Source organism: Ascaphus truei, chromosome 2, assembly GCF_040206685.1.
Source record: "Ascaphus truei isolate aAscTru1 chromosome 2, aAscTru1.hap1, whole genome shotgun sequence".
Classification (NCBI taxonomy): domain Eukaryota; kingdom Metazoa; phylum Chordata; class Amphibia; order Anura; family Ascaphidae; genus Ascaphus; species Ascaphus truei.
In genome coordinates, this window is record NC_134484.1 from 259,801,245 (window position 1) to 259,873,333 (window position 72,089).

The following is a 72,089-nucleotide window of genomic DNA, read 5'->3' on the forward strand; positions in this document are numbered from 1 at the left end:
CACCTCATAAAGGGGTCTGTATCTCGGGGGGCAGGGGGTCCCCCGACCTGAAACCAACGCGGTTCAGCTCCCGAGACCCCCTGCACATCTACACTATAAATAAAAATGTATTTAAAATAATTTTTAATGTGTCGCTGTTTGCGCAGAGAGAGCAGCGGATCTCTCTCTTCTCTGCTGCAAACACATCTTGCCCCCAGTATGTGCATATACAGTACTGTATGTGTACAGTACTGTATGTTAGGGGTTATAGGGGCTGTTGTTATACAGTATATATATATATATATATAAACAGTATATATACTGCATTACAATTCACTATAGGGGACGGCTTCAAGAGAACAGCTCGCAAGCGCCCTCATGTGTTTTTACACGGCATTGCAGTATTGTAGCTAGCCGGAATAAAATGCTTCAATCCCTGCCGGGAAAATAACGCAATGCACTCGGGCAGAAAACAGTCACAAACCTCAATACACCCGAGTATACCCGAATTCGCGGGACTAGCCGAGCTCAAATAAAGTGTGTCGCCAGTGTATATGGTTTTTTAGAGATTAAAATTGTTATTTTATACGGTACACACTATGTTTGGCTTTCCGTTTTCTCATGTTTACACGACTGCCTTCACATCCTTCTGAGTGACATCCAGACATCCCCAAGAACCCTAGGATACAGAGAGAGAGAGGATCTACACGAATATAACACATCATTCACTACCCACTTGAGTTTGGGTTACATGCTCGTTGATTTCAGATAAAATGTGAGTTCTGAATTTATAGAAGCCTACTGAATATGGAGATACATATATAGAGACTGTGTTGCACTATTGTGTTTATTTTTCATTCCACATATCCACCACTGAATGAGTTGCGCTCCCCTTCAACTTCCACACGTTCCAGCAAGAGGGATTCCTGTGGACCATCCTTCCAAGAGTTCTGAGCAGCATTTTTCATTTTACTTATTTCACTTATTTGCACTTTATCTGCACTATATTGTATATATATTATTATTTTTTTCACAATCACTGTCTAAGTCACATTATACCCATCACTGTTATTATCTCCTTTCAGCGCTGTTAGAAGTTTTTTTCTTAATCATTCTGAACCGGTTCCTCTAGTCCTAACTTTGTTAACAAGGGTATAGGTGTATTGTATCATTCAAGAGGAGCTACACAGTAGCAAGGTTGAGTACTATCTCATTTAGAAATCACAGATACTTTGAACCCACCAATAATTTAGCAGTCTAGTTATAAGTATATCTAACCATCCTATTAGGTTCCTAACCTTCAATGACAAGGTATTTTCAGGTGCATATCTAATATAGGAGATTGTGTTAGAATTTTACACCTTACCACTGAGTAAGGTTGTTTTTTGCATATACAGACGAGACCACGAGTATTCTAAAGCTTGCCTTAAACTAGCCCGGTTACATTCTGGGTATGTGCTGGGTGTAACCTGGCTAGTTTAAGGCAAGTTTAAGGCATTTCTGCATTGACTAATGACCCATAGAATTAACACAGCAGGGGTCCCTGGCAGTCCCATCAGTTTGAATAGGACTGACAGGAACCCCCACTGTTAATCAGATGGGCCATTAATCAATGCAGAAATGTTGGTCTAGTTTAAGGCAAGTTTAAGGCATGTATCCAGCATGTACTTGGGTGTACCTGGGTCTTTTTGGTGATTGCCACTGGTTTGTGTTAGAATAACCGTGGGCACTACAGTAGGACTTTTCTCAGATGCAGTGGGATATTCAGAATTTAACTGTAATCACAAGTAATTCAATTGTATAATTGTGATCAGATTCACTTAGTTGGCAGTTATCTCTATAATCCCAACAATTAGCGTTCTGTTTAAGCACACCGATACCTCTCCTTAATTTAATTTGTTTAAAAATGATTTTATTCTCGGTTTTTGTTATGTGTTTACTCCACTACATCTATATTTTAAGATAATATATTAATAAAATGTATTTTTAATTCCGCTAAGGGGTGTCTCTCTAGTGCGACACAATAGGGAGCTTTCTCTACTTCTGTTTATCACATTACCTAATCCCAGTCGTCACCACCCATTCACTATAACTTGTAGTGGAGCCTATACTATTCTCAAAGTACTTATTGTGATGGTAACGGAGTGCCAAGTGAGTAATAAAGGGGTCACCCCCATTAGGCATCTCCTATAACCATCTGGGAAGTGAGGGGTTAATAAAAAATGTACCTATAATAAATATGTTCCCCTGCTTCACAACCAAAATGTATGTCCCTTTGGTTATCATGTTCTCACAGTCAGAGTGATTACATGTATTTTTTATGCCCCTGCCTCAGGGCAAGATGTGTTCTCTTTGCTCGATGTATATATGGTTCCAATTATCGGTGTTTTTACCCCTAAAGTGTATGCACCAACCACATACACTGGGATCAGGTCGGGAGGGAAAGGGTTAATTGTATTTACAGGTTTATGGCCCTTTGTTCCCTTTTCCGCCTTTTCTGTCTCCATTTGCAGCCTGTTCCATAGGCCGCCATTGGAGCTCCATACAACCCTATGGAGATTTCACAGATTTGGGCCAGCTACCTGAGAAGACCTGCAGGTGGCGCCCGAGAGGAGGAGCGGAGCTTCCCCATTGAAAGTGAATGGAGTAATGTATTTCAATGGGGATTCCTCGAGTCCGACCTCTAGGAACGAGCTGGCAGCCAGCCAGATTGCAAAACCACAAAAGTGGATACAATGTCTATGAAAGAGATTGATTTCTCAATTGGCGTGGGAACTAGGCTGCGGTCAAGTTCACCACCAATTAACGTGTGACACGTTTGTTCTAGGGCGAACAGCAATAAAATTCTTTTTGCTCCTAGCCCATAGGAACCCCCTCACTCGACCCCAACCGGGTCTGACAGTCAATGGTGGCGAGAAAGGGTCACGCTGGCCATGAGGGTCCCACCATTGACCGCAATGGCGGAGGAAAGCTGCATGGTTTTAAAACACTAAGGGGTTCATGCAGTAAGCAGCGGAAAGGCAATTCTCGCCACTTTCCCGCCTAAAAAGCCTATCCGTATTCAGTAACGGGCGAGAAAGTGGCGAAATTCAACCAAACTGCCAGTTTGGCTGGCGGTTTTATTTTTTCCGCTGGTGGCGGGACGAGAAGGCACTTTCCGCCTAAAAATCCAACTTTTTCTGCCACGCTGTATTCTAGTAGAGGCGAGTAGCTAAGCGGAGCTATTCGCCTCTCTAGAATACCGTTTTGCTGGCGGATCAGCCACGCAAGAAAAAGATGGCAAGTTGCTGCTCAGAGGCGGCGGATGGGCACTTAGAAAAAAAATGCTTCTTGATATATATTATGTTAGCATGATGTCAATGGGGCTAACACATATTACTTTGTATTTCTTATTGTGCTGTGTTATAAAAACATGATTATTTACATTAAGTACTTCATGTAATTGTCAGAATAGTGTAACCTTTTACGTGTATAATGTTTTAAATATGTGTTTATTTTATGCTATGAATAATTAAAGAATAGATCAAAGTCTTATTCATGTTAATTATTTGGCTAGTGTCTTAAAGGAACACTTCATATAAGATGCTTCATGTGTGTCAAGATAAAAAATTATATAGTTAAGAAACATGAAATAAATTATAGTAATAGCAAGTACATATTACTGAATGTTTGCATGTATTTCATTATGATTGTAATGTGAAAAGCATGTGTGAAGTCACACATTATGCATGTATTTAATATTGACATGTTTTATGTTGAATAAAACTCTCTTTAGTACTTAAACAATCGTGTTACCAATTATGTTCACACAAGAACATTCCATGATTTTTTTGTACACAATGTACTGCTACACTTGCATGTTCCTACAGTTCTTCACACACCAATAAAATCACATATGAGACATGGATATGGAAATGTTAATGTTACGATTGTGCTCGCCACAAACCGGGACCGGACCGCGAGGCTGAGGTGGGGTTATAAAATGACTGACCTTAGTCCACGCAGACTGATCCGGAGTGCGCAGTTCGTAGTCGTACGTAGCAGGGTCAGGATTGGAGAAGGCAGCATCGTCGTTATTCAAGCAGGAGTTCGGCAACAGGTAGTCAGGAGTTCCCCGCTTCAGCTTAGGAGCGTGAGCGCGGGAGTGGCCTCTTCGTGAGGAGAGGCCTCGGCCCATGACGCTGGTCTCAGCAGGAGGAGACAGCAGGCTGGCTGAAGTACACCGCAGGGCAGCATCGGGAAACCAACGCTTCAGCACAGAAGTCAGGAACGGGCCCCCGCATGGGACTAGCAGGCGGCCTCAGAAAATAACGCTTCAGCAGAGAAGTCAGGAACGGGCCCCCGCATGGAACTAGCAGGCGGCCAAAGGAAACAACGCTTCAGCAGAGAACTCAGGAACGGGCCCCCGCATGGAACTAGCAGGCGGCCTCAGGAACTAGGAACTAGGGATAAGAACTAGAGAAGTTAGTACACCAGGATACAAGCCAGAGCAGTTTGTGGCAGAGACTGTAACATCCAGGGTAGGAATTATGCTCGGCACTGTTTCAGTGCCAACGCCCAGGGTATAAAGGGCAGAGATCCAATCACAGGAGGAGGGTGTGTGAGCATTCCTCCAATGATAGGGCACAGAGCAGAAGCTGCAATGAGAGACAGCACATGTGCCATTGATTGCCAGAGGAAGCTTGCAACTGCAGATGTCTGCAAGGCTATAGTAAAAGCCAGGTGTGGATGCCTTACAGTTAATGTTTTTGTTGTTATTTCACTTGATCTTATGTGAAGCACAATCAAGTGTGTTCATGTTTGAAATGATTGCTAATACACACCTTCATCGTGCTATGTGCTGTCATATATGTGTCCAAATTATTGTTAACACATTTCATTGCACACACTTGTGTACATAGCAATTGAATGGATTTTGATTGTGTTGTAAGGTTGTACTTCAACATTTGGTGTAAGTCATTAGCAAACATGGATCATTATATTAGTCGCATGTTTTTATGTGCATATTAACAGTTACTCATTTTCTAACAACAGTAATTAGTTTTGCTACTGCAATTATATGTAGTCAACAGGTTAATTGACATCTGACACGTGACATAATCACATATGTATTTAAAGGAGGAACAATCAACCCTCCTTGTGACGTCGACATGGATATGCTAACCAGACATTTGCTGATGAGAAGGCGGATGCTTGTTTTGCAGGGGGCTCAAAATAGACAGGATGTGATAGTGATAGGAGAGGGACAGGAGAGGGATAGGAGGAGAAGACACAGGAGACACGTGTTGTTAGTCCGTCCACGTGTGTACCGTGAAAGAACACTTTTAGATGGGCTGAGTGAGGAGGAGATAAGAAGTCGTTATACAGTAGAGGCAACGCTTATTCTAACATTTGCCTTAAACTAGCCGGGTTACATTCAGGGTATGTGCTGGGTATGTTCTGGGCTAGTTTGAGGCACGTTTAAGGCATTTCTGCATTAACTAACGACCCATAGAATTAACACAGCAGGGATCCCTGGCAGTCCAATTCAGTTTGAATGGGACTGCCAGGGACCCCCGCTGTTAATCTGATAGGCCATTAATCAATGCAAAAATGCTGGGGATAGTTTAAGGAAATGTATTCAGAATGTACCTGGGTGCACCTGGGTCTTTTGGGGAATTGCCACTGGTTTTTGTTAGAATAATCGCTGCCTCTACTGTAGATTGAGTTCAGCAGCAATCTTAGCTCTTTAAGAAGAACTAAGGCCAGATTTGGATAGTGTAACAAGCAGAGGTCGTGCAGTCCCTGGTCTTGTTAAAATGCTGTGCTCATTACATTTTTTGGCTTCTGCGTCTTTTCAAACAACTGTGGGCATAGTGGGCGGGGTCTCGCAGTCATCATTCTCGCGGGCCTTTAGCCAGTTTCTATGTGCACTGACTAGACGCGCTAGGAATTATATTCAGTTTCCTAGTGACCAGACAGAGTGGCTGGAAGTCAGAAATGGCTTCTATAACATAGCAGGGATGCCATGTGTGATGGGTGCCATCGATTGCACACATGTTGCCTTGATCCCGCCTAGTCAGAGTGAGCATGCATGCCGTAATAGGAAACACTACCATTCCCTGAATGTGCAGGTGGTATGCGATGCAACGATGAAGATAATGAATGTTGTAGCCAGATTCTGTGGTTCCAGCCATGATTCATCTATCCTTAGGAACTCATCAGTTTTCCATGCCTTTGAAAATGGGCATTTTGGGCATGGTTGGCTGGTGGGTGAGTACATATTGTGAAGTGCTAACATACATATGTCATCAATTGTAATTGCTTCTGTTTATAATTGTTCAATGTGACAACATTTGGTTAGGATAATGGTAACTTAGATTGCACATAATCAGTGTCCTGTTTTAATTGTGTAATTCGCATAATAATGCATGGTATATATATTTGATAATATGGCCACCTACAACCACACCCACAATAACAGTACAACAAAAGTGGCCATCAATACATGTGTTGTTGTAAAGATATGATTTCACCTATTGCAATAATACTTTAATTTCTATAGTCAATGCAAATTTAACATATACTACATATGATTGTGTAAGTACTTATTATAGGTGTAAAAATGGTTTGTGTGAAGATGATATATGTCCATGATTACATATCATCTCACACATGTGACATTAAATGTACAATTGTGGAATTTTAGCCTACAATAATATTTGAAATTGACCTTCAAACATATGTGACAACATTAAGAAAATGTTTAATCTCTATATTAATTTGTACGTTGTCTTTTAGGTGACTCAGGGTACGGTATCCGACCGTGGCTTTTGACACCATTGGCTAATCCGCAATCACCTACAGAGGACAGATATAATGTTGCACACATATCCACTCGGTCAGTTATCGAGCGTACATTTGGACTGTTGAAAAGTAGGTTCAGGTGTTTAGATTAAACTGGCGGCACATTAAAGTATAAGCCTGAGAAGGTTTCTGACATTGTAATTTGTTGCTGCATTCTGCACAATATTGCATTGAGTCATAACCTAGAAGGCGACATAGGGGAGGGGCTTGACGAACAACATCCCCTAATTGCTGCAGGTGACAATGAGCAGACAGCCAGTGGTGTCGAAACACGTCAGAATGTGATCGACACCTATTTCTCAGGTAACCAACAACATATGTATGGATTTTATGACATTCTGCCATCAAAGTGTGTTTTCATAACGTGTGACCTTCTTATCATCATAGGACAGTGTTTCTTTCCCTCCTCCTCACATTAAACATCTGTATATTTTGGTCAACCACATCTTGATATGGTATGTATATTCTTAATACAGTATGTCATTTTTAATTTATGTCACAGTAATTGCTTATATCATGTATGCATTAATTATCAATATTGACTAAGTTTTTATGTGTAAATGTTATCAGTCATATGTTTGTCTACAGATGTTTATACTTGACATTACAACATTCATGCTCATGTGTGCTCTAAAATACGATAACTGCACACAAAATGAGTCCATGCTTAAGGTATGCATATATGAACCAATACGTGGATACAGCAACACATGATGTAACATGAGTAGTGTGTTGTTGGCAAACTGTACATCATTTCACCTTGTTCTGTGTATTTTTGCTGATAATGATCACATATCATGTGTGTAGCCTTTGTTTATCTCATTTGCTGCAGTATGTGACTAAAAGTAAGTAAATGCAATGTTAAATGTTCATAATGTTGCCAATCCATATTTATGTACTATTCAGCATCATTCTCCTAACGTGTGCTGTACACATGTAAGTGCTTATTCTTAGTTGTCCACACGTGAACTAATTATAATGTTCATTAATATCAAATGATAGGATTCCATTGATCTATTATGTATCCATATGTGTAGTAACATTACATATAATGTATGTGTTTGTAATCAAACATAAAAAGGTGTATGAACTAACTTCAAATAGTGAAACATTATACCTAATGTGTGTTGTATAATGTCAGCTGGTAAATGTTACATTCTGTCATGTGTAATGTTCAACATTAGCAAATAGTACCGCATAATTACTGCACCGACACACTTTATTCGAGCAAATACCCGGTATGTACCTGGCAGATACCTGGAATGCGCCGCTCCTAACCTCTGACAAGCCCAGTTGCATTTGCCTTCCCAGCCTGGGTTCATGCCTGGCTGATGGGCGGCTGATCTGTTAAATGATAATGATTAGGATTTAATAGGCTGCAATGCTTCGCGTGTCTACCAGATGGCATAAATTCATGAATTGTAATGCAGTTTATAAATATATACTGTGCAGTATTGCAGCCAGCGGGAATAAAATGCTTCAATCCCTGCTTGGAAAATAACTCAATGCACTCGGGCAGAAAACAGTCACAAACCTCAATACACCCGGGTATACCCGAATTCGTGGGACTAGCCAAGCTCGAATAAAGTGTGTCGCCAGTGTATAACAACATTTATGTAGTAATCCAATATGCATGATAAAAGGTAATGGTCTCCTTATTTTATAGATTTAAGTATAAACATGATGTTACAAATAAAATATAGTCATGATTTGTTAGAGGTAATGCTATATGTGCAAGTTATACAAATTCTATAGGTAATGTAAGCTTTATTAATACATGTCGTCAACATAAGTTAACAGAAACATAGAAAAAGATCTTTATACATTTATATGTGTTTAGATTGTAAATATCATGAATGTTAGGAAGAACTACATGTAACAAAAATAATACTAATTTCATGATGTTACAATTACTACAAGCACAAATAAGCTTCACAATAGCATAAGCATCATTGCTTGGAAACATTGTTCAAAAATGTGATACGTCAAAAATCACCAAACTCTGTTTGTCTTGACTGGAACATGCATTGATTGTGAGTCCATGTAATATTGATTTATCTGAAATACAAAGGACAGACTTTTGCACATTTGCATCCGAATGTTTATTATATTGTGAATATGTTGTATTATCATGTTCATCACTGTCCATGTTCACGCATAAGGTACACATATTGTTCCATTACAAGTACTGGTATGGTGCGGTCACAGAGACTTGCATACCGCTCTCATGTGTGTGCATAGGGCTCTGTAACACATGGCACCAGTGACTTATGGACATGTACATGTGTACGTGCACATATAACATGTCCGCTGTGTTAGAATTTTCCAACACATTCTTCTAATTACAGTACCGTTAACACTGATGTTTGTGTGCATGGCGCTGCCTGCGCTGTGCGTCTGAACACCGCAACTCAAGGTTGGTACGCACATCATGGGCCGTCACACTGAATGTGCATGCGCAGCGGTTTATTTAAAGTGTTCATAATTTTTTTTCTAAGGCTGAGTCCCCAGTCTTGACTGTCACACGCGCGGCCGGCGGGGGGGCGGCGCGTGCACAGCGGTACACCGCAATCTGCGGTCTGGGGGGAGAGGGAAGGTTTACGACGAGAGGGGGTGTGGCTGTTGGTTTGCGGGGGCGTGGCCATGACGTTCCACTGGTTCTTCGCCCTTATTGGCTGAACCGCCGCCGGGGACGTGGACACGCCTCCGTCACAGATGTGAAGTTAAAATTCCCCTGCCTCCCTGAAAAACTTTCGCGCACCTCTGGTGAAAGGTGCGCGACAAGGTAGGGACTTGGACCGGCCGGACTGGGGGGGCGGGGCTTCATAGCACAGTGCACGCAGAGCCGTGCGCTGTGATGGTGACTGGGTGTGTTATACTGATGCGTGGCCACGCCCCCAGCATCATCTCACACACTAATTGCGACTCTGTCGCGTCATGTGATGGGCACGCCCACGGACATGCACGATCACGCCCCCTCACGTCGCTATATCACTATCTCACTCACATACTGCAGGTCTCGCTTTTCACGTGCTAAACAACCACCCAACCCCCCCCCCACGCACATGTGACACACACATTAGTGTCCCCGCTGCCTTGTTATGTGTTTCAGTAGACACGTATCATTGGACACGCCCCCGTTAACATCTGAACACGCCCCCTCACGTCACAAGCTATGTCCGGGCAAGTAACATAACGGTTATCAATGTGCACGTGCACAACTCAACGCGTACCACACTGATGCATGTTAGTAATTAAGCTTTTATAAGTCCCAACGTTTCACTATACTGTTGTTGTGTGTTTGAGCATATTTACATAATGCGTGTGAACACGCAAGTGAGAGCGTTTTGCCATCATATTGTCTAATACATGCTTAACGTCATAGTTGAGTCAGCATTGTCACATGATCACGGAGCCACATCACAGGTGGACGCGACTAACACCATAGACAATGTGTAATTGTAAGCAAGTTTATTAACATATTCGTGTATGTACATATATATGTGTAATTTGTGCAACTACCGGATCACTGATATGTAACTGAACGTTGCATGTGTGTCATTCGAATGCAGCTGTATTTTGCACATAAATCCTAAAGTATATGGATACATTATACTGAAAGTGTGTTTTAACACTACATGGTTGTCTTTAGCGTGGGTTCATGAAATGGTGTACATGATGGTGTTATAGAAAATTAGTAATAGTTTAGTAATGGGCTAATGTTAACAATGTTTACCTTTCTCTTTATATTTAGAAACGAGATTGCTGGAATCTGCAGCTGCTGCCGGCGCTGTGTTCCTCACCGTTGCTGATGCTAGACAGAAACTGATTGGGATTCGCACTATGAATCCTGGTATGCTGAGCCACATACATGTCTGTTACGCCGTCATATGGTATTTCACCATTCATTTGCCAGGAAACGGACTGAGGCAGGTACACAGGTTCAGTTGTTTCCAATCCACACATGTCTGTACCATGTACAGTAGGCAGCATAGCATTGTAGTTCCCTTCACATACCATTTGAGATTGTGTTATGCCCTGCTGTTGGTTTGGGTAACAGACACCAGTCTGTGGCCGTTGATTGTAATTGGGATTAGGTAAAAAAAAAACTGTTTATCAGGAGATATGTTCGATGTTCTAAAGTAATCTTCTTTGAATCAGCAACTTTCCAACAAGTGACAATTTCACCAGCCCGGGAGTAGTCTCTTTGAAAACATTCATTAGTAGTTAAGTTGTAGCGTACTGATAATTTCCATGTTTTCGGGTTTCTTGTTTGTTGATCTTCGTTAAATTTGTCTTGTATGAAATCATAAATTTGACGCAGATTAGCGTTTTTATCTGGCTGAAATTCTATGGCCTGAAATATTAAAAATTTCATTTGATGTCTAACACTTGACGCCATGTCTTCTCCGTTGTAAATTGCTGAGAGTAATGAGAAATTATAATGTTCTCAAGCAAATACACAAGTTGATACTTTTTATCAATGTTACGTAATTTTGAAGGTTAAAAAACAAAAGCCAGTTTTTCTGCTTTCAAAACTCCCACAAGCAGGTGTTAAAAAAAACCACCATGCTAAAATATTTCACTAACACATGTAAATAATTAAGATTACTTATTCTATGTTGTCCCAAGTAATGTTTTATGAAATATTGTTATTACTTATATTACCTTTTAATGAGCGTGTGAACTAAGAACCATGTTTTGGACTAGCCATTATAACATAAATACAGAATAATTGAGCCATACTTCTTGCACTTACAGATACTGAAGGTCAATATACACTAAGGAATTCTACAACCCACACGTATTTGATTGCATGTGTTCAGGAATAATGGTATCTATATAAACATATATTTAAAATAAGTAAATATTTAATATACGTATCTGTACACACAATGTATATATATATAAATATATATATATATATATATATATATATATATATATATATATATATATATATATATATATATATATATATATATGTACATTACATATATATATATAAAAATATCTATGTATATGTAAACATATATATATTTTTTTCACATACAATGTATGTCACTAATGTATAAAGACTGTATAAGATGTACGTCACTATACTAGTATATGTGCTCATGAGTGTTGGTGTACATTGTGATTTACATTGATATATTGACACCTGTACAAAAGTACAATTTGTGTCATAATGCTATTATATGTGTAAGACCAACAATAAAATATTTAAAAATAACACATATTAACACACTTTTAAGTCGCATTAAATGAACATTACATTGCTATAATAAAACAAACACACAATAAACGTTTGAAAATTAACTTCATTTTATTTCTATTTAGTTTGGGAACGGGTAAGTGGCCTTTTTGATGGTGCACATAAATGTTTTTCTGCATTAACACCTCTTTTTTGTTCCTGTTTTCTTAGGAATAATCACTGCTGCAGTTTGTGTCTGAACAGTTGCTGCACCACTCTGGGCCTGGTTGGACACTGTAAGAAGATGAGGATGGGTAGACACACCTGCTGTTTGTCCCTGGTTAGACACGGTAAGAAGTTGAGGATGGGTAGACACACCTGCTGTTTGTCCCTGGTTGGACACAGTAAGAAGTTGAGGATGGGTAGACACACCTGCTGTTTGTCCCTGGTTGGACACGGTAAGAAGTTGAGGATGGGTAGACACACCTGCTGTTTGTCCCTGGTTGGACGCGGTAAGAAGTTGAGGATGGGTAGACACACCTGCTGTTTGTCCCTGGTTGGACACGGTAAGAAGTTGAGGATGGGTAGACACACCTGCTGTTTGTCCCTGGTTGGACACGGTAAGAAGTTGAGGATGGGTAGACACACTTGCTGTTTGTCCCTGGTTGGACACGGTAAGAAGTTGAGGATGGGTAAATAAAAATGGCCTTTGTCCCTGGGTAGACACTGTAGATGTTCAGGATGGTTGTAGTAAAATCCACTTTGTCCATGGGTAGACACTGGAAGATGTTCAGGATGGTTGTAGTAAAATCCACTTTGTCCCTGGGTAGACACTGGAAGATGTTCAGGATGGTTGTAGTAAAATCCACTTTGTCCCTGGGTAGACACTGAAAGATGTTCAGGATGGTTGTAGTAAAATCCATTTTGTCCCTGGGTAGACACTGGAAGATGTTCAGAATGGTTGTAGTAAAATCCACTTTGTCCCTGGGTAGACACTGTACCATGTTGGGGATGGTTGTACAAAAATCCACTTTGTGTCTGTGTAGACACTGGAAGATGTGGAGGATGGTTACAGTCAAGTCCAGTTTGGGGCTGGCTATACATTGGAACAAATTGAGGCTGGTTACAGACAAGTCCACTTTGTGCCTGTGTAGACACTGGAAGAAATTGTGTATCCTTATAGACAGGTGCAATTTTTTGCAAGGTAGATACAGGTGAACTTTGGGCCACGGTACAGACAGGTGCACTTTGGGCAACGGTAAACAATGGTGCAGTTTGGCCCATGCTAAAGACAGGTGCAGTTTGGGCCTGTGTAAGAACAGGTGCAGTTTGGGCCTGTGTAAGAACAGGTGTAGTTTGGGCCTGTGTAAGAACAGGTGCAGTTTGGGCCTGTGTAAGAACAGGTGTAGTTTGGGCCTGTGTAACAACAGGTGCAGTTTGGGCCTGTGTAACAACAGGTGCAGTTTGGGCCTGTGTAACAACAGGTGCAGTTTGGGCCTGTGTAACAACAGGTGCAGTTTGGGCCTGTGTAACAACAGGTGCAGTTTGGGCCTGTGTAAGAACAGGTGCAGTTTGGGCCTGTGTAAGAACAGGTGTAGTTTGGGCCTGTGTAAGAAGAGGTGCAGTTTGGGCCTGTGTAACAACAGGTGCAGTTTGGGCCTGTGTAAGAACAGGTGCAGTTTGGGCCTGTGTAAGAACAGGTGTAGGTTGGGCCTGTAAAAATAGAGATGCAGTTTGGGCCTGTGTAACAACAGGTGCAGTTTGGGCCTGTGTAAGAACAGGTGCAGTTTGGGCCTGTGTAAGAACAGGTGTAGGTTGGGCCTGTAAAAATAGAGGTGCAGTTTGGGCCTGTGTAACAATAGGTGTGGTTTGGGCCTGTGTAACAATAGGTGTGGTTTGGGCCTGTGTAAGAAAAGGTGTATGTTGGGCCTGTAAAAATAGAGATGCAGTTTGGGCCTGCGTAACAATAGGTGTAGTTTGGCCCTGTAAAAATAGAGCTGCATTTTGGGCCTGGGTAGACACAGTAACACGTTGAGGCTGGTTATAGACATGGATACCTTTTTGCTGGGTACATTGTTTAGCAGTATAGGACAATGTCTTCCAGGCAAGTGAATGTCGTGTTTCTGTATTTGACCTTTTCCTTTTTGTTGTCCTTTTAGGTGCGTGTGTAAGATTATCATCTGTACTGGATGTCTGCATTTGTTCAGCTGTCGTTGGTGATTCCAGAAGAAAGCTTCTTACTTGGGATATGTCATCACTAGATACATTTAACACCTCTGTTTGTGGAGACAAAATGCCTCCATGGAAAATACCTTCATTGTTGCAGCTGAAAAGTCCTTCATTTCGTGCAGAGTGTGGAACAAGATGATTCCCTTGCTGTAGAGTGGTCACAAGTGTTCTGAATGTCTGATTCATTACATGCAATTCTTCTGGGATTTTCATTATTATCTCTTGAATTTTGTGCATTTCTAATGCCATACATTGGTGTACTCCCATTAATTCCTGATGGTGTTTTTTTTGGAGTACGCTCATCCTTGATTCGGACGCATCAATTGCTGCCAAACTTTCTTGTGTATTATTTGCAGGTGGTAATGGAGGTGGTTCAGTTATTATTGGACTCTAATGTTGTTCAGATGCAATGCTTATTTTTGGAAAAAAACAAAAACATTAACATTTGTCATTCTTAACATGGTTTCATGTCTCCATGTGTATGTAAAAAATGAACCATTTTGACATCTTAACAAATAAATAATTACTATTTACCTATATTTGTTTGGATGTTGCATTATTCATCACCAGTTAAACATAATTGTTACACTCAATTGTGACATGTGTGATGATGTTATTAATTATGCACAACAACACTATTAGAAATACTGGTTCTGACACAGGCTGCAACATACATTATGAACATATGTTGAAAGATAATAGCAATTATTGTAACGTCTACACATAGTAGTGAAATATTGCATTAGCAACATTATGTTGCTGGATGTGTTAGTTGTGACATAAGGGTGTATGAAAGCACAAACACAGGCTGTACAGCATAATTTCCTAAAGACCAGTGCTGCAATGGATTATGTAAGTGTCTGATTTAATTTTGATGTGTGTTCACTTCATACAAGGATTAACAGTGCAAGGGACACCATACACAGTACACAAACACACATCCTATGACACCATACACAGTACACAAACACATCCTATTTAGAGGAACATGAGAAATACAACATGTTCAATAACATGTTACTATACCAATTCTACTAGTATGTCATAGTACAATATTTACTTGTGTGTATGTCATGTTGAACATACAATACTAACGTTAATGTATGAAAAAACTGAATTTCCACAAATATGTACCTATATATGTATTTGAGATGGTGACAATTCATTGAACTTACATACTAGCAACAGTTATAATGTTTCCTGCATTATTTGTGATAGATAAATTCACAAACCATGTAATGTGGTGCTGCTATTTATATGAGTGCAACTACATAAGTCATGTTTATATATTAATAAGTATGATCATATCTCCAACATGTGCATGTTATGTATGTTCAAACATAATGTTTGTTACAGAATAAAACACACATTCAAAAATGCAAACATGATAGCCTCACCTTCCAAAATTGATGATGCAAAAGATGAATCGGATGTGACCACCTCTTCTTGGTTGTTCTGAGGCACAGGTGTAACTATATGAATGTAACAAAAATTAAATTCAGAAGATTACAATTTTGAATGTTAGAAGGTTAATGAGAAATATAATAGAAAAATAACATGTTTATGATAGCATAAAGGCTTATTTGAAGTATGCACTTCGTCAACAAGTTCATGTGTAACGTCACACAATAATGCACCTAGAGAGTTAAAAAATAAACCCTAACTAGTGAAGTTAGTGACAAATTAGTAGATAATGATTTGTACACATTATTTTATCAGAACAAAAAAAAGGATAAACGTTATTCTGCAGATTGTGAATACCCTATATGTTACTTTAAATTAACCATGAATCTACTATTTTCTCAACTGTCACATTATAATAAACAGTATTATAAACAACATGAAATATATAGAGATTAATCACCTTGTGGAAAAATTTGGGGATAAACCCCTATATCTCTGTCTCCAGATAATCCAGAGATTACAACAGGTAATATTTTTTCCCTCAACATCTCCTCCAAAGGGGTGAATGTAATAGGTGATGCTGGTGGTCCACCTCCAGTCCCAGAAGCATGCCTGCGGCCAAATTGAATGGCATTTTTCAATTTTCTGCGTATATCGTCAAATTTTTTCCTACAATTCTTCAATGTCCAGACCTGATTTCCACATGCTGAGACGGAAACACGAATTTCCTCCCATAACTGATGGCGAATTGTGGAACTGGTCCTGCCTTTAAATAGAATAGAATAATGTTGTACAATCAAGAATATTTATAATTCAGTTATCAACAATGCATGCAATAGTGTACACTTTTAGAATATGACAAATAATTTTAAAAATGTGGCACATTAAATAATACATATATGGGTGTGCATGAAAATATTTACATCATGGTGTAAATGTAGAATGATAGTCAGAAGATGTCATAATACACCCATCTTTACAAAGAATGCTTGCACAGACCATGCAGAACACCAGGGTGATAACGCAGCAAACAGTGCATGTTTTGCTTCACAAGAAAACAAAGCACAACTGCCTCAAAAAAGACATTAATACAACTCTGCCACTAATTTATCCATCTGACGTGAACATGTAATTGTATAGAAACATGCCATTATTGTGGGTAAATTCATCAGTATTTGAGCAGCACTGAAGTAGGATTACATAATGTTATGTGTTGTAATCATGCATGAATGTGGCACATTGAAAAACATTTAAATGTGTATTAAATTTCATATATTCAGCATTAAGCCTCGTTCATGGTTGCAAAACCAAGAGTTGTAGGGAGTGCGTTACTGAGGGAGGGCGGCAGTGGGATGGGCAATGTGTGTTGATACTGTCAGCAGATTTAATCACGTGTTGAGGAGGCAGAGAGGGGGAGGGGATACAGACGCCAGGTTAGGGATAGAAGTTGCACTGTTGAACTCATTGTCAAGAATGATGCAATTGGCTGTCTAGGTCACAGTGACGCTGCAGCAGCTTTAAAAAACGTATGGTTTGCTTCATTGAAGTTTAGCCTGCGTAAACTCCATAGTTCGGAGACAGGCCAGCTGCTACCATGACAACCACAGTTCAGATTAAATACATTGTACCTGATGTCCGCACGCAGTGCCTCCAAAGGAAGCACCCTAAACGAGGCCTAACACTTACAAGACAGGGGATTGGACAATAACGTAGACACTATTGGACTCCTCCCCTCCATTAATGCAACATTTGAGTGTAACATTATGTTGATGTGTGGGTGGGGTGGGGGGATGGGGTTGATGGTTATGATAACTGGTCCAACTCCATTTTGAATGTGAGGTGTGGTGTGTGCGTTTATTATGTTCTGTGTACCACCATTTTGTGTGTGTATAGCGAATGTGTTGTGTGTGTACACAGAGGGAGAGTAACAGTATTGATATTGATATATGCTGTGTATGGGGAAATATATAGTATATCATATATGTATACAGATGTTGACATTAAAAAACATACACATAAGTATACATTAAGGAATTTTTCACATGTAACATTTATACCGCTAAACATGAATAGTAATAACCTATGTAGAGTTGCAAATACATTAAAAATAATAATCTTCAACTCAATGTAGTTTGCATGCTGCCTTCAACTACTGGTACAAGGAAATTAATAAATAATGAAGATGACATCCATTATAATATATAAATGCAATTTTAAATTCTGAGATTAACTGATAATGTGCATACAATAATTATGTACTCGGATCTATTAGATGCATTATATTTAGAAATACATACATGACTTTAACATACATCCTTAACCTCCTTTACATACTGTCATTTATACCATGTATTACATATGACATACATAAAGGCCATGAAATCACATGTATTACAACATATTTAAGCATAATCATAGGAATATAATTGAAAACATAATCAACGATTACAATATCTTACCTACTAAATTACCACAGATCTGATCATATTTTGCCACAATGCCCGTCACAAGGGCTGTCATTTCTGCATTATTAAATCTTTTATTTCTTGGCACTCTGTTTTTTTTCCTTGCAGCACGTGCTGCATTGGCACCTGCCTGATGCTGACTGGACTCCCCTTCTTCCAATGGAAGACAATCCAGAAGCAATGCACCATCAGACGCCACACCACCACGACGCACACCACCACCACGCACACCACCACCACCACGCACCCCCCCAACAGCACCACCACGTGCAACACCACCACCAGTCCCCTTACTCACACGAGCAACACTCACCCTACCATCACTCCCCTCTCTCACACGGCTACTCATACGAGAAGCACTCACCCTTGCATCACTCCCCTCTCTCACACGGCTACTCACACGAGAAGCAGCACTCACCCTTGCATCACTCCCCTCTCTCAAACGACTACTCACACGAGAAGCAGCACTCACCCTAGCATCACTCCCCTCTCTCAAATGACTACTCACATGAGAAGCAGCACTCACCCTTGCATCACTCCCCTCTCTCACACGACTTCTCACAGGAGCATCACTCTCCGGACTCACAGGACTGAACTCAGCATCAACACTGTCAGCAACATCACTCTCCTGACTCACAGCACTCACCCCAGCATCAGTCTTCTGACTGCCACGCCTCCCGTCCAAACCTGTAGCACTCACAAGCAACACAACAAAAAAAAACCTCAAACTCACTAAACAAATTCTAATAGACAAAAACAACAAATGCTAAACAAAATATTACAGCACAAAACAAATCAATCAACACGTCTATCAATTACTCTCACAATGCACAGCTCTGTCCGTCACTCCCTGTCTCTCTCACAACAACACAGAGAAAGAATATAAACAAATGTTACCTTTAAATAGGCCGCACAATCACGCCATTGGTTGTTTAATCGTGCGATTCAGAAACATAACGCCATTGGCGGTGCGTGCACGCCAGTGGCGGTGCGTGCATGCCACAGGCGGTGCGTGCACGCCATTTCAACATTCCCGCCAAGCGAGTCGCCATATTTGCAAATGGTGGTGGCGCATTGATTCGCTGCACATTCACCCCTTACAGCATACAGCGACTTAAACACGCCAAAAACATGTCTAATTGCTAAACTGGCTAATGCATTTTTCTGCTGCTTACTGCATGATACCCATAGTCAGAAAGTGTGAAAACTGAAAACCCATAACTCTGGTTCCGTGGGGACTAGAGGGCTGGCATTTGGCCACCATGTAGTCATCGTTCCGGCATGACTGCATGGCAATTCCCGACCCTCAACTGAACGGAGTAGGGGTAATTGTGAAAAATGTGGTTTGCCCATTGACTCCAATAGTAGCGGAGGTTCCATTGAATCCTATGGGGGTGCCGGCCCTATTGATTCAAATGGAGGAGTGAGCCACTGAGATTTCTCATAGCCTTTAGCAGCGGAGTTGCTCCATTAAAAGCGTATGGTGGCGGAGTCCATTGAATCCAATGGAAAGTGTGAATGGCAGTGATTTCTTTTAGCCTGTGGCGGAGAATCCTGCATTAAAGTTAATAGGTGATTTTAACTTGGTTTTGTTATCTCCGGTTCTGGGGGTCAGGGAAGGCTGAAATTTGGCCACTATGGCAAGTTTCCTGCGGCATGCGGACCTAGCAAATTTCAGCCTGCTCAGACCCACAGAAAGGATAATTTTAATATACCGTATTTCCTCGATTGTAAGACGCCATCGATTGTAAGACGCACCATAGATTTGGCCCTTAAAATCGAGGGAAATTACTTTTTCACTTAACATGTTTCAGGAGAGGTCCCATCTCAGCGGAGGATGAAGTGGCCGGTGGCGGCAGGAGAGGTCCCTTGTCTGCAGATGGTTGAAGATAAACAGTGTGTGATGGGAGTGCGGCGGCGGCAGGACAGGTCCCAAGTCTGCAGGTGAATGATGATAAGAAGACAGCGGGCATGTGGTGGTGGTGGTGGCAGAATATCATAATAGCAGGAGAGCCAAGCAGGAGCAGAGTGGCATAGGGGAACGACGGGGGAAGAGCACACTGTAACCGGAAGTCAGACACCAGTCAACTTCCGGTGTTACAGTGTGCACCTCCCCTGCTGTTCCCCTATGCTGCTCTGCTCAGCTCTCCTGCTATTATAATCTCCTGCCGCTGCTGCCACCGCACGCCCGCTGTCTTATCTTCATTCACCTGTAGACTTGGCACCTGTCCTGCCGCCACCGCACTCCCGCCGCACAACCGTCAGCTGTCAATCTTCAACCATCTGCAGGCGTGGGACCTCTTCTGCCGCTGCCTGCTTCATCCTCCACTGACATGGGACCTCTCCTGAAACATGGTAAGTGAAAGAGGGGGTTAGTACTGCAGGCACTTTTTTTTTCTTTACATTTTTTAAATACATTGATTCTAAGACGCACCCCGATTTCAGACATGTGAAAATCGGAAAAAAGGTGCGTCTTAGAATCGAGGAAATAGGGTATGTATAATATTAAAGGTTACTCTGCATCCCTGATATTTCTAAGCCCCCGAAAGCCACTGGCAGGAAGGAATGTTAATGGCCACAGGGTGTCAGGATATCTGAGGGAAACCCATGAATGAAAGGCTCACCACCCTTGATTAAGAATTCTAGGACAGAGGAGAGCATGACATGGGTGCTTGTGTAAAGTGTTGTGTTTCACACCTCTGGTCAGAGTTTCCCAGGCTAGATCCCAAATGGCAGACTAGAATTTTTCAGTGTGGGGTGCAGGAAATGGGACTCTGACCAGAGGATTGTGCACATGTGCCAGTTACCTGGGGGCAGGTACCAAAGTGCTTCCCACGTTAGCTGGCACAAGGTAATTGGGGGCAGATAATTGTGAACCAATGTCTGGGACCCAATGTTAGGGATATAGCCAAAATCCTATATAACTGATTGTCAGCTCTATGCCCAGTGTCTTTGTTACTACATCTGAATGATACCTGATGCCTGATGAATTGCTAATCCTGTCCTGATTAATTCATTGACCCCTTCCCAAGTAAGTGTCCATATTCTGTGTGTTATTTGTACAATCCTGTGTGTTCACCTTATCTCTAATGAATAAACTATATTTATCATATCATGGTCGCATTCAATTCAACCCAGTGATTTTGGTGTATATTATAACCCTGCACAAGCTCCCGTGACAGGCTTATAATAAAAATGGTGGCAGCGGCGGGATTGAATTGAATCTGTATTACAGTTTACTGCGGGACTCTGTAATACAGTAGGAACTCGGGTAAAGTGCGAGTTCCTAAGGCTAATGATATTGAACACACTGTTGTACTGTACATCATATAACAGGGGATATGACACCACCTCATTGTTCCCCTAATTGCGAGAAGAATTGCCTCCGGAGCGCAAATGCCGGGGATCCGTGTGACTGGACCCGGGCACCTATGCCGGAGAAATGTATCAAGTATGGGCTGGAACCTGCAGCTGGTAGAGCTGAAATGGAGGAGGCGATCAGAGAACACGAAACCCGGATGGCTGAGCTAAGATCCACAACTTCAGCGGCCGTACATCAACTGGCCGGGGAGCACTCACTTATCACCAACAAGTCACTCACAAATCACAATATCTCTCCTCCTATCACCAAGTCCAGTCTATCTCACCCTAACTCCCAACAGCACCAACACACGCTGAGAAAATGGCCACTTTATATAGGGTGTAGTGTGACAGAAACCAGGGGTTGGTAATAAACTCCATATACAGGGCTCCCAGGATACTGAACAGTTTCTGTCCTGTCTAAGCTGAACAGGGCAGCCTCGTGGTACAGGCACTCCATTCCACAGTTTGTCTGCTGCCTGTTTTCTGTCACCTGTCATGCTGATTAGAGTTCAGGTATATAAGACCTGTTTCCTGTTTCCTCTGAGCCCCGCCCAAGAGCCTGGAAGGCTGCTGAACTGCAGAGGGGTGAGAAAGCCTCTTTCCCAAATCGCTTCATTCATTCTGTTAGTTTGTCTAAAGACTGCAAAGGTACTTATTTTGTTGGTGGAAGTGGACAAGCCACTTCCAACTCTGAGTCAGGGACATCTAAGTTTAAGTTATCGCTCAGACGAGCAGCTTTTTGTTTGGCTTTGTTTTCTGTTTAAACTGTGGCAGTCTCAGTGCCTGGGACTGAATAAACCAGGCATAGCCTGTTTAAAGGAACAGTACGTGACGTCTCATCATTTAACCTACCCTAAAAGACCGTGTTCTAACAGTCCCGGACAGACGGCGGAGCCCCGGAGTAAGCCGTTTGTCACATATGGTGGAGAATGCGGGCAGAACACTGAAAGGTCTGGGGGTTAAAGAACTTTAAAAAAAAAAAAAAAAAAAAAAAAAAGAAGGTTTTTTTTTTCCCTCTCTCTCCAAACAAGATGGAAGACGTGGTGAGTGCGCTGGTACGCAATGTCGCTGTCCAGAAAGACGCGAATGAAGCCCAGCAACAGGCGAGTGAAACCCAGCGACAGCTGTTAATAGCCCAGCAAGAGACTAATGCAAACCAGCAAGAGACAAACCGCCTGCTGAGAGAGGAGCAAAAGCGGTTCGCTCAGGGCTTACAGCAGGAACTCGAGATCCTGAGGGGGACTATCAGTAACCTTCCACTGGCAGAGGCAGCCCCAGTTCCGAAAATGACCAGGGCAAGCCACTACCTTCAGAAGATGGGACCCTCGGATGATGTGGAAGCCTATCTTCTCACGTTTGAACGCACGGCACAGAGAGAGGGATGGCCAGAAGCTGAGTGGGCTGGTCTAATCGCACCCTTCCTAAGCGGCGAACCCCAGAAGGCTTACTTTGATCTAGAGCCAGCCGAAGCTAACGTCTATGCAAAATTGAAGTTCGAGATCCTCGCCCGCCTCGGCGTAACCACGGCTGTTCGTGCCCAAAGGTTTCACGCATGGTCCTTCACGATGGATAAAGCCACCCGAAGCCAGATGTATGACCTCATCCACCTCGCCCGGAAGTGGCTACAACCCGAGATCAACTCAGCAAGCCACATCGTGGAACGGTTGGTCATGGACCAGTTCTTGAGGAAACTTCCCTCTGCCTTACGCCGTTGGGTCAGTCGGAGTGACCCCCACAATGCGGATGAGCTTGTGGCCCTTGTAGAAAGGTACAGTGCAGCAGAAGAGCACCCGCAACCCACAGTCGTGGAGCAACCCCACTATCCGAGGTTCCAGGACTCTTCCAGAGACGGTAAAAGGGTACCGGGGTTAAGGGGCGCTGAAGAGCGGCGACCACCTTCACGCCGCTCCAGCAACAGTGGTTCGCACACTAAGGGCAATAGCCAACATGGGGAGCCGGGAAAAGGCTCTAAGTGGGACACAGACTATGTACCTAAATGTGTAAATTGTCATGAGAGGGGCCACACAGCAAAAATCTGCCCACTAAATGATGAGCCCATGCAATGCAACAGCGTGGAACCTTATTCGCTGTTGTCCCAATGTATGGGCCCTAGCCCAGAGGACCCCTTGAATAACCATCTGTGGGCATTTGTAAAGGTTAATGGTAAGAGGGTTCGGGCACTTCTTGACTCTGGGAGTATGGTCACACTAGTGTCCGAATACCTATTGCCCATTAAGAAGAAACAGGTAAACAGTTCACAAAGAGTGGCAATTTGTTGTATACATGGGGATAATCATGAATATTCCACTGTTGATGTTTTTTTTGAAACAGAATTTGGTTCTTTAGATTTCAAGGTGGGTGTTGTACCCAAACTGGCACATGATGTGTTAATAGGGACCGACTTTCCCCATTTTCTAAAAATGTGGTCCCCAGCTCAGAATAGCGCCCAGAGTTCAATAGCAGACCATAACGAAGTGTTAGAAGAAACAAATCCTTTCCCTTTTTCAGAAATGGAGGTTGACGAGGGCCCAAATAAGAAGGGGGAAAAGGAGGAGTGCTGTGAAATTCCCTTCCCCATCACTACTTTGGTAGGGAATACCCCAAATCAAGATGTTGATCAGGCACTTACCACCCCAGTACAGGATAAGACCCTCGCTGACCTAGAGGTCAGTCCTGGGAGTTTTAAGAAGGCCCAGTGGGAGGACCCCACATTAGCGGTAGCAAGGGGAAATATACGGGACCAGAATAGTACTCATGGCCAACCAGATAGGTCACTTGCTTACCCCTACTTCGAGGTAGAGAACGACCTAGTATATCGGGTTGATAAAAGAAAATCAGTTACAACTAAACAATTGTTGGTACCACGGACATTCCGTAACGTAGTATTACACCTCGCACATAGTCATCCATTGGGGGGACACCTAGGGGTGGAAAAGACAAAAGAAAAGGTTCTCCGAAGCTTTTATTGGCCTGGGGTTCTGGCAGAAATTACAAACTATTGTTCCTCATGCCCAGAATGTCAGATCACCGCCCCGTTCAAAGCATACCGCAGCCCATTGGTACCCCTTCCCATAATAGAGGTACCATTTGACCAGATTGCTATGGATCTAGTAGGACCCCTAATAAAGTCTGCTAGGGGACATCAGCATATATTGGTAATATTAGATTATGCTACCCGATATCCGGAGGCAGTTCCCCTACGTAGCACCTCTGCTAAAAACATAGCAAAAGAGTTAGTACTTCTGTTTTCCCGGGTCGGAATTCCTAAAGAGATCTTATCTGACCAGGGAACACCATTTATGTCCCAAGTAACAAAAGAGTTATGTACACTCCTAAAAATCAAGCATCTCAGAACCTCAGTCTATCATCCACAAACAGATGGTTTAGTGGAAAGGTTCAATAAAACCTTAAAGAGCATGTTACGCCGGGCGGTCGATAAGGATGGGAAAAACTGGGACTGTTTGTTACCATACCTGTTATTTGCCATTAGGGAAGTTCCCCAGTCATCCACAGGCTTCTCCCCGTTTGAACTATTGTATGGCCGACATCCAAGGGGCTTACTGGATATAGCCAAAGAAACTTGGGAACACGAGGTTACCCCTTACAGAAGTGTAATAGAGCATGTTGCCCAAATGCAGGACCGCATTGCTGCAGTCCTACCCATAGTGAGGGAACACATGGAGAAAGCTCAAGAAGCACAAAGGAATACGTATAATAAGGGTGCTAGGGTCAGAATTTTTTTTCCAGGTGATAGGGTACTAGTTCTGGTTCCCACCGTGGAGAGTAAATTCCTTGCTAAATGGCATGGGCCATATGAGGTCTTGGAAAGAGTGGGAGAAGTAAATTATAGGGTAAGGCAGCCAGGTAGGAGGAAACCTGAGCAAATTTACCATATAAACCTACTCAAGCCCTGGAAAGATAGAGAGGTCTTGTTAACCCTAGTACCCCCAGGTCCGTCAGAGAATCAAGAAACTGACCCAGAGGTTAGCATAGCTGAAACACTGTCCGTGCATCAGAAACGAGAGGTCCAGAGTTTAGTGAGAAGGAACAAAGAAATCTTCTCTACACAGCCAGGTAAAACTAACGTAATTAAACATGACATAGTCTCTGAACCGGGGGTCCGAGTTAACCTTAAACCGTACCGAATCCCAGAGGCCAAGAGAGAGGCTATAAGTTTAGAGGTTAAAAAAATGCTAAAACTAGGCGTAATTGAGGAATCCCAAAGTGGGTGGAACAGCCCTATAGTTTTAGTCCCAAAGCCAGACGGTACAACAAGGTTTTGTAATGACTACCGGAAACTAAACGCGGTGTCAAAATTTGATACTTATCCTATGCCCAGGGTGGATGAACTTGTAGAGAGACTGGGCAAAGCCCGATATCTCACAACCCTAGACCTAACAAAAGGGTACTGGCAGGTTCCCCTCACAGAAAGGGCAAAAGAAAAAACAGCCTTCTCAACCCCAGATGGCCTCTTTCAATATAAGGTGCTGCCTTTTGGCTTACATGGAGCTCCCGCCACATTCCAAAGAATGATGGATAAAATTTTAAAACCACATGTTCGGTACGCTGCCGCCTACCTGGATGATGTGGTAATCCATAGTGAAGATTGGCAGTCCCACCTTCCAAAGGTCCAAGCTGTGCTCGACGCAGTTCGGTCTGCTGGACTAACTGCTAACCCCGCTAAATGCACTATTGGTCTGGAGGAGGCCAAGTATCTGGGGTATTCTATTGGTAGAGGGTTACTCAAACCACAAACACTCAAAGTAGAGGCGATACAAAATTGGCCAAGGCCAGTCACAAAAAAACAAGTAAGGACCTTTTTGGGGTTAATTGGCTACTATAGGAGGTTTATTCCCAATTTTGCAACTAAGGCAACCCCACTAACCGACCTCACAAAAGCAAGAGGACCGCTAATGGTAAAGTGGTCCCCCGAAGCCGAACAGGCCTTTAGAAGCCTGAAAGAAGCTCTCTGTGCCCAACCAGTGTTGGTCACACCTGACTTCTCCAAAGAGTTCGTAGTCCAAACCGACGCATCTGAGGTAGGGCTGGGGGCGGTACTCTCCCAGGAGTCTCAAGGGGAGGAGCACCCCATCCTTTATTTAAGTAGGAAACTAAATCCCCAGGAGAAAAATTACTCCATAGTCGAGAAAGAGTGTCTCGCAATAAAGTGGGCTGTAGAGACACTCAAGTATTATCTGTTGGGGAGAAAGTTCCGATTGGTCACAGATCATGCACCCCTTACCTGGATGTGTCAAAATAGGGAGAAGAACGCTAGGGTGACCAGGTGGTTCCTAAGCCTACAGCCCTTTAAATTTTCTGTGGAACACAGGTCGGGGCACAAACATGGCAATGCCGACGGGTTGTCAAGGATGCACTCCCTAATATCCATGGTCGCTCACCCCTCGAGGTCTGAGCTGGGGGGGAGGATATGTGACAGAAACCAGGGGTTGGTAATAAACTCCATATACAGGGCTCCCAGGATACTGAACAGTTTCTGTCCTGTCTAAGCTGAACAGGGCAGCCTCGTGGTACAGGCACTCCATTCCACAGTTTGTCTGCTGCCTGTTTTCTGTCACCTGTCATGCTGATTAGAGTTCAGGTATATAAGACCTGTTTCCTGTTTCCTCTGAGCCCCGCCCAAGAGCCTGGAAGGCTGCTGAACTGCAGAGGGGTGAGAAAGCCTCTTTCCCAAATCGCTTCATTCATTCTGTTAGTTTGTCTAAAGACTGCAAAGGTACTTATTTTGTTGGTGGAAGTGGACAAGCCACTTCCAACTCTGAGTCAGGGACATCTAAGTTTAAGTTATCGCTCAGACGAGCAGCTTTTTGTTTGGCTTTGTTTTCTGTTTAAACTGTGGCAGTCTCAGTGCCTGGGACTGAATAAACCAGGCATAGCCTGTTTAAAGGAACAGTACGTGACGTCTCATCATTTAACCTACCCTAAAAGACCGTGTTCTAACAGTCCCGGACAGACGGCGGAGCCCCGGAGTAAGCCGTTTGTCACATGTAGAATGAAAAGACTTGCGATAATGAGTGATGACAAAATTTGCCATGTACTTGGTTCATTTAATGTAGTATTTAGAAATGGTAAATTATGAGATTTTTGGTACAACATCATGAGGAAGTTGACCAGTCATGATGATTGTGGAAATCCATGCACATATTGTAGGGTTTGAAACAACAAAGAATATTGGGAGAGAGTGGAAAAGGTGGGGGAGAGAAGGGAAAAAAGCACTTTTTTCGAATATATTGTGAATACAGCTAATGAGGCAAAATTTAGCCTAAAGTATTTACCTTATCATGCTGCACTAAGTATATTTGGTTGATAAATAATTTTTGTATCAGGATCAATTTACCATCTACTAGTGGGGGGCTTTTTGGAACTGCACCCCTCACTGTTTTCCCTTTGCAGCTCGTTTACAACACTTTTTTAGTGACTACTCAATCAGGAGTGGTTTGGATGGTGTTAGGTTGCTACCTATAACACACATACACACCACACTATTTGGACCTATTTATATTTACCACCCTGAGGCATCTTTTACATTAGCATTATAAATTATTTTAGGTGCCAGTCTCTATTAGTCGCTCTGTACACCACCACAACCACTGTGTTTTGGTTTGGATGTGTATTGTTTAATACTTGTTTTAATTATCTATGTGATTAGCTGTCTTAAGTATTGTGTGTCTGTGTTCTAGTGTTCATCCCAACTTTATATATATAGACCCTGTCACTGGCCTAAACTTTCTGCTATCCTGTGAGTAGGCTGCACACAAGAGCCAAGTTTCACTGCACATTGCTAACAATTAACCTACAGTCTGCACTTAGTTTGTGTTTTTTCTGTTGTTTTTTCCTTTATGCTCCCCCTGGGTTGTGAGAACATATATCGATCATCGGGGCCAGTGAAGACAGTGCCTTCCAGAGGGTTTGAGCAGGGATTGCAACCTTATATACACATTTTTTTGCACTATTATTGGTCAAATAATTCACGCACTTGATTATTATAAGTCTTTATTATTCACTTATAGATTGGTGATCACTAGTATTGTTTCAGCGCCTGTTTCACACTATCACCTTGTCATATATCACATATCCATCCAATGGGTGCTAGTTGTATAGGGGACTTTTTCACTTGTCTAGGCAAGTGTAGTTTTTTTGAAACAACAGTAACAATGAATGTGTACAATGATTGGAGTGTTTTTTTTTGCTCAAAGGTAGTTGTTTAGATATCCTGGGTTTGTAGCGGCAGCACTTAACCCCTTCAGTACCATAGCAATGATCTCCAACTAAGTCAAAACTCAAGTTATTAACAACGCTATCTCCCACAGATACCCCCAGGAAACTAAGGGGACATACACGAACCTCACGGGACACTATTTAAGACCTTAGTTGCCTTAGCATGTAGCTGCTAAAATTAGGAATCCTTTTCTATAGAAATTTTGAGAAAAGTGTGCGGGAGCAGGGGGTATCTAGAGCTGAATAGCATTTGTTTCAGCCTTGGGGACCCCCTACTTCCCATGATACAGGCCCTGTTATGGGGTGCCGCTATTCCCTATAATGTAAAAACTTCCGCGTCACATGACAGGGGTATTATAATTCTGCACTGGATACCGGCACCCCATAACAAGGCTTTAATTTCTTTAAGCAAGGAGTCCTCGAGGCTGAAGTAAATGCGGTTCAGCTCAGATTAACACCTGTACCCGCGCACTATTAGAAATAGTAAAATTTAAGCTGCTTCATCACTGTAGTGGATAGCCGCTATGGCTAATAAATAATTGTGATTGTTATTGTGAGTTTGATAATAGTCTACATAAGCAGGGGGTCTACTGAGCTGAACCGTATTGCTTTCAGCCGCGGTAACCCTATTCCTGAAATACAGGCTCTGTTATGGGGTGCCGGTATTACTTTGCAGAATTATAATACCCTGGTCACGTGACGCGGAAGTTTTTACATCACACAGAATAACGGCACCCTATAACAGGGCCTGTATCATGGGAAGTAGGGGGTCCCCAAGGCTGAAACAAATGCGGTTCAGCTCTGGATACCCCCAGCTCATGTACGCTATAATTAAAATCAATATTTTTAATGCACGATCGCCTATTAGCGCCATGCATGGAGTCGCAGCATCTCCATGCAGCTCTTACAGGCTGCTTTTTTTTTCTATCAGCTATCGTGCTGTTGAATTCACAGACCAATAGCAGAGAAGAAAAATAGGTCGCGCGATAGTGCATATTTATGATCGGACGTAAAATAATTTCATTCACTTCTTAGTGAATCCCGCTTTTGGCTTAATTTTGTTACGTGCGAGTCAAAATTTCATACTCGCACACAAAAGTTCACTGCTTAGTGAATCGTCCCCAAGATGTCTGTAGCTCGGTCGCAGACGAAGTGCAGAGAACAAAGTGTTAATACCACATCTCAAGGCCCCCCGCCTAAAGTAGATGACGCTACAAATGTATCTTCCAATTTGTGTGTTATACATCAAACACAAACGTTTGGAGGCCAGTTGTGTCATTATGCAATGGCCTATATATACTAAGCACTGCTAGTGCTAAAGTTAGAAACACCTTCTGGTTCATTTACATAACAATTATAATTTTTTTGTACAGCAATTGAGAATATCTAATATTTTAGACTTAGATAAAAAAAAATTCAAAGGGAGAGCACTAAAGTCAAAGGTGTTGTATTTAATAGAATTGCCCTAAGAGGCAATTCTATGACAAAAAAAAGCAAATTAATAAATTATCAAGTGTTGTTTACTTATTTAGCAAAATAACACCACTGATTAACGTTCCTCCATTTTTTCTGTAAAGTATTTATTATTTCATTGACATTTGTTTAAAAAATGTTACTCCATTGTAATACTGTATGCTCTGTAAATACTTTGCAGATATGTAATTAGTTTTGCTTGCATTGCGGTCATTTCAGATATACTTTTCATGTGTACAAAACACCCAAAGGATTTTTGATCTCATCCCAATTTTGTATTTTTAGTTTACTTTGTTTTCCACTGGCAGAGAACTATTGAAGATGACCTCAAAATAATTACAGTCTTTCATCTGGTATATCATCTTTTTCAAGTAGATTTTTTACTACAGGGAAAATGGAAACATAATTAGGGCACATGCATTTGTTTTCAAATCCTTACCTAGAGCTGAACAGAAATGTTACTTTTCTATTCTCTCTCTCTTTTTTTATTTTTTATTTTACAGAACATTTAAAATACAGAAACATTTACCATCATTTTCAGTCAATATTTTTTTTCTTTTTTGTCTCAGCAAAACATATCTAAAATATTTTGATTGAGGGCATAAGAAAAACAAGCGAAAACCATTTTTGAAGTGAAACTTCTTTAGCGCCGTGAATGTGTTTTTTGGAGACAGAAGTCAATGGTGATGGAAGTGACATCACTCCTGGCAGAAGAGGCCATCAGTGTTGCCAGATTGAACCAGGAGGAGTCAGTGCTGGACGAACACACACACACACACACACACACACACACACACACACCACACACCTTCTTCTTTTGTACCTCGGCTCTCAATTTGTAGAAGTGCTTGTTGCTCCTATTCAGTAGCTGCGTGAGATCCTCTCCCCACCCCACCTTTCCTCTCGCAGACTCACCATCGGCTTCTTCAGACCTCTGCTGGGAGTGCCTGCATGAGATTTTCTCCCCCTCCAAAAAAACATGCACACTGACCAAAAATGACATAGGAGACTGTAATATGGATGTATCCCTGTTTAAATAAAGCAGCCTAAGAGCTCTGAGAAACCAGCAGAGAGATAGTTAGTTGCAGCCACTCAATTATCTAGTCTCCACCAGGACTAATGAGAGCCTTGTACAAAGCCTCATGTGAGACACAGGAGAGGGATTGCTTAGCTCACAATTGGGCTGACACAGGAAAGCAGAGAAGCCTGCACACAGACACTGTCTTTAGCACAAAGGTGTGCTGAGATCAAGGCACTCAGAGACCTATATTTCCTGGACACGGAGGACCCAGGAACCTGCCAGAGACTGACATAGAGAGCACCTGCTTATGGTACTTCCTGAGACATTAAGGTGATAGGCTGGTAATGGGAATATCCCTCCAGTCCTACAGATAGGGTCTGGGGAAGTAAGTTATCCCTTACAAAGGGATAGGGGTCTGTTATGTTGTTTTTGTATGTTTTGCCTGTATAAAGGAACAGGCTCAATAAAGCCAAGATATAATTTCACCCAAATCGGTCTCCATTATATGTACCTCTGCACATCTCATACAGAGATCAAAAAGTGAATGGGCATGGGACAAAAAACTCTGACACGTTTCGGCCCTTTATCAGACACCTTGATTGTAATGAATTTTTGATGTGCTGAACTCCATTTTCCCACACTGTGCACCGCTTCTTCCACATTTGGGCGGGAACTGTTTTAACAGCAATCTGATTGGCTGTTAAAACCATGTGCCGACTTTAATTTTTTTTGTTGACGTCATTTAAAGGGAATGATGCCAGCCAATCAGAATGGTTGAGCTTCATTTCCATTTAACATGACGTCATTAAATTCAACATGGCCGGCGCACATGGTATTTTAGCCAATCAGATCGTGGGAATCAATTCCCAAATCTGATTTGCTGTAGTACACCTACATGGGTGTTTAGGCCTTGTGGGTTGGTAGCAGGAGGGTTAACCCCTTCATTACCTTAGCGGTATAATAAAGGGTTAAGTCCACCTGCAACCCCCCCGCATGGCCTAAACACCCACTAAGGGCCAAATACCTTCTTCACCCACCCCCGTTACCAACAATAAGCCTTGCATGAGTAGTTAACCCCTTCATTGCATTAGCGGAACCCCTTTATTGCATTAACGGTTAGCCGCTAAGGTAATGAAGTGGCTGTACTATAAATGCATTTTTCATGAACAGATGCATGCCGGGGGTCTCCGTGCGGTTATTAATGGGTATCAACTCCGGAGACCCCAGGCATCAATCCGAAGAAGGAAAAAGGCCAACATTTTCTAAGTGCCGTATTGCTGCTTATCGACACTTCTCCCCACCAATCTGTCAACTTTTTCTGGTGTTTGCATTTGGGGAGAAAATAGCCATTCTAGCGGCTAATAGAATCGCGCGTGTTTATGAACATTCCGAAAAGCGTTGATAAGTACAGTAGCTTTTCACCGCTCAGTCAGCAATTTGATTTTGTTCAAATGTTTTTTTGGCGATTCAGGCATTTATAGCCCACTTATCAACGCTTACTGAATCGGAGTAGGCATTTTGGCCGCTAAATGGTCGATAAGTGGCTTATCGCTGCTTATTGCATGAGGCCCTTTGTATTGGAAAAGACCATCAGGGGTAGAAAAGACAGACTTTTCCTTTGCTTGCTCTGTGAGGGGAACCTGCCAATAACCCTTTGTTAGATCTAGTGTGGTGAGGTAAAGGGCTTTCCCAAGCCTTTCCACTAGCTCATCAACCCTTGGCATGGGGTAGGAATCAAATTTTGAAATGACATTCAGCATGCGATAATCATTACAAAACCTTATAGTACCATCAGGTTTTGGTACAAGCACAATAGGGTTGCTCCAGTCACTTTGTGACACCTCAATCACCCCAAGGTCTAGCATTTTCTTAACCTCTGTTCTGATTGCCTCTCTACAAGCTGCAGGTATTCTATAAGGCTTAAGACTGACCCTTTTCCCTGGCACGGTTATAATGTCATGTTTAATAACCCTAGTCCTTCCTGGAACTGCGGTGAACACATCTATGTTTAATTTAACAAATTATTTTACCACCCGCGTCTGGTGTATAGACAGGGTCTTTGATATGTTCACTTCTGAACCCAGGTTTTCCTTAACGGGGAAGGTAGCAGTTTCCACAGTAACTAGAACCTCCCTGTCTTTCCAGGGCTTAAGTAAGTTCACATGGTATATTTGTTCAGGCTTTTGTCTGCCTGGCTGTCTCACTTTATAATTTATCTCTCCCATTTTTTCAATAAACTCATACGGCCCAGGCCATTTTGACAGAAATGTATTCTCTACTGTGGGAATTAGAACTAATACTCTGTCTCCAGGTTGAAACACACGGATCCTAGCATTCTTATTATATCTATTTCTCTGATAATGTTGGGCCTTCTACATATGTTCCCACACTATAGGCATAAGGGCTGCCATACGTTCCTGCATCTGGGTAATGTGCTGAAAAGGCATTCTCGACCACCGGTTAGAGCAGAGAGACGTGAAAAACAGAAGGAATCTTCATAGAAGGCGGAAGAACAAGACGATATGCCACGGGATTGATCCTTTTGTATGCCACGGGTCCAAGAAATCTCGGCGCAAACTTCATAGAGGGTATCTTCAGCCTGAGGTTCCTGGATGACAACCAGACCTTGTTGCCAGGTTTAATGTCCAGAGAAGGTCTGTGTCACGGTAGCTTATGACAAGATATAATGAACACCAAATATCTGGGTTGACCAGAACGAGGCTTAGATATAATAAAATATAATTTGTTCCTTAAATAAGGTGAACACAGCAATATAGTACAATTAACAGACAAGAAGGTAACACTTACTTAGGGTTGGGGAATGGAGAAGTATCAGCTAGCAATTCTCCAGCAATCCAGTGACATTCAAGACGGTATCAGAAGAAGAACTAAAAACTGTAGGGTTGACACAGTTTATATACCTGTGTAACCCTATTCTTAACATTGAATACAGACTATTGGTGAACAATTATCTGTATCCAATTCCTAATGTGGAGACACAGATTAACCCATGCCCCCAGCTAATTAGCCCATGTGTACTGGGACTCTATGGGTAGCCCCATAATTAAATCAGGGGCAACGACCAGTCTATCAAATAAAGTATCTGCATTGTTTGTAGGTGTAGACATAACACTTACAAACCACTCCAGTTTGATGATTCTCCACCCTCAGGTAACAATTAGAGTGGCAGAGTCTGTTGATTAGTACTTGATCTATTGATTAGTACTTAGTGTAAACAATCAGGCAGTTAACTTTTGATCACAGTGCTTAGGCTCAATCAGCCGACTGCCCTTCATGACCTATTAGCATAGCAGATGGAGTCTGCATTTTCAGGGCAGATCCAAAATACCATACATATACACTTTAATATCTACACATATTAATAAGTTCCATTCTGGTGGGCTCAGTGGGTCAAAATTTGCCAGTTCTTAATGCCTACAGTGACTCCACATATTAGCCAAATATCAACTCTCTGCAACCTCCAGAACTGAGATACAAAAATGCACTTTAAAACATCTTTAAAATACAGGATTATAATGAAACATGGGAACAGGGGAACATACATTTTCATGCCATGACAAGGTGTAAACCACATTCCTGGACCGCAGTCCAGTTAACCCCTTGCCTCCCTGGTGAGGTCAGGGGGTGGCCATATGGGGTGCAACCCCTTTAATACCAGGCCAACCCACTCTCCCTCTACACCTCCCCTTCTTAATGGGTGAACTGTGGCCCACTGGCCCTAACGGGGAGTGGGGCACTGCTTGCACCCTTAACAAACTCAGTCTCAGAGGGATAGTACTGACGTGAAAGTCCATCAGCATTGCTGTTTTCACTACCCTTTTTGTGCTGAATAGTAAACTCAAACTCTTGCAAGGCCAAGCTCCACCTTACCAACTTGGCATTCTCCCCTGATGCCCTCTGCAGCCAACTCAGGGGGTTGTGGTCTGTGAGGACCGTGAAAGCCCTTCCATTCACATAGGGCTGGAGTTTTTTGAGTGCCCACACAATGGCCAAGCACTCTTTCTCAATGGTGGCATAGGCCACCTCTCTGGGGAGTAGTTTTCGGCTGAGGTACACCACAGCGTGCTCTCTACCATCGTCCCCACTTGGCTCAACACAGCCCCAATGCCATAGTCCGAGGCATCAGTCTGTATGAGGAAATGTTTGGTATAGTCTGGGGCAGCCAGTATGGGGGCCCCAGCAAGCGCAGTTTTCAGTGCCTGGAAAGCAGTTTCACAGGCAGGAGTCCAGGTGATAAGCACAGGTAGTTGCTTCTTAGTCAAATCAGTCAGGGGTTTGGCCACAGAAAGGTAGAGAAGGGGGGAGGATCCTCCGGCGCGATGTCCTACTCAGATTTCCAGGACACATGCAATGTAAACAGATAAAGGGACCACAATCAGGAAGGGTTAAATCACAGTGGTATGTTGAAGATAGGATGTTAAAGAAGCACACTTACATTAAAACATTAAAGTCCACCTTGAGTGTGGTGTGTGTTTCTTAGAACAACCTCAGGAGAAGGGGGAAGACAAAGAAAACATAGTATAATACTGTTTTTATTAAACAAAATTGATTAAAAAAGAGATTGCCAACTCACAAGCGACCATTAAAAAATGGCATAGAATGGTGAAGTTTTCAGTCTCTGCCGGACTTCCTCCCAGGTGGTTAGGTGTCCGCGTAGGGTCTGTCCCAATGGGTAAGATGGAAATGCAGTGGTGTGGGTGAGGATCGGGTGGCCTGCAGATTTGGATGAATTACTCCATTCCAGAACCTTCGTACGGTGTGGTATTGAAGCAAAGTCCTGTGGAGGCGAGATGCCAGGAGGGATGTGGCTTTGTTGACGGACAATTTCCTTGAGTGCTCCAAATTTAGTGGCCGAGAGAATACATTTGGGCGGTAAAATGACTTATCGTCCAGGGACAATTGTCGAGAAAGAGCGTCAGCTTTAATATTCTTGGATCCGGAAAGGTAGGAAATTATGAAATTAAACCTAGAGAAGAACAGTGACCATCTAGCTTGACGGGCTCCCAGGCGGCGTGCACCTTCAATATAAAGTAAGTTCTTCTGATCCATGAGGATGGTTATCGGATCTTCCGTGCCCTCAAGCAGATGTCTCCATTCTTCGAGAGCTAGCTTCATGACCAGAAGTTCCCGGTTCCCGACGTCGTAGTTACATTGGGCCGGAGAATTTATTTTTTTTAAATGCATAAGGATGCAACCTGGACAGGGAATTCTTCCTTTGGGACAGAACGGCGCCTACGCCCACGTCAGAGGCGTCAACCTCAAGGGTAAATGGAAGCTTGGGGTCAGGGTGAATAAGAATGTGAGCAGATAAAAAAGCTCTTTTTAGCTGGGCAAAAGACTGGAGAGCAGCAGTAGACCAAGAAGCAGGGTCCACTCCCTTCTTGGTCAATTCAGTAAGTGGGGCCACAAGAGAAGAAAATTTTGGATAAATCTCCGGTAATTGTTTGAAAAACCAAGGAAGCGTTGTATAGCCTTCAGGGTTGTAGGTTGTGGCCACTCTTGGACAGCTTTGACCTTGGCGGGATCCATGGTGAGTCTGTAGTCGGAAATGATGTAACCTAGGAATGTTGTGGATGTTAGATGAAAATGACATTTCTCCAGTTTGGCAAAAAGTTTATTCTGACGTAAGCGAAGTAGCACCTGTTTTACGTGAGAGACGTGTTCCTGTTTAGATTTGGAGAAAATCAAAATGTCATCAAGATAAACTATTACAAAGGAGTTGAGGAGATCTCTGAAAATTTCATTTACGAAGTCCTGAAACACGGCTGGGGCATTGCACAGACCAAAAGACATGACCAAGTACTCATAATATCCATCTCTGGTGTTGAAAGCCGTCTTCCATTCATCACCCTGATGGATCCTGACCAGATTATAAGCACCACGTAGGTCCAACTTTGAAAAGATATTAGCTCCTTGTAATCAATCAAACAGTTCATTGATAAGGGGCAAGGGGTAGCGATTTTTTTACGGTAATTTTGTTAAGGGACCGGTAGTATATGCAAGGATGTAGGGATCTGTCCTTCTTCTTCACAAAGAAAAACCCTGCTCCCGCATGAGAAGTGGATTTCCTGATAAACCCCTTCTGTAAGTTTTCCGCAATGTATTCATTCATTGCCTTGGTCTCCGGCATCACAACGGGTAAGAAGTTCCTCTGGAGGGAGTAGTGCCTGTAAGCAGATCGATGGGACAATCAAATGGGCGATGAGGGGACAGAACGTCCGATCGGACCTTATCGAAGACGTCCTGAAACTCAGCGTACTCGTCTGTCAATTGTACCTCCTCTTTCTCTTTCTCATGCTCCTCGGACACGTTGGTACCCACGATACTACTTGCTTCCAGAATGCAGTTCTTGTGGCAAAATTTGAGAGAATACATTTGGGCGGTAAAATGACTTATCGTCCAGGGACAATTGTCGAGAAAGAGCGTCAGCTTTAATATTTTTGGATCCGGGAAGGTAGGAAATTATGAAATTAAACCTAGAGAAGAACAGTGACCATCTAGCTTGACGGGCTCCCAGGCGGCGTGCACCTTCAATATAAAGTAAGTTATATTATTATTAATTAATTAATTATAAAGTAAGCACCCCTTTGGATGGGTTCCTTGTTGAGCCAATCAACCCAAGGGATGTGAATCTGTAGCCAGGGTAGCCCAAGGATCACGCTGATAGAAGGAGTATGGATGACATTAAATTGGATCTTTTGCAGGTGTGTGTTTTGTACCTTAAGTTGAAGCACCTCTGTCTCCAAGGAGATAAATGCCAGCTGCAGAGGTCTTCCGTCAATGGCTTCAAAAGCGATGGGCTTCTTTCTGTGCCTGGTAGGAACCAGATGGCGTTCTGCAAAAGCTTGATCTATGAAGTTTCCTCCGGCACCTGAATCAATGAAAGAAAGCGTAGATACTTGAAAGCCCTCCCCAAAGAGTGTAATGGGGACAAGAATGCGAGATGGTTGTCTGTAGATATAGGGGAGAAAAAAGCGTTCCCAATGAGACTCCCCCAGAACTCATGGGAACCTTGCGTTTCCCGACTTTTGGGGACAAAAATAGGCAAATTGAACAGCAACCCTGCAGTAAAGACATAGGCCAGCGTTCTTGCGACGTCATTTCTCCAATTTGGAAAGACTGTTACCTCCTATTTGCATAGGTTCAGACGTTTCTGTGGTAGAAGCCTCAGTGGAGCTCACCTGACCAGTATTGATTCGTGCTGGAGTAGTGCGATGGTGAACCTTCTCCGAACGTCTCTCCAGGAGGCGACGAACCACCTTGATACACACAGCGATGAGCTCCTCCAAGTCGGTGGGACAGTCGTAGGCTGCCAATTCATCCTTCAAGGTTTTTGATAAACCTTTCCAAAAGGCTGCGGCCAGGTCTACGTCGTTCCAGTCGGTCTCAGCAGCGATAATTCTGAACTCGAGAGCGTATTTGTCGACTGAACGACTGCGTTGGGAAACATGAAAAAGGGCAGAGGAAGCACACACCTTACGACCAGGTGTATCAAACACTTTCCGGTATTCCGGGCAAAGGCTCTGATATCCTGTGGGAGGTCGGTTCTTCGCTTCCAGATGGGAGATGCCCAGGCGAGAGCGTCATCTACAAGGAGAAAGAAGATATGCGCCGCCTTTGTACGGGGTGCCGTAAAGCGTGAAGGGTTCATTTCAAATTGTATAAAGCAATGATTCAAAAAACCCTGACATTCATGAGGGTCACCCCAATAACGGTTGGGAGTAGGCAAGCGAGGTTCTTGAGAAAAAGCTTGAGCGGGATTAGTGGGAATCTCAGGAACAGCACGTACAAGTGGAGAAAGTGGTTCCTGTAAAGCATGAGAAAGAGTGCGAAAGTCCTCCTGAAGGGAAAGCATGGTTTGCTCACTACATACAATCTTTTCCTCTAGGATGGTTAGGTAGCTTGCATCTGTGCGCAGGGCTCTTCCTACCTCAGCGGGGTCGAAGTTTGTGTGGCTGAGCATACTGTAACGCGTGCTCACCACAAACGAAGCGCGACCACAGTGCTGAGGTAGGGGATTGGATAACGCCGAACCACAGCCATGCGGGCGCGCCTAGGATGTAGATTAGTTGTTCAAGGTTCCAGGTCAGGGTTATAGATTGGAGAATGGTTAAGGTACTTGCCAAGTTCAGGAGTGGAGAGTTTCGGATCATCGTAGTTCGTAGCCAGGCTCAGGATAGTAGAATGTTGGATCGTTGGAGTACTTAGCCAATGTCAGGACTGGAGACAGGAGAATAGTCGTACAAGCCGGATCAGGAGTTGAGAGAAGTGGAGTCCAAGGAGCTAGCAGGGTTCAGGCAACAAGACGTTAATCAACATTCAAGGTAAGGCAAGGCAAGGGTTCAGGAACAAGGATGTGGCAAGACAATGACTATGCACAGCAAAGACTGGTTGTAGACTGAGGGTATAAATAGGAGGAGCCTCCACTAGCCAGCCAGGGCAGAACCAGGAAGTGAGAATCGATTGGCTGCTGGTGCACACAGGTCTGCCCTATGATGCAGTCTAATCGGGGTTGAGGGTAGAACTGCTCGCGTGCCGTCCCGTGCGTGTCACGGAGGCCAGGGGGTGGAGTTTAGAGCGCGCATCAATCCCACGCCAATTCCTGGGGCCAGAGGGGGCGGGACCAGTCAGGCGCCAACCCGCACGCATCACAGAGGTCAGGGGGCAGGTCTGCCCAACTCTCCCAGATTAGCTGACATCTTTATCAGGGAGATCTTCTGGCTACACGGTGTACCCTTGGAGATAGTTTCAGATAGAGGATCCCAGTTCATTTCTCATTTCTGGTGCTCGTTTTGCCTTCAGCTAGGTATCGCCCTCCATTTCTCGTCGGAATACCACCCACAGACCAATGGTCAAACGGAGAGGCCCTGGAACAGTATCTTCAGTGCTTTACCTCGGATTCCCAAGATGACTGGGTGGAACTCTTACCCTGGGCAGAATTCGCCCACAATAATGCACGTAGCATCTCTACTCTGGAGTCACCGTTCTTCGTGAACTACAGCTTCAATCCCTCTACTCTTCCTCTTGTTTTACACTCATCAGGGTTCTCAGCGGCGGATGGCAGAATTAAGGACTTACAGGATCTATGGAGAAAGATTCAGGTCAACATCAGGCAGGCGGTCAATAGGCAAAAGTATCAGGCAGATCGCCATCGCAGACCTTCTCTGGACATTAAACCTGCCGATAAGGTCTGGTTGTCATCCAGGAACCTCAGGCTGAAGGTACCCTCTAAGAAGTTTGCGTCGCGATTTCTTGGACCCTTTGCGATTTCTGAAAGGATGAATCCCGTGGCATATCATCTTGTTCTTCCACCTTCTATGAAGATTCCTTCTGTTTTTCATGTCTCTCTGCTCAAACCGGTGGTCCAGAATGCCTTTTCTGTTCCGGTAGTTTACAACTCTCCCCTCATGGTTCAAGGACAACCTGAATATGAGATCCAATCTATCCTTGAGTCTAAGATCTCCAGAGCTTCGCTACACTATCTGGTACTTTGGAGAGGTTTCGGCCCGGAGGAAAGATCCTGGATTCCGAGCCACCTAGTCCACGCAGCCAAACTAGTTCGCATGTTCCATGCTAAATTTCCAGAGAAGCCACCGTGGAGTCGCCCGGAGGTCGCTCCTAAAGGGGGGGAGGTACTGTGAGGATTTGCCATCCTGGCGGTCGCAGACGTCTCTTCACCCCAACAAGCCTTCCATGACGGATACCCAGGATACGCGGTTTCATGGTCCCAGTACTTGCGCGCAGAACTTGCAAATGCTGTTCAACCGCACGCGGATTCAAACCCGGCCCCCATCGCTGTCACACGACATGGACGTTCGCCCAGCCTCCCTGCTGGCGCGCAAGTCAGGCCCCACCCCCTGACCTCCGTGACGCACGCAGGTTGGCGCGCTACTGGTCCCGTTCCCTCTGGTCCCAGGAATCAGCGTGGGAGTGATGCGCACTCTAAACTCGCAGGATGGCGCACGAGCAGTTCCACCCTCAACCCTGATTAGACTGCATCATAGGGTACACCTGTGTGCACCAGCAGCCAATCGATTCTCACTTCCTGGTTCCACCATGGCTGTCTAGTGGAGGCCCCTCATATTTATACCCTCAGTTTGAATGGGACTGCAGGGACCCCCTGCTTTGTTAGTCCGATGGGCCATTATGGATCTCACAGAAATGTTGAGGCAATTTTCAGACAATGTTGAGGCATTTACTGTGAGACTGCCGCAGAATCTCCCAAAATTTTCCAGGTAAGTATTCTAATACTGGTGGCTGCATCAGTATGTCCACCTCTATCCGCATACTGTTGATCTCCTGGTGTGAGGTATTCAGTTCTATGTGGTGAGTATGAACCTCATTCTGAGAGACTTCCAACTCTCTATGGCAATTGCGAACCTCTTGCTGAGAGACTGAAATTTTGTTCTGTGCCTCCCCATAATTCTTTTTCAGATTACACTGGCGACACACTTTATTCGAGCTCGGCTAGTCCCACGAATTCGGGTATACCCGGGTGTATTGAGGTTTGTGACTGTTTTCTGCCCGAGTGCATTGAGGTATTTTCCAAGCAGGGATTGAAGCATTTTATTCCCGCTGGCTGCAATACTGCACAGTATATATATATATACTGCATTACAATTCATGAATTTATGCCATCTGGTAGACACGCGAAGCATTGCAGATTAAATCCTAATCATTATCATTTAACAGATCAGCCGCCCGTCAGCCAGGCATGAACCCAGGCTGGGAAGGCAAACGCAACGGGGCTTGTCAGAGGTGAGGAGCGGCGCATTCCAGGTATCTGCCAGGTACATACTGGGTATTTGCTCGAATAAAGTGTGTCGGTGCAGTAGCAATCATTCGGTCAGACTTGCTCTGCTTTTCATCCATGGCGGTAATAGTAGTGTTCGCAATATCTAGATCCGTCCTTAGATCCTCCAATTCGGTCTTGGCCCCAGAGTAAATTGCGAGCACAGTTTTTTGTAAGTCAGCGTTATTTTCTCTCTCCAGTTTCACTTCTTCACGGAGAAGATCACAGTTATGTCTCGCAGCTTGCAATGTATCTTCAGGGATGGACAAGGGATCGTCACTCACTGGTTATGGCTCCGCTTCCCTGGTATGGTTGGTGGAGGGTTCCTCACTGTTAGCACTGGACACACACTTCGTGGGTTACATGACTTCTGCCTTGGGCCCTCTGGATATTCTGTCATACGCATGATGAATCCTACATTTTCACTTGGCTGCAGGGCATCTCGGCCCCACTTTTCCTCTGTTGACGTGTCTATTCCTTCCACGGTAAATGAAGAACCGCTTTTCTTTTTCCGCCCTTTGGTTTTAGATTACTCTGTCCCATCTTTATTTGAAACTTCAGCAGTTTCACTGTATCCGCCAGGCTTTTCTTGCAGTTGTGTTAGCTGGTGTCAGTGCTCTGCTGCTCCCCGCTTTTGCATCATTCATCATCATAGAGGGGTCATTTCAATGCATTCAGAGTTCCGGCACCTCTACCATTCATGGGGTGTGTGACCGGGTGAATAGACGTCACCAGCCATATACCTGGCAGACCTATGTTTAGTTTTGCAGTGCAGCAGTGACGAGGTTAAGTTTCAGGTGAGAGGGCTGCTTAATTAATCTGATACCAGATTCCTCATCAAGGTGTTTTAAAACCCCCAGGCTGTACACACATGCAGGCTAGCTGGTCAAGAGATACTGTAGGAGTGAAATGCTGAAGTAAAGATTACTGCTACAAGGTCTGTCTTCAAAGTATGTGTTTTGATGAACTGTCTGTGTTCTACATGCTGAAAAGAAGCTGTCTTGTCTTTGTATGCTGAAAAAGAAGCTGTCTTGTTTTTGTATGCTGAAAAAGAAGCTGTTTTGTTTTTGTGTGCTGTTTTTTAAAGGCTCAATAAATAAGCCTTATTAAGAGAACCCGCGTGTGGTTGCATGTACCCTGCAACAGGGTGTTTTGTGGGTGTGACTCATTTTGGGTTCCGCATAAGAGATATCTTCATCCTTATCCTTATTCTCATAGGACTGGAAGGGCCACCCTTACATGGGGTCAGGTTCATAGTAGGAACGACACATTTTGTTCTCCATTTTGGCGGAATCAGGTGTATTTTTCTTCCTGACATTAGGAGGCACTATTGCAGCTGTTTTCTCTGTATTCGCTAGAACTCCAGCTGGTAGTCCTATAGATGGGCAAAAATTACTTGTAGAGTTCGTAACTCTCACAAGCGTCTATGTAGACTTTTTCTTCATTACTTTGGTAGGTTCTGAAACATCAGCAGTACTGTGCACACATTCTTTCTCATCAGTAAAACTGAATGTGCCCTTGCTAATTAAAACTTCTGTACCTTCCTTGTGACCACAGCACATTGCTTCCTGCTGCAGTTCCTTGGCTTGGTGAAAAAAAATATTCCTCTGGCTCCTGCCTTTTTTCTGGGGCCACTTAGGCATCATCTTCATAATCAGAATAAGGCCGGAAGGGACACTGCTCCATGTGGCTGGGCTCTTTAAACCAGGAACATATTTTCTTCCCCATTCTTGCAGAGTCTGTATTTGACTTCAGCTGGGCGGCCATTTTATGGTGTTTTCTTTCATTTTTTTTGCACAACTGGTGGGGTAGATTCTGGTCACAGCATCAGTGCCTTGTGTGGGTCATTATCTGTTGCAGTCCTTCCACTCATACCATGTCATTGTGGCTATCTCCAGTGCAGTGTAGTTTTCCTGCCTGGATGTGTAGCCCTTATATTCTCTGACTATTCTGCACAAGATTCTTTGTTTTGTTGCAGGAACTCTGTGCAGTCAAAGGCACAACATATGTCACAGGCAGTCTCCGGGCCCCTTTAAACTTCAAGGGTCACCTCTCATTCCACTTCGGACACCATATTTAAGATGTGTGCAGAAGCATGCAATGGAGACCGTTTTAAAGGTGAAATTAATATAAGGCTTTATTGCATGTTCCTTTAAACAATACAGAAAACAAACATATATATAAAACAACAAAATAACAAACCCCTATCCCTTTGTAAGCGCTAACGTACTTCCCCATACCCTATCTGAAGGACTAGTGGGGTATTCCAATTACCAGCCTATCACCCCAAGTCTCAGGAAGTAATTTAAGCAGGTGGCCCTCCATGTCAGTCTTTTACAGGTTCCTGGGTCCTCTGTGTCCAGAAAATATAGGTCTTTGGGTATCTTGGTCTCAGCACAGCCTTTGTTCTCAAGACAGTGTCTGTGTGCAAGGTTCTCAGCTCTCCTGTCAACCCAAATGTGAGCTAAGGAATCTTCTCCTGTGTCTCACATGAGGCTTTTTACAGAGCTCTCTTTTGTCCAGGTGGAGGCTAGTTAATTGAGTTCCTGCAATTAACTATCTCTCTGCTGGATTTTCAGAGCTCTATGGCTTTTTTTTATATATATAGGGATATGTCCCTGTTAGAGGAAAGAAGTTGTCAGCCTCAATGCAAGCTGATGATCCTGTCCCTCTCTGCCTTTTCAACTACTGCACGTGGCAATGAAGGTCCTTCGCTCTCTTGATCCTCAACTTGAAAGCAATTGTTTCAGTACCAATTCAATTAATCAGGAATACTTTTTTTAACTTTAAATTTAAATTCCAATTAGACATACACGCATGTGCAGAAATGTGATGACATGCATATGCGTCTCAACAAGGTTCCAATTAGATATACACGCATGCGCAGAAATGTGATGACATGCATATGCGTTTCAACAAGGTTCCAATTAGACATGCACGCATGCGTATAAATGTGATGTTACCCATATGCATTTCAACATGTTTCCAATTAGACATACAGTATGTCATATTAAAAAATATCAGCACACTCACTCATGCACCACCCGCAACAACAGTCACTCGACCACAACAATACCCTCATCCACCCACCACTGCAACAATACTGTACTGTATGTATTTAAACTAAATTTTATTGCACTGCATTGTTATAATGTACTGTATTAAGTTCTATTGCGCTTTGTATTGGACACTACCTGACTTATTCTAATCTGGGGATTACAGGAGCCCCAGTCAGCCAGCACTGCCGCAATTCTTCCTCTGTTGCTATAGTATCTACATATGTTAATACAGACAAAAACCTGTCAACATAACAAAAACATGCATCAACATGAACTACAGAACATGACAACTGTTAAATGTATTAAAAACACACACTTAGAACTGATGGCCTTATTGGACTGGTAGCAGACCCTTCTCATCGAAAAGAAAATCTGGATAATTTTTATGACATTCAGGGCTTGCCTGCTGTGGAAACGATAATGGATGAAGGCCCATGTGGAGGTATTACAGTACCTTGCAAAAAGGAGTGCACTGCACTCCTTCAGATTGTGCCTAAACAATATGGAAAGAAACATAATTGTAATGCTCAACTTTGCCATAATTTAACTGGACAATGGCACTGACACTAAACCTATGGAGTACAGTACATTTACTATCCAGAGGCGGCAAACATTGAAGCCCATGCAGGATTCTTAGACCCATTTTTGTTTGCACTGCTAGGATTGGGTGATGCACTGCAGGCGTCTCCAAAGCTCTGGGTGTGGTTGCTGATGCTTCTGCCATGCGGTCATGGAGTTCACCTTTTTTGTGTGCCATTGTAGATAGCCCATGCATTGGTTCATGGTTTCAATAGATTTAAAGGAACCGATACTGTAATATATATATATATATATATATATATAAATATAATTATTTTCTCTTACAATACAGAAATAAAAAAAATGTAACCTGAACAATTGACCACCTCGGACATCAGTTTAAGTTTAGAAATAACTGTTAAGTTGTCATGCCATTTCCCATGGGCATGAATGGAGATATTCAGTGGGCCATCTGATGGACTCATGCTGAATTGCAATTAAATAAATAAACCCCCTAAATAATTCTGTTGACCAGACCGCAGTAAACAAAATGTTCTCACGGATTGAATCTCCTGCAACAGCAATAACTAGATGATAAAGATTTGTGTTAATAAGATGTAGCCAAGTCCCCTACCGTCAGGTCTCTGGGGTGCGGGATGACTGCAGATGTACCCGGGTACCACCAGTGCTGTGGGCGGGCCCGGCATAGGTGCAGGGAGAGCTTCAGTAAGGCTGCAGGCTCTCTGGAGCAGGGCTGTGTGGCGATCGGGTCACCGGAGCTCTGCGGTGCACTCAGCAAACGGGTGCCGTCATCTTGTTTGCTTCGCACATGCACAATATAAGTCTTGCCATGCGCAGTATGGCCGTGAGTGGTGGCCATTTAATAGCAGGCTCTGCAGAGGAGACCTAGGGACTATCATCGGCTGCAATACCACATGGGCAAGAGAGCCAATAGGGCTCAAGGAGCATCACATGCAGGATAGAATGTTGCTGGGAGTTGCTGGCAGTTTCTCACAGTTGCTGACAGTTGGAGCAGGGACACTAAGGGAGAAGGTAGTGTCCGGGTGTCAGTGGCTCCCAAATAAGGCCAGATTCTCCCCCTAGGCCAAAGATAGGCCCTATATCCCTTCGAGGTTGTGATTGCTGTAGGGAAGGCCCCCAGATAGGGACAAATCCCAAAAGTCATTTCACTAGTGCTGATAATGGTATTGAGTATCACCGTCAGACGGACACCACACGGTGTGTGTGACCTGCGGTCATGGGCCAGACCACAGGCACAATATAGACATTAAGGGACAACCTCCAACTGGAGCTCCCTCAAGAGGCGGACACAGCAGGAAGAGAGAAAGGATCCACGTCGTGGGATCCCTGTGCGGTTCTGTGGTTCCATCATCTCCATATACTGTTGCGGCCGAGTTTATTCTTACCTTTGCCCGGTCTCGGCCGCAACAGAAACCGGGCGCGCGCCGAGGTGTCCCGGGCGCGCGCCGGAGCCTCGGACAATCGGTCCTCTGATCAAGGCTTCCCCCTCCCCTCTCTGGGTCCGCCGGGTCCCCCAGAGCCCCCCACCACAATCCCCCACATCGCGGGACACAATCCCCCCCATGCGCGCACACTCCCGATGAAGCGTGACCGCGCATCAATGACGCGCGGCACGCCGAGGGAAATAAACGAGCAAGCCGGGACACCTCCCGGCTTGCGGCACTAGCCAGGAGAGAATAAATTGTGCCGCCTCTGTACCTTGGCCTGGATGGAGACCAGGACGGTAACCACATGCACCAACAGCCACACAATGGTGGTAGCCTTGGTCTGGATGGAGACCAGGAAGGTGCCCATGTGCACCAACAGCAACACAAAGGGGGTAGCACTACTCCACACACTTTGGTTGAGCTTGGCTCTATGGACACCGGGTGGTTAGGTGCCCTGGGCACAACACGCGGCCCGCGGACCGCATGCGGCCCGCCTGCACACATTGTGCGGCCCGCGGCGGCTTTCCCCGTCCTCCTCCCTCCTGAGACCACTCTCCACCCCGCGAGCCCGCTTTCATCCCGCATGCGAGCCCGCTCTCCCCATCCTCTCGAGCCCGCTCTCCCCCTCCTCTCCCGCCCACCAGCCTGCTTTCAGGACTGCATGCTCTATGCGTGTGGCACTTCCTGTGCCCGCTGTGCTAGTCCTGCCTGCTATGCCGCCGTCAGGTGAGGTGCAGGGGGGGAGGTGAGGTACAGGGAGGTGAGGTGAGGTACAAGGGGACGAGGTGAGTTGCAGGGGGGGGTCAGGTGCAGGAGGGGGGGGGGTGAGGTATAGGGGGGTTGAGATACAGGGGTGATTTGAGGTGCATGGGAGGTGATTTTAGGTGCATGGGGGGTGATTTGAGGTGCAAGGGGGGTGATTTGAGATGCAAGGAGGGTGATTTGAGGTGCATGGGGGGTGATTTGAGGTGCAAGGGGGGTGATTTGAGGTGCATGGGGGGTGATTTGAGGTGCAAGGGGGGTGATTTGAGGGGCAAGGGGGTGATTTGAGGTGCAAGGGGGGTGATTTGAGTTGCAAGGGGGTGATTTGAGGTGCAAGGGGGGTGATTTGAGGTGCAAGGGGGGTGATTTGAGGTGCAAGGGGGGAGAGTGATGTGAGATGCAGGGGGAGAATGATGTGAGGTGTAGAGGGGAGAGTGATGTGAGATGCAGGGGGGAGAGTGATGTGAGATGCAGGGGGGAGAGTGATATGAGGTGCAGGGGGAGAGTTATGTGAGGTGTAGGGGGGAGAGTGATGTGAGATGCAGGGGGGGAGAGTGATGTGAGGTGCAGGGGGAGAGTGATGTGAGATGCAGGGGGCAAGAGGGATGTGAGATGCAGGGGGGAGATTGATGTGAGGTGTAGGGGGGAGAGTGATGTGAGATGCAGGGGGGAGAGTTATGTGAGGTGCAGGGGGGAGAGTGATGTGAGATGCAGGGAGGGAGAGTGATGTGAGATGCAGGGGGGAGAGTGATGTGAGGTGTAAGGGTGGAGAGTGATGTGAGATGCAGGGGGGGAGAGTGATGTGATATGCAGGGGAGGAGAGTGATGTGAGGTGCAGGGGGGAGAATGATGTGAGGTTCAGGGGGGAGAATGATGTGAGGTGCAGGGGGGAGAGGGATGTGAGGTGCAGGGGGTGTGGGATGTGTGTGGTGTGCAGGGGGGTATTGTGTGTTTGATGTGGAGGGGGAGTATTATGTGTGTGGGTGAGGGGGAGAGATGGGGGTATGAGAGATATATGGGGAGTATCACAAAGGTTGATAGTGAGGGGTTCTGGGGGAGATTATGAGGTTGATGATGAAGGGTGCTGGGGAGATATGAGGATGATGATGAGGGGTGCTGGGGGAGATATATGAGGATGATGATGAGGTGCTGGAGGAGAGATAATGATGATGATTTTACCCGTGCGGCCCAATTTTTTTTTCCTTGGAGCAGTTCAGCCCTTCTTACTTTACGAGTTGTGCAGGCCTGCTTTAGGGGATCTCACTGGGGCGGGTATATTATTGTGAGGAAGCAGGGCTCTCGCAACCCCTCCTTACCGTGTTCGGAGGCCGTGGCTGCCGCCCCTCTACCCCTGCAGCGGTACCCTTATCGCAATGTTGCTCCGTTCCGGCCGGCGCTGGATCACACTGCGCGTGCCCCCGGCTATAATTTATTCACCCCTCTGGGCTTCTGGACACGCCCTATGGCACTCTCTGCAGTCCCGCTCCTGCGCCTACGCTCCACAGCTGATTCCAGGCAATGATGACAGCCTGAACCTGTCGCATTGCGCTCCTCAGCCCACCTCTGTTCTGCCTCCCTCTGTGATTGACGCACGTACCTTTATAACCCCAGTTCTCCCTTGGAATCATTGTTCTGCATAGTTTCTGTTAGTCTCGTTTGGATTTCGCCTTGTTCTCTTGTGTTCTTCAGGTTTTGACCCGGCTTGGCTATTGACTCCCTCTCTGGCTCTAGACCCCAGCTCCCTCCTCACTACTCAGTCTCTCTCGTATCCTCGACCCTCGGCTTTGGCAACCACTACAATTCTTCTATCTCCGGATCCATCAAGTAGCTTTGTTATTGTACCTAAAGTCTCCTGGCCTAGCTACGCAATCTACCACACTCCGGACACGATTCCTCTGCTGCGGGTGCGTGTTATTATACGTCCCACCTCAGTAAAGGGACGGGTCTGGTCTGCGGGTAGCATTACTGTGACATTTGTGTGGGTACTGTATGTGGAACTGTATTGTTATTTTGTTATAGATATATGTGTTTATAAAGATAAGTAGTCATACCAGTGTGTGTATCTTTATTCATTACTACATTGGTCCTGAAGAGAGGTTATCCTGCAGGGCTTGGATCTCTCTCAGGTGGAAGCACCATATACTGATTGAACGCAATCATACCAGGCTCCCAGTGGCAGAGGATTAGGCCTTCTGTACGCCAAACTGGTATTCAGCATGCAAAGTTCCCTAAGTCACAGTGAATGGGGGATACAAATAGATTCTAAGATATTACCTAAACTAACACATATGTCATAATGACACAAACAATTAAATATGAATATAGCACATTTCTTTTTGATCAATAAACATTTGTTGCTAACACAAGTTTTACTAATAATATAATAATGATATAATCATATATAATAGTATAGCAAACCCCACAAAAGTAATAGCAAACATCAACTTTTTTGGAAAACAGTATATTCCTTTGGTAGGAGTTCACTTTGTGTGACTTTGGAGAACGTTAAAAACGTTTTGTCAAGATGCATACGTCTTAAAGCCCTTGTGAACCTGCGATTAAATTTTGCTCAATTCTACTCACAGCATGCACGTACTTTACTGTGGATTACTAACCTTTCTAAGCTACTTTAAGAAGTGATATCAAACTGCAGTTCTTTACAACATCATGTTACAGTCTGTTGCTTCGCTTACTGTCAGCCTCAACAATATTACTTTTCTTTAATATGATGGAATAGGGTAGAATGACGATGGAATAAAATTTTGCAATGGAAACTTTTGCAATGGAACTTATTTTCTTTGGAAGATTTTAAAAGGATTGGCAAAAAGGAATAAATCAACTTGTGCAAAGAATGTTGGGACAGATTTTCCCAGTGCTTAGTGGGCAGTTGCTTATCAAAGCCAATCAACAATCTCTGGCTAAAAGCTGAATAGATACTGTATAGACTGAATAGATGGGCAATCTTCAATCAACACTTCCGGCTACTACTTCCCTACCTGTTTTGTGGCTGTAATCATTTTTATCAGGGGAAGTGAGTCATTATCATAATAATAAAAAATAGCTCAATATAATGAAACAAATATCTGATTAATAGACAACAATAGAAATAAAAGCCAATAGTAAATATGCATACTGTAAATAAACATATATATATATATATTTATTTGAAAAACACACAAAAGATGCAAAATCAATGATATATCAATGTATTAAAGAAAAACATTATAAGTGTATTAAGGGAAAGAAAAAAAGGAGAATGTCTCTATTACAAAGACATTCGGGGACAGGACATGAACAAATGTAGAGACAAGGCTATAAAAAAAAGGATAAGGAATAGTAATTGCAAAAATTGTTAAACTATTTAGTAGAAAAAACAAAAGGAGGATATAAATCAGTATTGCACATAAGGAAGTGATGAATATACCCAATATAAGAAGATTATAATTATTCAGAAAAACAGATATAGGGCCTCATGCAGTAAGCGTCGATAATTCTTTTTTCGGCATTTTTCCGCCAAAATTGGATTTGAGATTCAGTAAGCGCCGATAAGGACATGAACAAATGTAGAGACAAGGCTATAAAAAAAAGGATAAGGAATAGTAATTGCAAAAATTGTTAAACTATTTAGTAGAAAAAACAAAAGGAGGATATAAATCAGTATTGCACATAAGGAAGTGATGAATATACCCAATATAAGAAGATTATAATTATTCAGAAAAACAGATATAGGGCCTCATGCAGTAAGCGTCGATAATTCTTTTTTCGGCATTTTTCCGCCAAAATTGGATTTGAGATTCAGTAAGCGCCGATAAGTGCTCTAAATCGGCATTTTTTCTTCCCGAAAAAACTTTTTCGGCATGCGCCTGGCGATAAGCCCCTTATCGGCACTTTTCTGCACTTTTTAAAATCGGCTGTATTCAAGTAGCCCAGATCAGCTTATCGGTGCTGTTCGGCACTCAGAAATGGAGATTTCATCGGTAATTGGTCCCGCCAACTAAAGTTGGCAAGTTGGAGGGGAGAACGATCGGTAAGGTTGCCGGAACGGCACTTAGAAAAAAAACCTCATCTCTACATCAATGGAGTCAAAGGAGCGGGGTGTATAACATTATAGTAGTGTTTACGTTCTATTGCTCAGAAAACAAATGTGCTTAGCATTACAGTGTGGAGGTCATTCACTTCATCGTGTCACCCCTTATGTTTATTTTTTGCATAACATTGTACTTTTAAATGTTATCATCATTTGCGTGTCACATTACTCATCATGTGATGATGTGCCAAGGGAAAATCTTATACTCAACTCTTAAAGGAGCAGCTCACATCATATCAAACATGTTACTGAAATGTGCTTCAATTTATTATATGATGTTACACATTTCACACATCTAACACATCCAGCATATAGTAATGTTGCTATACATTATACAATGCTTGTAATGTGTAACGCATGATCAAACGTTAATGTAGATCTTTGTTTTCATGTTTACATGTACTTTGTGTCCTCCCTTTTTTGATGACGTCCGCAATTGGACACTCAATCACATTGCATGTTTACATTGTACATGACAAAAAACACAGAACTAAGTGCAGACTGTAAACTTCAGTATGGCAGTGTGTGAGGAGACTTGGCTCTTGTGTAAAGACTACTCACAGGATGGCAGATAGGTAAGGGCAAAAGCTGGACCTGGTGAATCTGTGCTTTCGTCTGACTATAGACAGGATGGCTCTCACACATGTACATCAGGTAGACAGGAACATGAAAGGATAAGAAGAAATCTCCATGGTGCAGATCAATATAAAAGGGATAACTTTATAATGTAGGTTTAAAAATGTGCACTTACAATAACAAAATCAATAAAAAGCATTTAGCACTTGTGACAAGTGACTCAGGTGTGTCTGGATATGGCCACCGCTCGCCGCTCACCGCACTGCAGCTGCTTCTCCTCTCCACGCAGAAAAAGTGTCAGGATCGCTTATAGGGATAGGCTGGATCGCCACACTCCCCAGGTGTCCCCTCTGTGCCCCGGGAAGGCAGGCTCTCTCCCCGCGCTGCTGTGTAGGTTCCCTGGATGCCGGATGAATCACCTCCAGTGTATTCTTCGTGGCGATTCGTCACTTCCGGTTTGCGCGGAGCTCCGTCGCGTCACTTCTGGTACTGCAGTTTGACGGGTGGCTGGCAGGGCCAATCAACACGTGTCCTGGGCGGGTCCTCTCAACGCGTTTCGCCCAATAGGACAATAGGCTTCGTCAGGAGTATAGGACCCCCCCTTTTCCTCTCTAACCTTTAATACTAGAGTCAATTACCAATGAATTAACCCTCGAAGTGCCTCATGGAGTATTCAGACCATCATATAGGAAATGGTTTTCAGCTGAGCATTGGGAGATTACTAATTGAGCACTTATATGCATAGACTTAATTTAGTGTACTTAAAAGAATGAATGAAAAATGTATAATAAATATATTAAAAAATGTATTTGGATATTTATATGGGTAAAAATATTTCCCATAGGAAGATAGAGTATTATGATGGTATGGATACCTCATATTAGAAAGAACATACACAAATAGTTATATAAAGGAATAAAAACGTAATTAATAACTTCAGCAGACAGTGGTTATCCATCCCATAGGAGTAAAAGACTATTTCTGACTTAGACCCCAACAGACAATAATTATATCAATCCCATAGAAGAGGTGATTATAAAATATGGTACTTATAAAATATAAAATATAATATATATAATCACATCAATAGAGTACAAATGACATCCGCCCAGGACACGTGTTGATTGGCCCTGCCAGCCGCCCGTCAAACAGCAGTACCGGAAGTGACGCGACGGAGCTCCGCGCAAACCGGAAGTGATGAATCGCCACGAAGAATACACTGGAGGTGATTCATCCGGCATCCAGGGAACCTACACAGCAGCGCAGGGAGAGAGCCTGCCTTCCCGGGGCACAGAGGGGACACCTGGGGAGTGTGGCGATCCAGCCTATCCCTACAAGTGATCCTGACACTTTTTCTGCGTGGAGAGGAGAAGCAGCTGCAGTGCGGTGAGCGGTGAGCGGTGGCCATATCCAGACACACCTGAGTCACTTGTCACAAGTGCTAAATGCTTTTTATTGATTTTGTTATTGTAAGTGCACATTTTTAAACCTACATTATAAAGTTATCCCTTTTATATTGATCTGCACCATGGAGATTTCTTCTTATCCTTTCATGTTCCTGTCTACCTGATGTACATGTGTGAGAGCCATCCTGTCTATAGTCAGACGAAAGCACAGATTCACCAGATCCAGCTTTTGCCCTTACCTATCTGCCATCCTGTGAGTAGGCTTTACACAAGAGCCAAGTCTCCTCACACACTGCCATACTGAAGTTTACAGTCTGCACTTAGTTCTGTGTTTTTTGTTGTTTTTTTCCTACATGCTCCCCCTGGGTTGTGAGAACATATATCGATCATCTGGGACCAGTGAAGACAGTCCCTTCCAGAGGGTTTGAGCAGGGGTTACAACCATTCATATATTTTTTTTCACTATTACTAGTAATTTATATATATCCACGGCAGTTATCATAAAGTTTTTAAGCACTCTAATAATTATTCACTTATATATCGGTGAACACTAGTATTGTTTCAGCGCCTATTTTGCACTATCACTTTGTTACATTGTACATGATACATTACAAGCACTTCATGCTAACTTATACACACATCTAGAATAGTTACTCATTGTTACACGTTTGAAAACTGATTCAATAGCAACTATCCTGATGGCATAAATTTATGCATATGCACAGTATAATTAATTGATGTGAACATGTGACAATAACATGGCAAATTATACATGTTGCAGCAAACTTTTTCTACGTCAATGTCATGGTTGTATCCTAATTAGATGACTGAGTGTTGCGTTCAGAAGTGGTACATGCATTACACATTACACAAATAATTTCCAATAAATTCTTGTACAAAGCTTCACGTTACATCATTGTGAAATATCATGATTGGCTGCTGAATACACATAAATAATACTTGTTATATCAAATGGATACAGGTTGGGAGTCAACTACTTGGATATGTTAATGTAACAACTTGCACTTTAGCAAGTCACCTGACATCATCACATAGGTATTTAAAGGACAGCAATTACCTGCTCATTCACAGCTACAGACCTCAAAATGATGCGAATGTTGAGGAGATGGAGGAACATTCTATTGCACGAGAGGCTTGCTGATGGAGAGGATGTCATAGGGCAAGGAAGGGACAGGGACAGAGGCAGGGACAGAGGCAGGGACAGTGACAGGGACAGGCACGCGGACAGGAGAGGGAGAGGGAGAGGGCAAGGAGATGAGAGGAGAAGAGAGAGGAGAGAAGTTGTGGCTCGTCCTCGTTTGTACAGGGAGAGAACCCTGTTAGATGGGATGAGTGAGGAGGAGATTGTAAGTCACTATCGTTTGAGTTCAGCAGCAATCTTAGCTCTTTATGAAGAGATATGGGGAGATTTAGATTTTGTGACAGCCAGAGGTCATGCAGTCCCTGGGCTTGTTAAAATGCTGTGCTCATTACATTATCTTGCTTCCGCGTCATTCCAGACAACAGTGGGCATAGTGGGCGGGGTCTCGCAATCTACATTCTCCCGGGCCATTACCCAGTTTCTGCACACAATAGACGCGCTAAGAATTATATTAATTTTCCTACAGAGCAAACACAGTGGCTGGAAGTCAGGAATGGCTTTTATACCATAGCCGGGATACCATGTGTGCTGGGTGCAATCGAGTGCACCCATGTTGCTTTGATCCCACCTACACAGAAAGAAGAATCAGGGGAGCGTCAGTGCCTAAAGGAAAAAACGTGATACTACCATAGTGCAATTACATTTAACACAGCACACATAAAATAGCAGGGCTCTCACTGGAGCACAATGTGTAGCTAGATAGTGATCACAAAAATTGCAATGTAAACCATCTATGAACATCTATGATGGTAAATAAATGTCCATCCATAGAGACAGGAGCAAAAAGAGCAACAATTAGGAGGTAAATGAATCCAAAGGAGAGACACAAAGCCAAAATTAAAATACAGATATTTATCCGTAAATTATAAAATTGGAGGCTTACAGGATCCGATTGGTAAACAGCAAAGGTGTACAAGTGTGGATATCAGCCGAGTCGCGTTCTCGGGATCTCTGCACGCTGTTTCTTCATCAAACGGTCTCCGACCTGCGCTGCTGTGGGGAGCCGATACGTCACTTCCGGTTGGTGGACGCCGCCGGAACTCTACCGCAGACACTCTCCCTCTGGACCTCACAAGAGGCGTTACGCTCTACGCGTTTCACCGTGCGTGATGACGGCTTCGTCCGGAGTAACGTTAACCCGCAAAGGAATACTATATATACCCTTTAACACATGGTGACCTTTCCTCCTATTGGTCAACATGCTAATACATCTGAATAATTGGGTAATTGACTATGTATGTCCGCCCAAAGATTATCACAACAATGTTATACAATTCATAATAAAATACAACCTTTATACTTTTATTAAAAAACATAGATTCTTCTACCATGATATGAAAAGATAATCATAACACCGAAGTAATCTCATATACAAAATGGTATTCCTAACACTAAAATTGCATATAAGTTATACATATAAAATAATTAAAAAATGATATAAAACCGTTCATGAATTGTAATGCAGTATATATATATATACTGTGCAGTATTGCAGCCAGCGGGAATAAAATGCTTCAATCCCTGCTTGGAAAATACCTCAATGCACTCGGGCAGAAAACAGTCACAAACCTCAATACACCCGGGTATACCCGAATTCGTGGGACTAGCCGAGCTCGAATAAAGTGTGTCGCCAGTGTATCTCAAAGACAAGAGAAAAAAACACAATTAGTACAGAAATTTAGCAATATATATATATTGCGGCATAAATGTGTTTACATGTGTTTTTACGCAATTTATAGGAAAGCACTCAGCTCAAAATCTACGTTAAGACCTAGTGGTACAAGTGTTTGCAAAGTGAAGATCCAGAAAATTTCTCTTTTTTTAAGAGCAACTTGTCTATCTCCACCTCTCCAATGTGGTAACACCTGTTCTAGTACTGTAAATTTAAGCCCTGATGTGTCTCCATTATGCTTTTGTATAAAATGGTTAGACAGATAATGTGTGGTAACACCTCGTCTCACATTTCCAATATGTTCAAGTATGCGTGTTTTTACAGTTCTTGTGGTTTGTCTACTGTAATCCACATGTACAGTAGACAAGATATACAACATAGTTTGATTTACACGTTAAAAGTTGTTTTATGTGAAAACTTTGCCCTGATGTATTGGAGACAAAACTAAATTTATCCTCTGGCCTGTGTTTACACGCAGTACATGTGGTACAGCCAAAAAAACCTTTTGATCTTGTTAGCCATCTGTTACCTTCAGTAATCGTTTTAGGTAGAGCACTAGGGGCCAATCTATCCTTCAGCGCTTTTGCTCTTCTAAAAATCACATTTGGATTTTCAGGGACAATCTCTCCTAATATAGGGTCATTTTTGACAATATGCCAATGTTTTTTAATTATTTTAGAAATTTTGTCAGATTGTCTATTATAATTTGTTAAAAACGTATATTCAAATGTATTGCTAGATTTGGTCTTCTTTTTATTGTACAGTAAATCTTTTCTGTCCAAGTCATCAGCTTTTTTGATGGCATCATTTATGATCCCATCATCATAGTCTTTTTCTTTAAACCTTTTTTGTAGGAAAGCAGATTGTTTTTGAAAGGTGCTGACATCAGTACAATTTCTCTTAATTCGCCTTATCTGTCCATATGGGACGTTCTATAATATACCTCCCTAAACTTCATAAAAGCATCACTAATCCCCCAGGTGGCCAATAATAGCAGGCATCGACTCTTTGACGTCCCATCTATCGGCCTATATAGATATATATTTGCAAAAATATGTAACTAAACTTCCCTCTTATCTTAAGGATACGACGGATATCTTGCGCATCCTAGATAATCAAGTATGGGAAAATGGGTGGTATCTGGTAACCTGCGATATTACCTCGCTCTATACATGTATAAATCATAGAGATGGACATGAAGCTGTCGATAGAGCATTATCAAAAAAACTAGATATGCCTAACGAACAGGCCAACTTCATTCTAGACGGCATTAAGTTCATTTTAGAACACAATTATTTTCTGTTTGAGGGGGTATATTACCTGCAAAAATGTGGTACTGTCATGGGCACAAAATTTGCACCCAATTATGCAAACCTCCTTATGGGAGCATGGGAGGAAGACCACATTTGGTCCATTGCAGAGCTGGGTGTGAATTTGTGCCTATGGCGCAGGTATATAGATGGTATTATATTCATTTGGAAAGGAGATGAGGAAAGCCTTAAACAATTTACCCTTTATCTCAATGACAATTTGCTTAACTTGAAATTTAACTGTGAATATAGCCAGGAAAGAGTTAACTTCTTGGACTTGACTATTTTCATTGAATTAGGGAGAATTAAAACAGAAACCTTATTCAAAGGTGTAGATATTAATAATTATATATCCACCACAAGTTGTCATCATCCAAAATGGTTACAGAACGTCCCATATGGACAGATAAGGCGAATTAAGAGAAATTGTACTGATGTCAGCACCTTTCAAAAACAATCTGCTTTCCTACAAAAAAGGTTTAAAGAAAAAGACTATGATGATGGGATCATAAATGATGCCATCAAAAAAGCTGATGACTTGGACAGAAAAGATTTACTGTACAATAAAAAGAAGACCAAATCTAGCAATAACTTTGAATATTCGTTTTTAACAAATTATAATAGACAATCTGACAAAATTTCTAAAATAATTAAAAAACATTGGCATATTGTCAAAAATGACCCTATATTAGGAGAGATTGTCCCTGAAAATCCAAATGTGATTTTTAGAAGAGCAAAAGCGCTGAAGGATAGATTGGCCCCTAGTGCTCTACCTAAAACGATTACTGAAGGTAACAGATGGCTAACAAGATCAAAAGGTTTTTTTGGCTGTACCACATGTACTACGTGTAAACACAGGCCAGAGGATAAATTTAGTTTTGTCTCCAATACATCAGGGCAAAGATTTCACATAAAACAACTTTTAACGTGTAAATCAAACTATGTTGTATATCGTGTCTACTGTCCATGTGGATTACAGTACGTAGGACAAACCACAAGAACTGTAAAAACACGCATACTTGAACATATTGGAAATGTGAGACGAGGTGTTACCACACATTATCTGTCTAACCATTTTATACAAAAGCATAATGGAGACACATCAGGGCTTAAATTTACAGTACTAGAACAGGTGTTACCACACTGGAGAGGTGGAGATAGACAAGTTGCTCTTAAAAAAAGAGAAAGTTTCTGGATCTTCACTTTGCAAACACTTGTACCACTAGGTCTTAACGTAGATTTTGAGCTGAGTGCTTTCCTATAAATTGCGTAAAAACACATGTAAACACATTTATGCCGCAATATATATATATTGCTAAATTTCTGTACTAATTGTGTTTTTTTCTCTTGTCTTTGAGATACATCAATCGCCGTTTTCTATATAATATATTAGAGATAGATTAGAGTGGTTTTATATAATTTTTTAATTATTTTATATGTATAACTTATATGCAATTTTAGTGTTAGGAATACCATTTTGTATATGAGATTACTTCGGTGTTATGATTATCTTTTCATATCATGGTAGAAGAATCTATGTTTTTTAATAAAAGTATAAAGGTTGTATTTTATTATGAATTGTATAACATTGTTGTGATAATCTTTGGGCGGACATACATAGTCAATTACCCAATTATTCAGATGTATTAGCATGTTGACCAATAGGAGGAAAGGTCACCATGTGTTAAAGGGTATATATAGTATTCCTTTGCGGGTTAACGTTACTCCGGACGAAGCCGTCATCACGCACGGCGAAACGTGTAGAGCGTAACCCCTCTTGTGAGATCCAGAGGGAGAGTGTCTGCGGTAGAGTTCCGGCGGCGTCCACCAACCGGAAGTGACGTATCGGCTCCCCACAGCAGCGCAGGTCGGAGACCGTTTGATGAAGAAGCAGCGTGCAGAGATCCCGAGAATGCGACTCGGCTGATATCCACACTTGTACACCTTTGCTGTTTACCAATCGGAATCCTGTAAGCCTCCAATTTTATAATTTACGGATAAATATCTGTATTTTAATTTTGGCTTTGTGTCTCTCCTTTGGATTCATTTACCTCCTAATTGTTGCTCTTTTTGCTCCTGTCTCTATGGATGGACATTTATTTACCATCATAGATGTTCATAGATGGTTTAAATTGCAATTTGTGTGATCACTATCTAGCTACACATTGTGCTCCAGTGAGAGCTCTGCTATTTTATGTGTGCTGTGTTAAATGTAACTGCACTATGGTAGTATCACGTTTTTTCCTTTAGACACTGACGCTCCCCTGATTCTTCTTTCTGTGTTTATGTTGCGGACCTTGAAACAGTCCTTTAAGGGTTTGAGTGTTTTTACCTTTATCACTTTTTGCACAATATTTTGATATATTCAGTCACTTTATTCACTGCATGGTTTATTTTTGATAGAGTATTTGAGCGCCATCTAGTGCTCTTTTTGTATAGTGTTTGATCCCACCTAGTCAGAGTGAGCATGCTTACCGCAACCGTAAGCACTACCATTCCCTGAATGTACAGGTGGTATGCGATGCCACGATGAAGATTATGCATGTAGTAGCCAAATTCCCTGGTTCCAGTCACGATTCCTCTATCCTGAGAAACTCATCAGTCTTCCATGCTTTCGAAGAAGGCTATTTTGGACCGGGTTGGCTGGTGGGTGAGTACATATTATGATGTGGTAACACAAAACTCTTGTTTTTCTATGAATTGTTGTATGTTATAATGTTATCACTAATTTTTCCATATGTGTGCACCATGGATTATAGGTGACTCAGGATACGGAATTAGGCCGTGGCTGTTGACCCCGGTGCCAAACCCTCAAAGTGAAGCAGAGGAGAGGTACAATGTTGCCCATATATCTACGCGATCCGTTATAGAGAGGACATTTGGGCTTCTCAAGACAAGATTTAGGTGTCTCGATAGAACTGGTGGGGCACTTCAATATAAGCCTGATAAAGTGTCTGATGCTTGTTGCATTTTGCACAATGTGGCACTCAGAAATAATGTACAAACAGACATACGTCAGGGTTTGGAGGAGGAGCATCCCGTCAATTTACCAGCTGACATTGAGCAAACAGCCAGTGGTGTTGAGACACGTCTGAATGTCATAACTACATTTTTTTCATGTAAGCAAATACATATATGTTCATAGTACTACATACATATATTCATTATTTTTTATGATAAATACATTTGTCCAAATACCATTCACTTAGGAAACAGATGAATATGGGTCGCACACCTTTCTCTTCTCTGCTGTGTGGACAAATGCATGTGGCACCGGTATGTCATTCATCCACAGGTTCTATAATCCTTCTTATAATGAAAAGTTTTTGTGTGTATGTGAATACAAAATGTGTTACAAATTAATACTTTATGTACATGCTCTTTTTGGTTATGCATTCACAATACACCTACTATGTCCATAGTCATTAGTTAGTGCAGTATGGTTACATACAATGTAATTTTTGCAGTGTGACATGTGCATCACAATGATGTGTACACCAGTGTGCTTTTCATATTATATTTAACGAAATCTACATGGTGTTTCATATGTAACACAAAATAGACACTTTGGTGTGTTGTTTACCTTAATGAACATGTAATGACAATGTTTTACTGTATATTCATTCATGTTTTCTTTTTCAAGGTATATCACGTCAATGACTGCTCATGGTATGTATTTCAACTCACATCTGTCATAAGATGTGCCAACCTCTATAAATGTATAGTTACAGGATGTCTAAACACAACGTATTGAAAAAGATGTGACTATTGAATCATGTAATTTCTGTATAGTGTACGTGCGTTTAGCTACACTTGGTGGTTAATGTGCAGTGTATTTGAAAAGCATTAGGGACGTTACATAACATTTAATGTAGCAAACGTTCCAAATTCCATTCCTGTAATATAGGGGTGGGTGGAGAGAAGGGGATAAACCCTGGTCAAATATTTATTATGGGAGGATAACCTCCACGGATGCACATGAGTGATCTTAACACTCAATGCCTGTTTGCCTGTAAACACACCAATGTTTTGTACATCATTTACATTGCAATGTATGTGATTAGTTCTTGTATCAATGCATCTTCATGTTGATTACAACATTGTCACATGTGCATGTATAAGTCACACATGTGTGTTGATTTGACGTACATGTAACATGTGTCAAAATATTAACACCATGCAAAATGTTATTTATTTGCATTCTCAACTTTTCATAATTCATTCGACTCAATGACAATCTTGTTAATATAATTTTAATTTCATTCACGTAAGTTATTCATTATTATCATGATCCTTTACAACTAATGTCAACATATGAACGTCAATGACGTGGACATTTGCATACGCACACATTTCAGCAGCAGTGTGTGTGTTGCACTTTTTGTGTGATGCATGTTTTTCAACGTCAAATGATATAAAGTAACATACTAATGTTGATTGTATCATCAGACTCACTTCGCTCTGTATGTGTTGAACGTTTACTAAAAACACTAAACTATAGTTAGTCGTGAGAATAAAATATACACACAAATGTTAATCTTTTCATGATCTTTAACTAATATTCAATAGCTCATGCATGTTAGGTTAGCACTACAACTTAGGTGAAAAATAACTTTTCACACCAATAAACAGTTTATATCACCTCCCTATTTTTATTGTGTACTTTCAGATAGAATGTCTACGTGTTTTTATGTAGCATTTACAATCTTTCACAAGTCACACGTCACATATAGTATACAAATGTGTTTGCTGAGTGAGAATGTTGGTTGCATATTTAACAGAGCATGACATATAATGTTAGTAGAAAATCACCAAAAAACATTAAAAGTTCTTACTTCAGTGCTTAGCAACATCATTATGTTAATTAAGTGCATAGTAAATATAGGCATAACCGGATAACATTATGTATTCATTGTTAAACAGCGCACCAAGCATTGAAAGAATTGTTACATATGTATTATAATAGTTGTTCGCTCCTCGTCACAATCATCTAATATAACGAGTGGCCCATCTGAAATCATACATTGATCCCATGTATTCATCCGCGACATCTGTGAAATACAGCAAACACATGATGGTAAAAGATGGCACATTTATATATGTCTCTGCATGACAACGCGTAACACATCTCTATATGATTGTGGATATTCACGCATAAGTAACGTATATGTTTAAAGGGCAAGGATCAAACCACAGATACTGAATTGTCATTTTTATTATGGCGTTGCTGACATTACTACGAATATGATATTTCCGGTGCCTGTATACATAATAATGTGCGCGCACAACTTCAGTTGCGCGCGCACTTCACGATTGTGTGGACTAAGTCTTAGCGCATGCGCTAAACCATGTGTATGCTGTGTGTTGAATACATGTCCCTCCATGGTGCTGCTAGCAGTAAGCATATCATGTTTTGAAGTTATGCTATGGAAGTGAAACTAATTCACTTCTACACACGTACTTATATAAACTTTGTAAACGGATGTGTGTGCACGGAAACAATGGCCGATCAGCCAATGCGCGAACAAAAGACTTGTGACGTCATGTTAAGGCACCGTGAAATACACGCAAACACTCCTCCCACTGAATTAACATTGGCCTCCAGCGCTGTGCACGCACCAAAACACCGACGCACACGCATGACACAGTGCACTGACCGTAACAATAAGCAACGGGCACAGCCAATACGCTTTCACGCGCGCACGTCAGTTGGGGGCGGGGCTTCCATCCGTAAACCTTTTTAAGGACGCCTTGGGACATAACAAGGGTCCCACGTCATATGTGGCACACACTTTTTTTTTTCTATGTTGCATGCTAAACAATGAGGTGTGTGTGTTACAGTTAGTGTAACATGTTGAAATGATACTTTAAAAGAGATATTAATCTAGGTTTTGTGAGTCCGTCAACAATGTGTAGTAATGCTTCGTCATGTACTGCTGCGGCACAGTTTATTCGAGCATTTGCCCGTTCTGTGCCGCAGCAGTAGCCTGGCGCGCGCCCGAGTGTGACGGGCGCGCGCCGAAGCAGCGGAAGAGCGCCCTCCGATCGGGGCGCTCTCCCTACCGCTGCCGGGTCCGCCGGGTCCCCCGGAACCCCCTGCCGCTGTCCCGCGATCGCGGGACACCAGGGCTCCCTCGGGGAGCCCCTGGACGTGCGTGCAGGGGGCGCACGCTCCCGAAGACGCGTGACCGCGCGTCTATGACGCGCGGCACGCCGAGGGGCGGCCACTAGCAAGCCGGGAAATCTCCCGGCTTGCGGATCTGGCCGCAGTGCAATTAAATGTGTCGCCAGTGTAGTATATTGTTATAGGAATTAATGTCTTTGTGCACGTTACATGTAATGCTGTCTGCAATGTTACGCTGTATCCACGCATTTGTCTAACAAATGGTGGATATAAAAAATGTACACATTTATAATGTGAGTAAACGCATAACGATTATTGTATTTACCATTCTTGTAGAAGTCAAAACTTGTTTGGCTGCAACTGCTCGCTCCAGAAAGGCACTACAGTTTCATCCATGGTTGAGGCAACCGTTGAATCCTGAATGACACACATCTCCATGAGGCGGTCATATGAATCTGCAGTGCCTTCTTCAAACAAGACGTCCGGAGGTACGTACAGTTCTTGGTTGTTTTCCCATCCACATTGGTATGTCCAAATAAGTTTGGATACATATCATAGTAGTTATGTCCATCTTGCATCTGGTCTTGATGAATGGAGGGTTCAGGTATATCAGCAGACGCGATAGTCTGTGCGGCTTAAATGTAACTGTTATTAGGCAAAAATATACTATTTAACAGAAGATATGTTCCATGTTCCATGGTAAGTTTAAATGATGGCGCAACATGCCAGCATCCATATAGTTGATCTTGCCGATCATGGACACGCTCAAAACATTCATTTGCGGGTAAAGTGAATCGTACAGAAGTTTTAAAATTTCATTGTTTGTCAGGTTATTGGTAGTATGGATATTTCTTTTGGATCAAGTCATAGATTTCCGCCACGGTTGCCCTTTTCTCTGGCGTTGACTCGATTGCTTCATAAATCAAAAATTTGTATGATTTACGTGGATGGCTGTGCAATGTGGAAGCTTCTGCCATTTCTTCTCTCTTCAAGTGTACAGTGTCTAAGTTGAACGCATACGGATGTCTGCTGAATGTGTGAATAGTTACATGTTATCTTCTCGGTTTGTTCCAAGGTTATAATACAACCTAACAGTTATACGCCTAGGTTTTCTCCCACAAGAAATTTGTTACAATAATTGGCTGAAATTCTTTGTCTAAGATACCCTCTTTTCACAGGAATCGAAACTTTACTTTTGGCTTAGGCAATCAAAATGTGCAAAACAAGTTTACTCTTTTAATTAAAATAACAATGTGTGTGAAATCAGCTACAGTGCTATGATGAACAGATTTCTGCTTACACTTAGCTAAAATTAACCATACACACATTCTCTCTCTTTGTCTGTTTTTCTGTTTTTCTCTCTCTGTTTCTCTCTATGTTTCTCTCTCTTTCTCTCTCTTTCTCTCTCTGTTTCTCTCTCTCTCTTTGACTCTGTCTGTTTGTCTCTCTTGATATATACATAAATATAGATATATATATATAAATACATATATATATATATATAATTAGATAAATATATATGTTGATATATATTTATATATATATATATATATATATATATATATATATTTAACTATATATTGTGTGTGTATATATATATAGTATGTGTATATATATATATATATATATATATATATATATATATATATATATATATATATATGTGTGTGTGTGTGTGTGTGTGTGTGTGTGTGTGTGTGTGTGTGTATATAAGACATGCAAATGAACATACAGTAATATTTACAGTTGCTATATATATAATATATATATTGCTACATTGAAGGCCTTGTTGTGTGCAAACAGGCCTTGTTGTAATTATCTTAACAGTTCATTACAGTTTTTAACATTACTGGGTGAGTATGTTTGAGGGCCTAACTGAGTCAGCTGTGTAGAAGTTGTATTTAACAGCAAACAAGGCCTCTTTGCAGCCATGAAGGCCTGTACTGTTCATTCTGATTATATATATTATATATAGAGTGTTCAAATAAAGGCATTGATGTGTGTAAGAAGGCCTTGTTGTAATCATATTCTAAGTTAAATACAGCTGAGTGAATTAGGGGCTCACTCATACTGATACCATAATTGTAGCGTGTCCTAACATTTATATCTCATTAACACAAGGCCTGTTTGCTGACAACAGTGGCAGATATATATATATCAGTTAATATATATTTATCAGTTAATATATATATATACACACACAGACACACACACACACACACACACACACTGTGTGTGTGTGTGTATACATATAAAGATAGAGATACAGAGAGACTACAGATACATTCATACAGGTTTACAGATCTGTTATTGTAACCACAAATCATACATGATCACATGCCAACATTATGAACTATGAAAGAAGATTAAGGTAAGTAATGTCTTACAGAGTTAAGACACCAGAAAACATAACATTAAAATGTATGCTGTTATATGGGTACTTACTTAAAGCTGTTTGTCAATAATATTAGCATGAAATGACTATCTACATTACCAAAATAACCCACATACATCTCGTCTTGAACAAGAGCTAAGTGAATGTCATCTTCCATTAACATGCCGTGTGTAATAATGTTGTACCATGAATCAACTGATGATGAATAGATATTCATATGTTGTAAAATATGCCTTCATTCAGTCAGTGAGCATTTATAAACATTTATGTGTACAAGGACATACTTGAATGTTATCAAGCATCTGTACATGATCATACATACACTATGCATGAAATAGTCTGCAGTAAACAACACCAGTACACCAAAAAAGTTAGTGAATGTGATAATTTATTTTTGTTTATCCTTTTGAGAGCGAGTCACAGGCCTGCTTGTTGGCTGTTGTGTTTTCCTTTTCCCTCTGCCAAGTACTCTGGCCTTAACTGTACCACTTGTACTGGCCTGTGGCAGTTCTGTGGCACTGGTTGTGGGCTGTGGCACTTCAGTGGCACTAAGTGTGGGCTGTTGCACTTCAGGGGCACTGGTTGTGGGCAGTGGCAGTTCTGTGGCACTGGGTGTGGGCAGTTGCACTTCAGTGGCACTAAGTGTGGGCTGTTGCACTTCAGGGGCACTGGGTGTGGGCAGTGGCAGTTCAGTGGCACTGGGTGTGGGCTGTGGCACTTCAGTGGCACTAAGTGTGGGCTGTGGCACTTCAGGGGCACTGGGTGTGGGCTGTGGCAGTTAAGTGGCATTGGGTGTGGGCTGTGGCACTTCAGTGGCACCAAGTGTGGGCTGTGGCAGTTCAGGGGCACTGGGTGTGGGCTGTGGCACTTGTGAAACAGTTGATAAACATTGTAAGAGTGATGGTGGAGCACTTTCTTGTTTTTGTGTTTTAATCTTTTTCCAAAAGTTGGTTATTAGTTATTGTTGCCCTAACTTTCTTTTGCGTGTCTCATTTGTAGGTGTCGGTTCCATATTTTGAACAGATGTAAGCGGTTGGATGTTGACAGGGACCTGCACACAACTTGCACCTACTGTACCGGTATCATCCAGAACTGGGGAATGAAGAACTGATGACACAGGAGAAAAAGTAGCAGCATGTAAAGATCCATACTCTTATGGGGTAAAGTGGAATTGTTGTTCCCTTGCTGTACTCCAAAACTGATTTGCTTGGCTTACATTCAGAACTATTGCTTGTAATGTCCTGTTAACATTTTGGATTTCTTTAGGAACTTGGATGATGACTTTTTTTAATTTGTGACATTTCTGATATTGACCTTTCATGCATCCTTTCATGCAGCGACATCATCCTTTCAAACACTGACATCATTTCTGAATGGCGACGATTTTCTTCACCCAAGATTCATTCTTCAGAAGCTGCAATAGCTGAGTAGGTGTCACGAGCAGGAGGACTTGAATGCTGGGTTAATCCAGGAGTTTCAACATCTTCTTGGTCACTTGAGTGAATTTGTCCTTGAGCGGCAACATCTGGTTCTACAAATAAAGAAAGACATTATCAACTGCCATGGAACTTTCACTTTGTTTTTACTATAATGATAGTTGTTCTCATAGTGTAACACATAACATGTTTCCATAATTTTTTATTTGTGTCCAATTAAAAGATGATGCTTGAAGTAACAATGATGTTTCGACTCAGTGTGAAAGAAGAATGAATTAGTTTGTTGTAACATCACAACTCCTAGCTGATACTTTAAAACACACACAATACATGTTGTCAGGAAACACTACATCTTCTGTGACAATAACTGATGTGAAGTTCATTACATGTGAAAGGCATTTATTTTGCATGGCAAATGAAATTCTTCAAATGTACACATTATATGTGCTGCACCTCATTCACTCACCTTCCATTCTTGATGATGACCTTGATGAGACAGGTGATGAGACATGTTCAGTGTCAGGTGACACAGGAGCTGCAGGAGCAACTAAATAGAAGAATAACTTCATGTGTACATAATTAACATGAAGTATCTGTAGTGGGAGTAGTTATGACTAAATATCAGCATCACATAATGAAATGACAATGATATGGTTAGGCCAATCTGTATATTATCCATCTTAACATAAATGTACATGTGAACCTAATCGGCACATTTATTTTAAACACCATACAACATACCATGTTCATGCAGGAATGCGTTGTAAAATTAAGTGTTCTGTTGTACATTCACTGCATATGTTGTGTAGTAATCTAACTATAATAATGTACATCACTACCATGAAAGCAAAGTTGACTGTGCTTAGAATTCATCACCTAATTGTGGAGATGTGTATGAATGTGTTTAGAGATCTGTCCGAACATTTAAGAGAAGCAGGTGTAGCGCTCAATGTGGCTGACAATCAGCAACACATGCAGTGTGTCGCTCACAGATGGTACTGGTGTGATAAGGTGGCGTATCTATAACGTTAAAAGAAAATATGAGTGAACGAATAACTAACGTACGTTTTAATATATAGTGGACTGGTGGGTGAAAGTATTCAGATAATTACCATTTCAAATGAATGTGATGAACTTCTGTTCACCTTGTCAGCTTCTAACAACTGTTGTCCATCCCCCAAGACGTGAAACCACCCTGACCTTTTATTTGGTCCTACCACCTGTAAGCCGTCCCACAAGACTTGAACCTACCATGACCCTGTGATCTGGCTCTGTGCCCGACCCCACCCCCTCTGTTCACCTCTATGCTGTGATTACATATTAATTGCAGCTGGTTTCACAAACCGGTACATGAGCGAAATAAAAATATGAAGTAAGCTAAATATGAACAAAATTAAATACCATATGGTACATGTTCCTATTTATGCTCACATTATACTACATGAATCGAAAAAAGAGCTTTCATAAAACATAACGAAATTTGTTTGTGCAAATTATTTATGTTCGCCTTTGAATGCACAATATTCCATGCAAGACTTGATTAGGCAGTAATGGCCTGTTTATAGGTGTAACATAGATTATCACTAATATATATATATATATATATATATATGTAGCCAGGTCACCTTTTTCCCCCTGCGACCCCCCAGGGAACCTCCGTGGCCCAGCGCGATGTGGGGTGCTGCCGGAGGCAAGCGGCAGACCCGACGGCCATTCCGGAGGGTGGGGGCCGAGGAGGGAGCAGCGCGTCTTCCCCTACAGGTTGCCGGTTGCCGGGGACGCGATCGGGCCGTTGCTATGGCCGTGGTCGCGTCGCTAAGGTCCCGGCGGCTCGGTAATCCTGGCGGCGCCATTGCTCTGCGCGTTGCGCATGCGCAAGGGACATTAAGAGCCAGAGGCCCCCGAGCAGCTCACGCATGCGCGGCGGGAGCTTTAGGGGCAAGGATGAGTCGCGCGAGCGGGAGAATAGGTAGGGAAACAGTGAGGCGGCTGTTCGCGCATGCGCAGGAAAGGCGCGCACGCGGTCCCTATGTGCTTCTAGGCTCCATGGGACTACAACTCCCATGGGGCATAGCGAGACCAGCACCAGGTGCCTGATAGGAGCCAATAGGGCTGTAGGACTGCCCTGGACAGGAATGGATACATTTGGCGGGTTGGAGCTACGTGTCAGTCAGGAAGAAGCAGAGCAAGGAGGCAGACAAGGGAAGGAGGTAGGGTACGGGAGAGAGGGATCCCCTGTACTAGCCAGCACCCCCTTGGCCCAAGATAGCTCTAGTTATGCCATATAGTGAGTGTTGCCAGGGATGATGCCCTAGAGTAAGGGACCCTGTCACTCAGGTTAGTCAGTTGTTAGTGGGAGTCAGGACTGGGCCTCGTTAGGGGAGTAGGCAGACGCTTAACCCCTTAGGCCCCTGATAGGCTCTCCCTCTCCAGTGTATGGTGTATGTAGGATTGGTTGCTGTGTGTTGTTGCTGCATGTGCTGGGCGCAGTGTGTGCAGCGTGTGTGAATGTCTGCAGGCTGACGGTGAGAGCTGTGTGTCTGCTGCAGGCTGTTAGGAGTAGCGAGTAGCTAGATGTTAGGGAGGATTAGGGACTTGGGTAGCTAGGGGAGTGGGGCAGGGTATTACTCCACAGGCCCTAGGAGATTTCCCCCAAGCCACCCCAGGTTGCGGTTCATCAGGGATAGGCCCTAGGTTAGGGTTCCCGTCACGTTAGGGGTAGTTAGGGATAGACAGGGATAGCGGCGGTTGCTGTTCCCGTGATTCGGTTGCTGTTACCGTGAGACGGTTGTGTTCCCGTGAAGCGGTGGGACCATCATTGGGGTTCCTGGAGAAGTACCTGGAAAGGATCAGATGGATGCATCGCACGTCTGACCCTTTGAGAAGAGTGTTGCAGGCCCGAGCATCGGAGTGCTCGGAAGGTACCTCTGAATTATATGTGCACCAACAGGCCTATTAGTTCATAGTGACTGCACAGTCACCCACGACCTCCGTAGGAGTACGGGACATTGGGTGTGGGGGATTACAGGACAATGGGTGGGAACGCCAGACATTGGGCCTGAGGTGATAAGGTTATGATGTTATGTAATGTGTGATATGTGTGTTAGTAAAGTCATATAGTTAATATACATGCTGCCGTGTAAGTGATTACTATTGTGATTGTCCTGCGAGGAACCACTCCCCCTCTGGGGGGAGCCATCGCAGGTGGAGGCGCTGTACCGAGAAGATGTTGTAAGTGATCACCCCTAGTATAATTACCCCAGGTTCCCCGTGGCGGAAGCTCAGCCCTCCTGTGAGCCAACAGGTAATGCACCACACCTGAGTAACCTTGTATGTTCCTTGAACCCACATCAGATCTGCGATTGGGGGGGGGGAATACCCGTTACATACATATATATATATATTATATGTATATATGTATATATGTATCGACACATACATGAAATAGTGAATTATGCATTTGTGTGCACAGACACAGTATAACGAAGTTATACATTACTGTGACAAAAAATGAGTGTGGGTGTGCTTTGTGGTTATGCATGTTAACCCATTGTTTGTACAAAGATTCACACATACATTCAGCTTTCAACTATAGGGCAAAGATGTTGAATGCTTTGTAAGGTAGAAGGTTGCAGTGTGTGTTATTTGGAAGATCATTACACATAATCCCTTCATGTAGGTCAAGTTGTTTACTCATAATGATGTCAAATAATAGGGGAGCCCCTGCTACTGCCTCAGACAGGTAATAAATGAACGGTGCTTTGGGTATATGCACAATAGAGGGTGGAGTAGAAATAGAACCCAAATACAGCACTCAGGTTCACGCTCTGTGTGTAAAGTGAATGATTTAAAACATAACTTTATTGTATCACATATATAAAATAATGGGTGTTAAAAACTGACGACCTGAAGGAATAGTGACCTTCAATACTAGAACCATATAGGTTTAGGGTCTAGAGTGTTAGTGTGTTCTGTGAAATACAGATAGCACATTAAGCTAAAATCCTTATGAGGATCTATCCAATCTATACTCACTGGCTCTGAGGTGAGTACTAATGGCCGCAAGCGCCTAAAGCGAACCAGGTATGG